The sequence below is a fragment of the Lagenorhynchus albirostris genome, chromosome 5, assembly GCF_949774975.1.
Source record: "Lagenorhynchus albirostris chromosome 5, mLagAlb1.1, whole genome shotgun sequence".
In the NCBI taxonomy this organism is placed as follows: domain Eukaryota; kingdom Metazoa; phylum Chordata; class Mammalia; order Artiodactyla; family Delphinidae; genus Lagenorhynchus; species Lagenorhynchus albirostris.
The window spans coordinates 75311020-75382552 of NC_083099.1; the positions used below are offsets into that span (position 1 = coordinate 75311020).

General features: G+C 46.2%; 1 protein-coding gene across 5 annotated transcripts; it reads left to right on the forward strand.

The window, feature by feature from the left end:
- The first annotated feature begins 1345 nt into the window (after positions 1–1345).
- On the forward strand, positions 1346–59192 carry HEG1 (heart development protein with EGF like domains 1). 5 transcript variants are annotated; one of them, XM_060150440.1, is made up of 17 exons: positions 1346–1633; positions 3330–3629; positions 9649–10002; positions 11132–11479; positions 14961–15236; positions 15873–17231; positions 19302–19418; positions 20048–20167; positions 24664–24767; positions 27508–27566; positions 27814–27974; positions 31821–31955; positions 36691–36733; positions 36866–36903; positions 47412–47499; positions 51338–51512; positions 54082–59192. In XM_060150440.1, the coding sequence occupies exons 1-17, from the start codon at positions 1459–1461 to the stop codon at positions 54229–54231; spliced, it is 4002 nt and encodes a 1333-aa protein (XP_060006423.1). In that variant the 5' UTR covers positions 1346–1458; the 3' UTR covers positions 54232–59192. The 5 variants fall into 5 exon arrangements, with proteins under 5 accessions (XP_060006423.1, XP_060006424.1, XP_060006427.1 ...); XM_060150441.1 differs by having other exon boundaries at positions 11132–11386; XM_060150444.1 differs by lacking the exon at positions 3330–3629.
- The last annotated feature ends 12341 nt before the right edge of the window (positions 59193–71533 follow it).

The window sequence follows — 71533 nt, forward strand, 5'->3', positions numbered from 1 at the left end:
TTTTCTGGCTTCTTTTGAGAATAACTTCTCTCATTGTGCCAAGTTGACCAAGAGGGTAGAGAAGGCATCCTCAAATCCTTTCCCTTCCTCTTTGGAGGCCAGCTTGCCTTTGCAGCTCAGAGAGGAAGAACAAAGGTTACATGTGTCCATAACCCCAGAGTCCCAAGTTGAACTTGTGGACTTGGTGGCTGCCCCAGAAACACCCCTCCACATCCCATTTCTAGCTGATTGTGGACCTTGCCTGTCTGGGCCTGGGCCCCAGAGGAGCCCAGATGCCTAGGAAGCTCCCTCCTCCTTAGGAAGCTTCTGTTAATTATCACTTACAGGAAAAAGAATAGGAAGCATGAAAACAGTAATTCTCAAGGGACTCGGGGAGGAAATGATTCCCTTAGGAAAGTGTGTCAGAATCTCTTTACGGAAGAATTTATAATCACCACCCCTCCAACTCCAGTAAGTGAGCCACTGCTTCAGGTTGGAGTGGACCAGCGTGGGGACAGTGTTGAGAACCATTGCTCTAGAATTGCACTGTCCATATAGCAGCCACTAGCCACATGTGGCTAGCCTGCTCTTGAAGTGTGGCCAGCAAAATACTCTTTGGATTTTAAAGATTTAATACTAAAAAAAGAATGCAAAATATCTCAGTAATTTTTATATCAATTACATATTGAAGTACCATTTTGAGTATGTTGGAGTAAATAAAATATTTATTAAAGTTAATTTCACCCGTTTCTTTTTACTTTTAAAACTGCGGCTACTACAGAATTTAAAGTTACCTATGTGGTTTGCATTTGTGGCTTACTTTATACATCTCTTGGACAGGGCTGATCTAGAAGATAACTTGCTCCTTTGGAATTGTGTGTGTGTGCACCCATGTGCGTATGATATTTTGAGTTGAACTGTAGGTTCTGCCTGCAGGCTTTACTGGTCCGATGGTTGGACATTTTTGCCTGACTCGTATAGATAGAAGTGACTTCATTCATCCCTGCCGAGCTTTCTCAACAGCCCCCGATCCTAAGCAGAAAGAAAAATATCATTCCCAAATGGGAAAATAAAAATGGGTTTTTTCAAGGACTGATGTGATCAGCAATAACTTCAAATTGGTCTCTTTCTATCAATTTTCATCACTTATTCCACTTGTTATAAAATTTAACCCTATATGGTATTGTTGCTTCATAATTTCTTCCCCTGGATTGCAAGAATAATTACTGTTGGAAAAAGGAAAGGTGAGGTCATTCTCCTTGAATCCACTTCTCCTGATATGTCTGCTCATATACCTTTTCTGAAGGTTTACTTCTCTTTTCAGAAGCCAACAAGTCCTCACTGATCCATTTTCCTATTGTTTCAGCTGCTGTAAAAAACCACTGGCTAGAAAGCAACACTGAACAACCCCACACAGAAAATATTACCTTTGATCAGAATCAAGTGGACTTTTCAACAGTGGTCTCCAAAGAGGATGTGATGGTTCAGACCCCCAGGAAGAGCCACGCTCCTTCAGATGCTCCAGGAAACTTCACTCCACAGACTGAAACAGCAGCTACAGGAAGAAGTGACTCTTCAAGGAGGACAGATGTCACCCTTTCCCCTGTTGGGCCTGAGAGAGCAGCCGCTCTGACTTCCCAGAGCAGCACCTTAGGTGAGTTTAGGCTGACGACACTCATGTCACGCATGTATGTCCAGTCCTGGAAAACCTAATGTCTGCTGGTCTCTGCCTTCCCCCATCCTGAGCCGCGGTGCTCAGCCACGGGTCCTGGGCCAGGGTGAACCAGACCTGTGCCTCGGGCTCCACCTGGGGCTCCCTGTGGTTCACTGAGTTGTAAGCCTAGACCAGGTGAGGGTGCAGTTTTGCTGAGTGGCCTGACCAGTGCCATGGAATCTACATTCCACGGCCAGGCTGAATCCACACAACAGCGGCAGTCCCGCCACACGCTGCAGTCTCCCAGGTACCGGGTCTGGTGGGCTGCTTGGCTGCGTGTTCGTGTTGACGTAGCTCAGATGGCTGTTCTCGCTGCGGTCCGCACAGCTCTGTGGTTTGCCATTTTTAGCAAAGGATTTCAAGAAGGGGCTGGGGCTGGACGAGCAGGATTCGATTGAGGAAGGGAAGACAAAGAAAGCTAGCACCAGCTAGTACCTACGCTATACCAACATGTCTCTCAATTCTCACAGCCAGTGGTGAGGTCACGTTACTCTCATTTTAGGAATTCGGAAACTGAAGCTAGAGAAATTAATCAATCCAACGTGTGCAGGTCAAACAGTTAACAGTTTTCAGAGCTGAGATTTGTGCCTAAGCCTGTATTGGTGGGAAGGGTGGCTGAGGAGTGGGATGCCTGGACCACATGAGCAAAGATACAGAGGAAGGAAGAGAAGTGTGGTCTCTTCGTGGGTGGCAAGGCCGGCAGCCTCCCTCGGGGTGGGCATAAGTCACACACAGAGGAGAGGAGCTGCGGGTAGGACAGTCCTGTGGGTGGGGTTAGGCACAATTACTGAGGACTTTGAAAACCAAGCAGTTCTGATTTGGTGTGGTGGGAAAAGTCACTGGAGGTTTTCGAACAGGCAGTGACATGATTAAAGTGAATTTGGGCAGGGTTCACTTGGCACGTGGGTGTAAGATGTCTGGGGTGAGAGATGGGGCAGAAGGAACCTGGAGTCCAGGGGACCACCCAGGCAGACACAGAAATCCAGATACCAGGTGCTAACATGTGGCCTGCTGGCCTCAGGGATGGAGAGGAAGGGATTGGTGAAGGCTTGATAAAATCGATACAGCTTGGTGATGTGATGGCCTAAAAGTAGAGGCTGAAGCCATCAAAGATGACCCCATGGTTTCACACCCTAGTGATGGGAGGTCTGGTTGGGGGACTCAATTCTGTAAAGAGTACCTAGGACAGTATTTAAAGTTCCATTCGTGAATGATGGATATAGAGCTTAGAAACTGCCCGTGACGCAGCCTGGGTTTGCTGGTCATCCAGATAGTGGAAATTTTGTTTATGTTAAATTCAAGTGAATTCTGGGACCAACTCTGTGGAATGTGAGTGATGAGTCACGAGGATCAGAAGCCCACCTCTGGTTCTTTATCGTCTGATACTTAGCTTCATTGTGCACCTCTGCTGATAATTTTACCGCAAAATGCAGAATCTTTGTTTGTGAGATCTGAAAACAGTCTTTGTCTTGGTTTGTGGTCTCTCCTTCAGGAGGTGATTTTTCATAGAATGAACAATGGCTCCTAATTTCTTCTCGTGTCTATTTTATAGAGGTCAGAGGTGAGCCCACTCAAAGATTGTTCAGACATTTGGAAGTCCGCTGGTGGAATTTTAATTGTTGCTGTCTGCTTTCAGCCTTGGGAAGGCATCGCCCGCCGTCCAGCAGTTCAGGGTCAGAAGGAAGAACCGCCCCTCCTCACACGGAAAGCGGAACATCCTGGGGTTCCCCGGCAAGGGGGCAGGGGCTCCCTGAAGAAGTGACTGTGCACACCCAGGTGGCTGCCACTTCAGTTTTGACCCAGTCTTCTCTTCCTGCTGTGGAGGGGGGAGAAGAGACCACACTCCCCAGGCAGAGAAATTCCTCAGGACCAGAGCTCTCCTGGCTGCCTCTTTCCAGGACACTGGCTCACTTCCCTCCCTCAGACCAGTCCGCATGTGAGTACTGCTATCCCAGCTGCACCCTCTGAAGTCATTCAGAATAGAAATAAATAGCCCCGGATAGCCAGCTAGTTACATGCTCATCACAGGGGCTGAGGGGAAAGGACTTTAAGCACCAATGCAAAGTATTGGTTCAAGGTACAACCTGCCCAATTTATCTCAGTGTTGAAGTTCATGTCTAAAATGTATTTTCTTTAACTGTATAAGGAGGAAAATAATAGTTGGTCTGGTGGCTGCTCTAGGCCTTTCCATCCACCAACCCCTGCTTTTCCCATCTCCCCACACATATACGCATAACAAAGACTGAGTGTGGCTGGTGTGTGGTCTTGCACAAGGGGCCACGTTCTGGGGTGAATGAAATGGTGAACATTGTTTCACTTGATGAGGAGTTATATTTGTATTTCTTCATTATTGCAAAAATGTTTCTTTCAATGGCAAAGATAACATAGGTAGACATTTTTCTGGGCATCATTTCAAAAAAACTATACAGGCAGGTGTTTGCAAGACTGCAGCAGTGGAGCGCTGGCCTCTCTGCATTCCAACCCCTAGTCATCAGTTATGTCTCTGTGCAGGCCTTCCGTCTCCACTGAGCCTTTTGTCAACCCCCTGAGCCTCTGTGCCATGTACCTTGTCACACCAGCTTATCTGATGCCTTCTACCGAGATAGCCTGTAATCCGCTTGAAGACACAGATTGTGTTTATTACTTCTCTTAGTTAGGTTCCCCTGCCCCACAGTGAGGTACAGTTGATGAGTAAGGGGATGAGCATGTACCCAAATATCACAGGGTTCATCCAGCCACAGGCCAATGTTGGAAACTCTGCCCACTGTGTCTCTTTTCCAAGGTTTTATACCGAGCCTGTGCGTGCTTCTTGTGTTTTCATCTCCATGCCATAGGGAGCAGGACAGAGAGGGCTGGAAATATTCTTGGGAAATAGGTGGCTTCAGAAATTGCCATTTCAAAATTTTCATAGGTCAGAGGTTTTTAGAAGTACTTTCCAAGACTAGGGGTTCAGGTTTCTGTCATCAAAGCAAAAACAGAACCCAGAGGCCCTTTCTGGAATGCCTATTTAAAGCAGCCCATTCCCCTTCCATATACTCTGTATACAGTTTCCTGCTGACTGGGTATATATGTAATTTATGATTCATATTTTTAGGAGATTGGTTTTTAAGATTATTCTTAACCATTGGTTAGATAGGATAAAAGCTACGATCCTTTCCAGCTTCAAAGTTCTGTGGTTCAGTGGTTTACAACCAGCTTTATGAAATGGTGGAAAGGAAGCATTTTCTAGGAAGCTAAACTTGATTCTGGTCGGGGTCATTTAATATTTATACTTTAAATTCAACCCACTACTGTGGTATATATACTGTGGTATATTTGAAAATCAGCCTATGTTTCCAGCTCCTGGCCTTGACTCTGTAGTCACCTGTACTTTTTAACATTACAAAAATAATTAGCCCTCCAATTCCTTGAGCATTCATTCTTTTAGAACCTTATACTTTTAATTTTTGAAGAGTTCTACCATATCGTTCCTCTTCCTTGAGTTTCACTGGGCATTTCTATTTCTTCTTAGTGAACTGGATGTTCTGTGCTAGGTAGGGTCCCACCTCCCTCTTAGATACTGGAGGGGGCTTTGTGTGCTGTTAAATGAAGGAATACCCAGGCATCCAGGACTGTCTGGATCTAGCCTGACAGCCCCTGCTCTCCTCCCCGCAGGGATGCAGAGGGGACATGAACGAGGATCCGAAGCCACATGGGAAACGAAGCTCTGCTTTATTTTTAATGCTGGGCTGGTCCCTGCTACCCTGCTAACCAGAGCTCCTGTGTACCTCCTACCTCCTCTAAAATCCAAATCTTGAGATTTAGATTTTCTGAGCACAGGATCTAGGAGCGCTAGGCATGCAGGCAGGAGTGCTGAGAAAGCCAGCAGGACTTGCCCGAGGCAGACCGGGAGTCACCCAGCCCAACTGGCCTCTCTGTAGGGAATCGAAGCCAAGAGGGAATGGGGTGGGGGCGTGCGCTTTGTGACACTTGGCTGCTCTGTCCACTAGTAAACGTGACCCAGTGAAAGTCGTGGCACTTGGGCCAGTCAGATGAGTGATGCTTCTCACTAGGTGAGCGCTAGGATTCCAGCCAGGAGCCTGGCGTGGGGAGGATGGGAGTCCTTATTTGAAACATGAAGGGATTAGATCAGTTGATCCTAAAGATCCTTTCTAGTTCCAGCATCTGTTATTCCAAACACATCAGCCTTTGTATTCGGTGACTCCTTTCACTTCGCATTCTGCTACATAGAAACATACACACAGCACGACCTCTTCTGAGGCTCAGGTAGTCAGGGGTTACCTGCTTCCAAAAATAAATTGCGTGCTAATAAATGTATGTGTTAAAGCAGGTAAAAGCCCAGACGGCTAACTCAGATTTTAAAAAAAGAGATCGGAAGCTGTTTGAAATCATTTTGCTTGCTGCTTTAGATCTTTTGTTGCTTTTCTTCCTTCTGTACTTTTTATATTTTCTATAATGACCATGTACTGTTTGATAATTAGGGGGAAAAGTAAGCAAAGCAACTAATAGGGGAAAAAGTTCCCTTTTAAAGGCAAAAAGAGATATGTGTATGTTGAATTATGTGAACATGGCTACAGTTGAGCACTGAATTTAGTACTGAGCTTCCTGGAAGCCAGGGCACAAAGGGAAACCGGGTGAGGCATGCTATTATTGTCAGATAAAGTGAGTATACCATTTCACCCATAGGCTTCAGTGTTTTGGGGGCAGTACATTCTAAGAGGAATGTTTATGTGAGGAATGTTGAGGCTCATAACAGAAAATGCCTTCAATTGCTGTTTTGTGGACACTGTGCTGATGTTCTTTAAAAGTTGATATTTTCTGTCGATTCTCAATAGGAGCTGAGGGTGTAATAATGGATCTCAACTCATGGAAGTGTTTCTGTGGGTAGCTGAGCTAATGTGGTCCAGGTAAATTGCTTCGTGGTGATTTCACTTTGTAAAGGCAGAGGATATAAATAACTCAGAAGGTTGTAGATTTAGCCTATCTTTCCCAAATATCAGCCGCTCCTGCCAGATTTTTGGCAAGTTCTGGATAGCAGCCAAGCCAGGGGTGAGCACTGTGATGCGTGCCTGAGGCTCCAGTATGTCGTGTTGTGATGGGAAAGTGACCCATATAGTGTTCTCAGAGGAGTAGGCGTTCCTTTCACCTCCTATTATAAAGATCAGGGAATTTAGGTTTTTTTCTGCTCCCAAATGGATGGGCTTCACATTTTTGAATGGCTGCTTCAAGGGCAGAAAATGAGCAAGGAAAGGCAATTATTAAATAATCAATAGTGCTGGTCTGCTGATTAGAAACGTGGTACATTTCACCCTAGATGTATTTAGCAGGCGCTCATTTAGTAACATAAGTGGTGACTGTAGGTTAGTTTGACCAAGCATTTTATCCTCTTATTAAGAAGCACCAGCTCTACAGAACTATGCACACTGCTTCATAGCTTTACTGTGAGGATGGAACAAGATTATAGATATAAAGTACTTACGTAGCACAATATATGGAGGCGTACGTGAAGTAGTGGCACATCGTAATTGGTTAGTAAAAGGCAGAGCTTTTAATACTGATGAGAATGAGATGGTGAAGCAGTGTTCCACAGAGCCCTCAGGGTCAGGGAAACCCTAGCCATTTTCCTTTTGTGACTTCCAGCGGTTGTAACTTTTACAATTGTATTTCTGAGGCCATTGCTTTGCTGGACAGGTATTCCTGCCGAGTCCAATAAAACCTCACTGTGCATTGAATTCATGAAATGATGCAATTTACTGGGAATGAAAGTGTTTTGAAAGCGCACTCAGCAATCTGATGAGGCCGTAACTGGTGGATATAGATGGTGGCTCTAATGAAGTTAGGCCTGAGAAGCTAAGTGGGCGAGTGAGGATTTGGGGCATGTCTGTGTTGTGCTTTCCTTTTTTTATACTGAACCTTTTTTTTTTGTTTGTTTGTTTGTTTGGAGCAGAGAAAGGTTTATCGCAGGGTCAAGCAAGGAGAATGGGTGGCTTGTGCTCAAAAACCCCAGGTCCATTTGTTTTTTTTGGGGTACGTGGGCCTGTCACTGTTGTGGCCTCTCCCGTTGCGGAGCACAGGCTCCGGACGCGCAGGCTCAGCGGCCATGGCTCACGGGCCCAGCCGCTCCATGGCATGTGGGATCTTCCCGGACCGGGGCACGAACCTGCGTCCCCTGCATCGGCAGGTGGACTCTCAAACACTGCGCCACCAGGGAAGCCCCTCCCATGTTTTAATTACTAGTTTTATGGATTGCCTGCATCTTCCTTGTCTCCACGAAGGTCCAGTGACCAGACCTGTGGCCTATGTTCTAGGTGTACCTGGTTTTATGGTTTTGTACAAAAGTGAAAGGAACCTTTCTGTTTCCTGTGCTCTCCCTATATGTATATATTTGATATTTATTTGTGCTTTTGGTCATGACTGCACATTGGACTCATCTTCAGGGACCCGTTTATAATGAGAACTTCCTTTTTTCCTTCCTTTTTTCATAATTAACAATTTGAAGCCTTTCCTTATATAGGTATAGAGAGTACTTTTTTAAAATTTTGGCTTAAAAAGAGCAAAAAGCACTCTCCCTTCTTACCTTTGGATCTTGCCCACTCAGCAAGCTTTCCTTCAGTTCATTCCTGTTTGGAATGAAGATTTCAGTGTGCCCTTCTGGAGGTCATTTCTCAGGGTGTCCTTTGGAGAGTTCTTTGTGGAAGGGAGCTACCAGCAAGCCACAGTACTTCTGCAGAGCACTCTGCACATTTTGACCAGTGGTGTATAATTCAGTTCTTGAGGTTCTTGATGATTGATCCAGTGTCTGCCATCCATTTCATCAGAAAAGCTGTTCTCGACCTGGAGTCCTTGGCCTCCTGGAGTGGTATGTGAGCTCGAGAGCTGGTCTCCCAAGCCTCACGACCTGACTAGGAGCCTGTTGCTTTTGGATGGAATTAAATGAAATCAGTGGGGTAACAATCAGTATCTCCTGCTGATTAGAAGCTCCGTTACTTAATAAATGCAGCTCGGTTCATAGTCTTTCAAAACATAAGGTTTACTATGGCCATGAGGTGGGGAATAATAAAGAACACTTGATGGTGGCAAGGCTGGGAATTACTCTTCTAGGCCAGCATTGTTCTGACTGTGGTCTGCAGAGCCCTAGGCCTCCTGAGTGGTGACTGGGCCCCCTGCAAGGCACCCACTTTGATTCATTTTTATGTATGGGTTTGTTTTTTTTAATTTATTTTATTTATTTATGTTTGGCTGCATTGGGTCTTCTTGCTGTGGGCTTTCTCAGTTGCAACGAGCGGGGGCTGCTCTTCGTTGCAGTGTGCAGCCTTCTCACTGAGGTGGCTTCTTTTGTTGCAGAACACGGGCTCTAGGCACGCAGGCTTCAGTAGTCATGGCATGCGGGCTCAGTAGTTGTGGCTCGTGGGCTCTAGAGCGCAGGCTCAGTAGTTGTGGCGCACGGGCTTAGTTGCTCCGCAGCATGTGGGATCTTCCTGGACCAGGGCTCGAACCCGTGTCCCCTGCATTGGCAGGCGGATTCTCAACCACTGTGCCACCAGGGGAGCCCATATGTGTGGGTTTTAATCTATAATAGCATTTGAACAAAAGGGTTACACTGCTGAAACAAAGGAAAACAAATCCTGCACCTTGTTACAATGGTCTGTCCTGTGTAAGTAATAAAGTGGGATTCAAGAGCAGAAGTTTTTAGCTTCCTCTATAAAAACAAATGAAAATCATATCTAGAGGCTTTCTCCTGTCTTCCTCTTAGCTTGATCTGAAGCTTTTATTGTGCTCGGTGAAGGACCTCATGCTTCTCCACTTAGCTCTGTGAGGAGAGGGCGGATGAGTGTGTTATGCGTGTTTATCTATTAGATCCACCTTATCTATATTCATCTACCGAAGTGTAATTAACATCATTTGTATCCAGATACACCCCAACTAATCTTGAAGCATATTTTCTTCCATTTTAGCTTCTGGAAGTACGGAGGATTTAAACAACTCTACTGCTGTCCACAGCCCCTTGGTCAGTGGGACAAAGAGTGTCCATGTTGCTACCATGTTCCCCGACGGTGTCCTAAAGATGCTCCAGTCCTTAGCCGTCAGCCCAGGACCTCTAAACGAGACAGAGCGTTTCCCTGAGGACTCTGAAATGGCCACAACTTCAGCATCAGTCCATTCTTCACACTCTGAGGCAGGGTGGAGAAGAAACAGTGGAGTAATCAGGAGCCCAGGGGATGGGGAACTCACTAAGCCATCCACAGAAAATGGAGCTGGCCTTACGTCCTCCAAGGTCTCATGGGAATTTTGGCAAAATGATTCCCCAAGTAAGTCTTTGATCTTTATTTAATTTATTATGGACGTTTTAAAATCGTTGCATTTTTCTCAAGGAATCACTTTAAGACCATTTGCAACCTTTTAAAAAAAAAAAACCACTGTGTTCTTGGATAACACCATCTCCTTTATCTGGTATACCACATTATCTCATTTTGATTTTCATCCTCATGACAGTGTTGTGAAATTAGTCAAATAGGCGTCATTCCTCCTGCGTTCTTGTAGATGAGGAAACTGAGGCTCATCGGGTTTAAGTAGTGAGTGCGTGGTCTTTAGCTCACTCACCACAGAGTTGAGACCCCCGCCTTGAGGTCCCACTGCTGGTGCATCTTGTCACTCTGCAGCATCATCTTCAAACTGAGAGCTGGCCCGCTCTTTAAAGCTAGCTTCAGTTATCTTCTGTACAGATCATCTTTACAAAGAAAATGTGCAGATATAAACATGCTCCCTAAATTCATGCTTTTAGTGTACCCCCTATAGTTGATTTTTTGTTTGCTATACTTCAAAATTAGAATAATCTTTTTTAAAATATAAATCTATTTAGTTATTTGGCTGCACTGGGTCTTAGTTGCAGCATGTGAGATCTTCGTTGTGGTGTGCAGGATCTTTCTAGTTGCGGCATGCGGGATCTAGTTCCCTGACCAGGGATGGAACCCAGGCCCCCTGCACTGGGAGCACGGAGTCTTAACTGCTGGACCACCAGGGAAGTCCCCAAAATTAGTTTTATTAATAATAGAACTGTCTTAGAAAAATGCTCTAAGCACAGTATTTGGGCACATTGTATTTGATGGACATAACAGCACAGTCACTGGCTCATAACACCCCAGGTTTTGGGGAAAGAGAAGAAAACACTCAGGCCTATAAGTTACTCTGCTTTGCACATACTGTTTAAAAGCTCCCGTCTTCACCAGTTTTTATTTTTAGTATTGATCTCTTACTGACACTGAAGAGTTTTGAAATAATTGTTTAGAACCTGAAAATGCACGTCAGGTTACATGTATAGTAAATACTATACAAGGTCCTTGCAAAGGGCACCTTCTCCTAGGGAAGACTCGCGTCTCGGCTGTGGGATCTCTCTTGCATCCATCCATGTGATGGCCTTTTCTCTCTGACACCTTTCAGCCTCCAGAGGACACCAACTCGCCAGCAGCTCTGCTGCGGGGAGTGGCAGCTCCGTGTCTCAGACAGCGACTGTGTCTCGGTCAGTCCTGCTGGCAAGAGGTGGAGAGAGCACTGCTCGCTGGTTCTTGACCGACAGCGAGCCATTCGCAGATGCGACCAGAAGCTCCACTTCCCATCCTGAGGTTGTGAACGCTTCGGTTTTGACCCGGTTTTCAGCCTCCGCCCCACAGTCTCGAGGAAGTGACCCAGCGCCTGGTGAGAGGAGCTATTCCGAACCGGCCACCGAGTCCTTGTCTTCATCCTCCTCAGAAAGCCTGGGCTCCTCGGCACCACGCGGGGAGCGCTCCAGTGAGTCTCCGTTCACGGAACCGCACCCCGCGGACGGTGGAGGGGTGCCTGGGCTGCGATCTTCTGCCGCATTAATGAAATAGCTCCGTGGGCCCCTCATTATTCCCAGGCCATCCTTCTAGCTGGTTGATACCGATATCCCTGTATATCCCCCAGTTTTTCTGTTCTGTCTCCAAGATGTTGCTGTTGCCACGTGCCCCTCCCACGCACAGCTCGGGGACTTCTCTGCCGTGTCCTTCCACCCCATATAGCGCCCCCCCGCCCCCCGCCGCCGCCATACCCCCATGCCTGCCGCAGTCACACAGCTTCTGGAAGGTGAAAGTATCAGCTTCTCGTGAGTGGCTGTTCACCCCAGGTCTGGGCTTTCATGGAGAGAAATTCTTTCACCGCCTTTTAAACAGCTTTATTGAGATATAATTCACATTCTATACAATTCACCCCCTTAAAGTGGACAGTTCAGTGGGTTTCAGTATATTCACGAAGTTGGGCAACTATCACAACTATGTAATGCCAGAACATTTTCATCACCCCAAAAAAGCTCTGAGCTCATCAGCAGTCTCTCCCCATGCTCCGCTATTCCCAGCCTCTGACATCCACTAATTTACTTTTTGTCTCTATGGACTTGCCTCTTCTAGACATTTCTTATACGTGGAATCGTACCGTATGTGGCCTTTTGTATTTTTCACTTAGCATCGTGTTTTCAAGGTTCATCCACATTGCAGCATGTCAGTGCTTCGTTCCTTTGTGTAGCCAGGTACTCTTCCATCACATGGATGGACCACATTTTGATTATGCTTTTATCCATCATTGGATGGGTGGGTTGTTCCCACCCTCTGGCTATTATGAATAGTACTGTCGTGAACATTCAGGTACAAGTTTTTGTGTGCTCTTGGAATTGCCAGGTTATATGGTGGCTCTATTTCTGACCTTTGAGGAGCTGCCACACTGCTTTCCAGAGTGACTGCACCGTTTTATATTCCCACCAGCAAAGTACGAGGGTTCCAGTTTCTTCACACCTTTACCACCCCTTGTTATTGTCCAGCTTTTTTGATTCTAGCCATCTTAGTGGGTGTGAAGTGGTGTCTCAAGGGGTGTTGGTTTGCAGTTTTCCCAGCTGACTAATGATGGTGAGCATCTTTTCATGGGCTCATTGACCATTTGTATATCTTGTTTGGAAAAGTCTGTTCAGATCTTTTGACGGCTTTTAAATTGGGTTATTTGTCTTTCTTTAATTGCACTGAAAGAGTTGTTTTCTGGATACGCGTCCTTTATCAGAGATGCGATGTGCAGACATTTTCTCCCGTTCCGCGGGTTGTCTTTTCACTTCCTTGATGTTGGCATCTGCAGCACAAATTTTTTAATTTTGATGAAGTCCAATCTATCAATTGAGAAAACTTTTCCTTTTTTTTTTTTTTTTTTTTTATTTGTGGTACGCGGGCCTCTCACTGCCGTGGCCTCTCCCGTCGCGGAGCACAGGCTCCGGACGCGCAGGCCCAGCGGCCATGGCTCATGGGCCCAGCCACTCCACGGCATGTGGGATCTTCCCGGACCGGGGCACGAACCCGCGCATCCCCTGCATCGGTAGGCGGACTCTCAACCACTGCGCCACCAGGGAAGCCCGAAAACTTTTCCTTTGATGATCCTTTTTAATAATGTTTTTGGAAAATATTTAAAAACAATTCTCAACAGCCTTATCAGTGTAAATTATATGCTGACTAAAGCAAAAATGCAGTAACTTATCATTTAAGCTTATAATAGATTTAAATTCTTACCTCTCCACCACTCATGATAGCAGCTCTTTTCCCCACTATGAGTACCCTAATTGATGAGGAAAATTAACATTTATCACTACTGATGTGACGTGGAAAAGCGTATGCTGTATCGTAAAGAATACCACATGTATGGGTGGAGGCTGTTTGCTCTTTTATGTCTGTGAATGGAAAACACACACTCTGTCTCCTAAACACAAGGAATCCTTTCCGCCCTACCCCTGTGGCGCTCCGAATTTTTGCCATCCCAGACCAGGAGCTCATGTCCCATAGCCTTTCCCTCTTCAGTACCCTGCACTCTGCAGTGAGGGCGCAGTTGATTGGTGTGGAAAATGTGATCTCAGTGTGAGTGGACCTTGGGGTTCGGTTCTAAAGCACCACTTAAGGAACAGCCTCATTCCTGAAGCCACCTTGCTCTGGGTTAACATAATGCTTTCTCCCTTTTCCTCTGAAGAGCCCACAGCTGACCGATTCTGCCATCCAGCTTTCAGAGTTCTTGGTTCGTTCCTTTTTCTGGGTTCAGATGCAGCCCCTCTGTTTCAGGGCATGACTTTCCCCTGTGTTAAGTCTGTCAGCCTGACAGGGTTGTTGGCCTAAGTCTTGTGTAACAGAGCCTCGACCATCATCGTCCGTCCCAGCCCTGTCCTCTTTGCCAGGGAGATTGTGCTCGAGTACACTCAACTCTCCAGCCTCTCCTGGTGGACTTTCTGTGGGTCTTTTAAGTCCTGCTGCCTGGGTCAGATCACATCTGTGACTGGGTCCTGGCTTTCTCAGTGCTGCCCCAGGTCACTGTGTGTCCCTGTCCCCATTCCTGTCTGTCAGTTAATGCAAACCTATCATGAAGAGAACCTACACTCAGCTTTGTATCCATTTTCCACCAAGGTTGGTCCATGGGGTGTCAAGGGCTAGACTGGTCTGGGAATAAGAATAAGAATCAGAAAAGAGCCTGTTTGTCTCATTAGATCCAGATATGTATGCCAAGAAGAATTGGACCTCATTTCCATCATTTCTGAAAAGAAGGATTTATTTGATAATATAATAATCTAAGATTCTTTAAGTTTATAGCATAAAACATATACCCAAGAAAGGAGGAAAAGGATACTTATTCATGTGTCACCTGTCCCTGTTTTATCCCTACCAAGGAAATAAAACTTATACGTTAAAAAAAAACAACCAAGCCCACCCATAACCTCTGACCACAATGCCATTTCTCACTGATGTGCTAGGGTGAAGAACTACAGTATAGAATGACAGACAGTATAGAACAACAGGCTCTGTGTTGATCGTGTATCGCTGGTCCTACCAGGAGGTAAAAACCTTCCAGGTGATACTGGCCTCCCTCCCAGGCCTTGTCGGGTCTAAAGCCCCAGCAGGGTTGTTAGTCTTTTGCCCACTGTTCACCTCTCCCACTGCCACCACCAATTTCCCTGACAAACACTATTTATTATGTATCACCGAGCAGAAATACCGTATCAATCCTGTTCACTAATAAACCTTCCCATAAATCCAAGCCACCTGAACAGCAACGCTGACCCCCGCACTGCTTCCTGAGGTTTCAGTCACTGGTGCCTTTGCAAGAACAGCACAGTTTGGGTTTTCACCTTGTCAGTTTCAAATAAAAACACTGAGAAAGCCTAGGGAAGCGTCTGGCTGACACAGCCCAGCTCTACCCCCCGGAGTGACCGGCCCTCCCCTTTTTGGCCCTCTCGCAGCCACCGAAGACAGTCCTGAGCTGGCCGTCAGTTCCGAAGTGGAGGAGGGGGCGCCCGGAGCCCGCGCTCACAGCCCGCACACCTGGGCTACTTTCACTGGAGTCGGGGAGCGCACGCTGCGATCTCTCACCAACGGCAGCACGACTCCTGGGGATGTGGAGGGCTCAGCGGCAACGCCCAGAGACGCGGAGCGCCCCACTCAGCGGGGGAACGTGACGGCGACCTGGGATGCCCACGCGGTCTCGGGTTCACTGGCAGCCTCGCGAGTGCTCGGAGGTGATGGGCAGGACCTCTTGCCGCGTTCCCTCAGCTCAGGTGTCAATTTGCTCGTGATCCTAGAGTGATCGAGTTCGCTGTCAACCCAGAAAGTGCCTTACCGGCTCCCTGTGAAGAGGACTTTCCGGGTTCCCCCCACCTCCCCAGCACTTGCCCCGGGCATTTGCGGTGCTGTCTGCCAGGATGCTTGCAATAAAGAAACCTGGCCATGTTGTGGCTTAGGCCAGTCTCCTGGGAAAGAAATATCTCATTGTACAGAATGGAAAGTTGGGAGGGTTTTCCTTTTTCCACTTAGGCATAACAATTGTTCTATTTGGGGTCTTAAGAGCTTTTCAGATACTGATTTGCTTTCATCAAAAAAGGCCTGTGGAAGGAATTTGGACCTGTTCCCTATTCTTCGGCCCCTGGCCCCGCTTCTCTTTCATGACCATTTCCCCTGCTGCCGCTGTGCTCCTCACAGGAGGGCAGGTCCGCTCACTGCAGACTCAAACCCTGCCTGCCTCCCCGTACTGTCTCTATCCAGAGAAAGTGTGTCAGCTCCCAGGCGTTCATGGGTGGGACACTGAAGGTCTGTCTCATAGTGCAGGTTCACAGATGTCTGTTTAGTTGACCTCACTTTGGTTTTTCCCTTTGCAGTCACTGGAATGAGCTACGATGCAGTGAGTGGCACACACCCTGAACACGGGACGTCCAGTGACTACACAGACCACACCTACGTTTCAGCTCCTTTCACCAAAGGGGAACGGGCACTGCTGTCCATTGCGGACCACAGTTCATCCTTGGACGTAAGGGAGAGTTCCACCTCTTCTGTTAAGATCTCAAGCTCTTTGCATTCAGACTCTTCTTCCTCTTCTCAGGCTCAGGCAGAGAGAAGCAATGTCTCCTCCCACGATGGGGAATACGCTCAGTCTTCCACTGAGGCACTAGTTCTGCGCACGGCCAGCCCTCCATCCCGCACACCCGCCGTTAGTATGCTGACCACTCTGGTTCTTCTGGACACCGATGCTGAATCCGTTGGCGATACATCATCGTCTTCTTCGTCAGGGCCCCCCTTGCCCCAGCCCTCAGTGTCACAGTCCTACCGGTTGTTCTCGTCAAACTTGCCATCGACCAGGGCCTCCACTCACCCACTGCAGTCCGCCCCTGATGTGCCCACACCTTTGTCTTCCTCGCCACCACCCTCACTAGTATCCCTGACAGCGTCTGCCCCTGTCTCGCCGTCTGTCTCACAGACAATCCTCCCACCTTCCTCTTCTACCCTGGTCCTGCCCAAGGCAAGGGACACTCCTGTGACTTCAGCCTGGACGTCGATAGTGGCATCATCCGTGGCAATGCTCCCCAGCAGTCAAACGGCAGATCCCAAGAACCAGAGCAGCCCACACCTTGGGAAGCTTGTTACGGAATCAAAGCCACAGAGCCTGGAGACTCTGCCCGTGGAGGCCACGGAAACTGTAACAGTGAGGTCTCCTCTGGGGATCCCTTCGCCCCTGGCCTTAACGGAGTCCTCCACTGAGCAAACCCTTCCAGCCACGAGCACCAGCTTAGCCCAGACATCTCCAGCTTTGGTAGCTACCGCTCTCCAGACCTCTCATCCCCGTGTGCCCAGCCCCCACCCCCCATCAAGCACAGCATCTCTGACGGCTGGTCCTACAACAGTACAGACAGTGGCCGGAAAACAGCTCCCGCCAACCAGTCCTGAAATTCTAGTGGTACGCATCTCAACAGAAGGTGCTGTCACCACAGAAAGGAACCCAGTGAATAGAGATGCTGCCACCGGATCGATCGCCTTGACCAGTACGCCCACATCAGCAAAAGAATGGACCACGGGGCTTGCCCCTACAGAAGAGCACAGCCTGGCTTCACATTTCCTCAGAACATCTCCTTCCCCCCAAAGCACACCTGTTTCTACAGCTAAGGTGTTGACATCTACATCGACCACCCTTACTGCTCAGAGCAGCACGCAGTCGTCCACAGCACCGTCATCTCCAGCCTCAGGTAGGACACAATCGCACAAGCACACTGAGGCTGCAGGGGGCTCGGGGTGGCTGGTATCCGCCATAGGACAGTGTCTGCTTTGTGATCTCAAATGCTTTCTGTTGGAGCACTTAAATCAGAAAGGAATGTCACGGTGACAGTCTTCTCACCCCTGAGTTTCAGAATTCTTCCCGGAGAAAGAGGAGCGGATGCCGTTGGCCATGTGTGACATCAGTAGTAGTGCCATCGTAACTTGTAATGCCTCGTAATTGGAAGAGCTTTTCAAGCATGGCTTTAACTCTAGCAAAGCCAGAGTGGGGTAGTGAAGCAGGATTGAAGGGTGGAAAACTGGAGTCAAGAAGCTTTAGGTGACCTATCTGAGACACAGAGTGAGCAGGTGCCTGCTCCCAGGTCAGAGCCACGAGCTTCTGAGCTAGTCAGCCAGCCCCCCAGTCACCGGGGAAACTTCTCTTGATCCAGGGGAGCCCAGGCTCCTTTGTTTCCCTAAGATTATGATGTCAGTGGATAAATGTGGGTGGAGAGATGTGTTCAGTGAGAGGATGATGAACTAACCTTTCCCATAGTGACTGTGTGACATTGCATCTGAGGTTATATATCTTTATATCCATGTAGAAGTTGCTGGGACAGGGGAAATAAAATCATCCACATGATTCTTTATCACTTAAGGAAAGGTAGAAGGAAGTAGGATGATACCTCCTTTGATGTCAGGGTCAAATTTTGCTGGATATTTAGCTTGTCCAGACTCAGGAAAGGAAACCTGCTGTTGGTGAAGGGGTGAAATGGGAACTGAAGGGAGGAGGGAAGAAGGGAAGGGAGTTAGAAGCAGAGTTCCAACCAGGCAGCCATCATCTGGCTCGTGGCTGGAGGGCCGTGGACCCCACGCAGCCCCGCAGAGCCCTGATGCATCCGTGCCCCCTTCGTGCCAGTGGTCCGAGCCTTGCTGGGAAATGGAAGCTGGCTCCTTCTTCTGGCAAGTTTGGAATCCCTGCTTCAGGACTCACAGGCTTCATTTCCAGATGCCAAATATATTCCAATACCAGGTAGAACATAATTCACAAGTGTCCCTTAAAGCCAGTTATAGCCATTGCAGTGATAACTGTCGGTGAGTATTAGGAGCATTGTTACTGGCTGCTGCTATGTCTTTTGTGACAGAGTCCATGGGTGCAGTGTTTGTACATACGGGTGCTGTGCTCATGCAGGTGGTCTTAGGTAGATATGAAGTAGCCATGAGGAGCCGGGACACCATCTTCAGGTTTAGCCCATTTGTCTCCAGGGTTATTCTGGAGTAAGCACTCTTGCCTTCTGCCTTCTCTTTTTCATTCTACCACTGACTTTTCTCCCTGGAGATGATTTTTCTCCCTCTCTTAGGAGTTTTGGCTTTTCTAAATGTGCGTCAGAAACCTTTCCTAGGCAGTTATCGTACAACTGTAGCACGACAAGGCCAGTTATACAGACCCAAACAGAGAGTGTGGTCACTGCACCTGGGAGCTGGGAGTCCAAGAATTCAGTGGAGCTCGTGCATCGCCAGGGCCTGGATGAATGAGACAGGCTCACGGTCACACCGTGTAAAGAGAGGGTGTCGTAGTGTTCACCTGCAGGCATTGTTCTGAAGGATGGCACGTTATGTGGAGGCCCAGTTACAGTGCGAGACCTTTAGAAAAGAGAAAACTTGAAGCAGGGAGGATGGTTAATCAGGCATCATTTTCTCCTTAACATGTGTTTTAAATTGGCATTGATTCAAGTAGGATTTGTTAAGTATCCCAAGGCAATGTAATCATCATTCCCGAGCCGAGGGACTTGTAAGCAGTATTTGGATTTGAACCAGCTCCTGCATTTAGGGATCCAACTGGCTAACACGTGTGTATGTACACAGCTAGTGTCAGCATCCAGTCCCAATACATCTCCTCTGCACCTCTGGGAACCCATTCTATTGCATAGTGTGGCCTTTCAGGGCAAGTACACAGAAATAAGCAAGAATCAAATATTAGCTGGGAGAATTAAATATTTACCTAGCACTGCCCTTACCTTTCCTGTGTGATTAACTGCATTATATCTGGAATGTGTTTGCAGTTAACAGCTGTGCTGCTAACCCTTGTCTTCATGATGGGAAATGCGTCGTGGACCCCACCAGCCGTGGGTACCAGTGTGTGTGCTCACCTTCCTGGCAAGGAGATGACTGCAACGTGGGTAAGAGGAAAAGTCATCTGCAGTGGTCTACAATACAGTATCCCATTGAGATAGGCAGTAAACTCCCTTTTCCTCCAAAACATAGGGGAGTAAGATTTTAAAATTCATACCCTGCTTACTTGAGAATTAGCATGCTTATGTGTTGTCTGCAGAGCAACGTCGGACAATAACATTGACGAGCCTCCACGACCTGGCTCCCTTATGCGGGCTCCCTACATCCCTGCCACGCTGGACCACCCACCACTCCCTGAAAACCCCTACACTTTCCTGCTCCTGACCTTCACTGTGCTGGTGCCCCAGCCTAGAATCCCCCTACCCACATCTGCTGATTAAAATTCTTCCAGTCTTAGGCCAGATGTTATTTGAAATAGTCCTTAATTCTCCCTTCCATCAAAATCATTACTTTCTCTTTACTTTCAAATCCTGCCTTATATTTATAGTTAGTTGTACTCAAGGCTGCCCCCACCCTCAGTAGACTGGTAGCGCCTTGAGAACAAGGGTAGTGCCTACTCGTTTCCAGGCCCCATCACACCCAGTGCCATTTGGCCCTTAGAAGTGCCCCTTGTACTGGATTATGATTGTGCTGCCTACCGCAGATTCACTGTGACCTTGTGTTCCCTTCTCCGCAGATGTGAATGAGTGCCTCTCAAACCCCTGCCCACCCCTGGCCATGTGCAACAATACTCAGGGATCCTTCACCTGCAGATGCCCAGTGGGGTACCAGCTGGAAAAAGGGATATGCAATTTGGGTAAGAGAGTTTGTCTATCTTGGAATTTTCTCTGCACCACAATGTATTTTGCAAAATAACGTTTATTGTTTTTCTCCCTAATCAAAATCAATCTTTGCCCAAGGAATAACTTTAAGGAATATAGAAGGGAGTGGAAGACACTGCCTATTATTCCACCACTCAGAGATGTAGCACCTTATTTGCAGTCTTTTTTAGTGTGTGTTATATTTTGATATAGTTGAAGTCATATGGTATTTGTACAAACTTTATACCTTAAACATTTTTCCATGTTATTAAAACTATTATACAAACTTTGTAATGACTGCATAAATATGCCATCGTTTGTGCATAACACTATTTGCTTAACCATTCCACCCTATGGTTAGGGGGAAAAAAAATCAAAAGAATATTCTAACCAAAGAGTTAAAAAACAAATTTAGGGAGAGAAAAAAGAGAATAAAACCCTGATTATCCTACCACATTCACACATTCTTTTCATTTTTAAAAACGATCTTCGTGGGCTTCCCTGGTGGCGCAGTGGTTAAGAATCCACCTGCCAGTGCAGGGGACTGGGGTTCGAGCCCCGGGCCAGGAAGATCCCACAGGCCACAGAGCAACTAAGCCCGTGCGCCACAACTACTTAGCCTGCGCTCTAGAGCCCACGAGCCACAACTACTGAAGCCCGCGTGCCTAGAGCCCGTGCTCTACAACAAGAGAAGCCACCGCAATGAGAAGCCTGCGCACGGCAACGAAGACCCAACTCAGCCAAAAATAAATAAATTTTTAAAAAAAGATCTTCATGTTCTTGTCCACAGACAAGATACAGTTTTTACAAAGCTACTGCCATAATTGTATCATACAATTTGTCACATTTTGATCCCGAATTTAATATTTTATGAAGCTGGTTGGTTTTAGATATAATCTCCATTTTACAGGTTAAAAAGCAAACAACCCAAATGAAAACTAAGGCCCTGACAAAGTACTAAATGGCCCAGCTTGTACAACCGCTTGATGAGACGCCAGGTTTGCAGCCCACAGTCCTTCCATCACACAGTGCTGTGTTCGCTCTGGGAGCTTTCTTGCACACAGGCTGTGTAATCTGTGTTAGAGCGCCGAGGTCAATGAAGAACTTGAAGAAATTACAAGTGAGGAAGATAGAGTTATCTAAGCTGGATAGGGGGCTGGTGGGTACAGTGACTCAACTTGGAATCAACTTATATTGCCCAGTGTCATACTCAACACAGAGAAAGTGCTCAGTAAATGTGTTTTTCAGAGAGCAAATATCTGTGTCCTTTGAAAGTGTTCTTTGCATGACTTGCATTGCCCATAGGCTGAGGGGAATAATCAGAGTTTTTAAGAAGGTGGTGTCAAATAACAAAACTAAAACAATTTGGTAATGAGTTTGATGTCCTTTACTCAAGGGAAAGCAGTCCATGGACTGGGAAGTACAGGGTCTCTCTCAAAAGCAGTGGAAGGAACACTCTTTCTGAGCCACTTTGGGCAAGAGTGAGTTTCATAGTGCGTAGAAGCAGCAACGTGGACACAGGGCATGATTGGCTGGGGTTGCATATATGACCTTATTTAGAAAGATCAAGGAACAAGGAAATAAGTATAGAGCCCAGAGTTGGCTTTGCTGTTGGGGATTGGCTGACTGATATGCTGCATTACTGGTCAAGGGGAGCGTTTACAGGAACTCTAAAGTTTGACTTGCTGACGTGGCACCCCAGGCAGGTGCAGCTTCATCTTGGGGCTAGAAATGTATTTCAATAGTTGGTACTCTACTAAAATAATGGTAGAATTTAGAAAATTGTTTAAAATACAAGGATCAAGTCAAAGCGTTATTTTTAAGGAAGAAAAATCTGACATCAGTCAGAGTCGAGAAGTCCTCGTATTCTAATAGATTATTTGCAGTTGGGTCACCTATTCCATTTAGCTACACCCTGTAAGAAACCAGCAAGGAGTTTTCAGTTTAAGAATGGAGATGATGGAAATGATTTTATCTTGAAACAGTGTGGAAAGTACACTTGCCAGGGACTCAAATGCCAGGCTTCCAGCTCCATGTCCAGCACCTAACAGCACACTGACCCCTGAGCATCGATTTCCTCATCTGTAAAAATCAGATTACCACCTGCTCTGCTTCCCACTCAGGGTTATTATGAAGATCAAATAAATAATATATTTGAGCAAGCTTGGAAAATGGTAGGGGTCTCCAGATGGGAGGTATCCTTTGACATTAGTCTTCTAATCTCTTGGACCAGAGCTGAAAGCAATGAAAATGATAAACTACTTTGAATATAAAGCAATAATTTTGGATCTTTAAAAAATCATTTAGATAACCTGTGTAAATCAACAGTTAAAAATCGCCCTAGGGCTTCCCTGGTGGCGCAGTGGTTGAGAGTCCGCCTGCCGATGCAGGGGACGCGGGTTCCTGCCCCGGTCCGGGAGGATCCCACGTGCCGCGGAGTGGCTGGGCCCGTGGGCCATGGCCGCTGGGCCTGCGCGTCCGGAACCTGTGCTCCGCAACGGGAGAGGCCACAACAGTGAGAGGCCCACGTACTGCAAAAAAAAAAAAAAAAAAAAATCGCCCTAAAGCCAGATGATGTAACTGCAGCGTGAAGATGGGAATGTGTCTGGGAGAGGGCAGGGCTGGGGGGACGCTGCGGTGCCTTACTCGTATTCACACAGATGCAGAGGCCACATTTACTGTCCTGGTTCAGAAGAGATCTGTGTACCTGATGCTTACCATATGTATGTTTCTGCACAGAGTCTGGGCACAGACCTAGACCTGTGAGATGGGAGGACGAAGGAGTGGGGTGACTGTTCTGGAAGCCTGTGTGTGGAGGGTCCCACAGGCACCGTGCATCAGGAGGAGAGCCACTTATTGTGTTAACAATCATCTTTCCCTTTTCAAGTCATTTAGCTTCATTGTTCATAAACACCAGTGGAATATGCAAATTAGAGCACGCGGAAGCTCTTTCATTTGGCCAGGAATGTTTTCAAAGAGCTCCCTGCTTCTCAGAAAGAGTCCTAAGCAGCTGGCTTCACTGAACTGTAGAACAAGCAAAAAGATGTTAAATAAGGATTAAGGGCTTTAGACAGTAAGTATAAGATGTTAAATGTTTTCTCTGGCTCATCTGTGGGCCTTTTTCTTAATTCAGCAGGCAAGCTTTCTATGAAAGAGCAGCTTCATGTGTTTCTGTGTTTGGGTTTATTTATATTTTTTTCTGGTCCAGAGGGAAAGATAAGAATTTAATCTAAAGGAAGATAAGAGCCAGATATAAAGCAGGCTGTCCTAATTTTTTTTTTTTTTTTTTTGCGGTACACGGGCCTCTCACTGTTGGGGCCTCTCACTGTTGTGGCCTCTCCTGCTGTGGAGCGCAGGCTCCGGATGCGCGGGCTCAGTGGCCATGGCTCACGGGCCCAGCCGCTCCACGGCACGTGGGATCTTCCCGGACCGGGGCACGAACCCACGTCCCCTGCATCGGCAGGCGGACTCTCAACCACTGCGCCACCAGGGAAGCCCTGTCCTAATTTTTGATTGTCTGCCCATTTGTAAGTTCTGTCACCCTCAGGCCCAATCAGCACAAATTGATGTTAACTAGAATTTTATTTTATGAGTGAAATGGGCCTTGAAAATGGGGCTATTTTCTTTCATGTCTGAACCCAACAGTATCTTGAATATGGGTTGTTTTCGTTGTATGGCTTGTAGTCATGGAGTCTGGCAGCCCCCTGAGTGGAGTCCTGTTACAGATGTTTGACACCTTTCTCTGTAGCCACTTGGTTGTCCTTAGACTATGAGATTCCTCACGGGGCTGGGGGTTTAGGGGGAAAGAAGAACTTGGAAGATGGACACACATGACATTAAATGTTAATTTTGGCCCTTGGGAGCTGGGTGATCTTGGGAAGTAACCTGGCTTCTGGAAGCCTCTTTTATCAATGATAGAGCAGGCATTTCCTCTGAGCAAGAGGCATGGGGAATGGATGGAGGTGACTCTCATGAGAAGAGGAAACCAGAGCACGCCCTTGAAGTGGAGGGCTGGCTAACTTGGTAAAAGACCTAGAGAGAAAGAGCTTTCCTCCATCCGAAGCTTTATAGGGGCCCACGAGCGTTTGTCTTTCCAACCCCACGTCTCCCTCCCCTCTTCCTGGAAGTGTGTTCTTTAGACCAGCTCATCTCTCTTCTCTGTTACAGCTTCACTGAGCATCTAAGATGTGGGAGGCCACTGGAGAGACGAGGGAAGCTCACTCTCTCAGAGCCCTCACACATATGAAAAAGGCTCTTTGGAGCCTCTCACCCAAAGGTCTGCTCAGACTGAGTCTTCAGCTCAGCTCAGTAGGTGCTCCCATTGCTAGAGGAGCCCCGAAGAGGGAGGAGTGGTCTCCACCCTCCAGGAGAAAGAAATGCACAGAGAGCATCCTGGGAGGTGGAGGAAAGTTGGGTGCCTTGAGATTTGCAGACACTCAGCCATGCGTAGGTGGACCTTGTGAGGTCTAACAGGTTATGTTTTCATTTTCAGTTAGAACCTTCGTGACAGAGTTTAAATTGAAGAAAATATTTCTTAATGCCACCGTGGAAAAACATTCAGACCTCCGTGAAGTTGAAAATGAGATCACCAAAACGGTAGGTTTCCCAAAAGGCACCTTCCTGCTAGTCCTTTGTTTTCTAGAACAGATTTTATTCAGAATCGGGAACATCCTGGGGATCAGCTGTATCTCCTGGGCTGTTCATTTCTATTATATTTGGAAGGTGAACTTTAGGGTAAAATTAAAGGCCTCTTGGAAGTAGAAGGGAGGTGTTGAGAACCAGTGACACCTGTAGAAGCATTTCTTCTAATGTGTCTTCCCATGCAGCCTTTATTGGTGCCTTGGCATTTCTTTTCCATGTTCAGACTCATAGTTACAGACATTTAGGTGACATGCACCAATAAGAGCTGTTGGTGAAGCGGAAAGACCCAGAAAATCCTACTGTCCCATCTGCTGTTGACATGCTTTGTGATTTTTCTGTCTGTGCTTTGGAACCTGGAGAGAATGATGCTTTTTTCTCAAGGGAATGCCAAAGGTGGAACAGTTAATCCTATTATCCAGGGTTGAGAATTCACTGAGTAGATTATCTAGGGGCCTTTGATTCTTCTTCTTTCTCTCCTTGGCTGCTTTTTGTCAGGAAAAAGACAAGAAAGAAAAAAAAGAAAAATGGAGAGGAAAGAAGAAGAGATAGAAATGAAGCTCAGATAGTAAATTTTCCCTCTCAGCTGCTACCGTAGTCTAAGATTTGGTGTTCAGAAGATTGAAATTTGCCATTAAAATAAGTTTTAGAGATTGATTTCTGATTTTAATTTTACTTGTTCTTTATGGGTAAGAGTATATTAGCCAAAACCTACAGGATTTTATGGGACCATGGGTTTTATTTGTGTAAAATGTAGATTCCAATTCCATTTCTGTATCTACTGAGCATCTACTCTGTGACAGGCACTTTACCAGATGCGTCACTCCTATAAGAGGTATTGCCAACACTTCTACAGAGGGAAAACTGGCAGGTTCTGGGAGTTAGTGACATTGCCTGAGTTTACACAGAGCAGGTGCAAAGTTAGAGACCACTCTCACTTCTGACACCAGTTGCGAGTTTGGGGGTCCCCAGGAAACACTCAGTTTTGATAATGCACTAGAAGGACTCACAGATCTCACTGAAAGCTGTTATACTCGTGGTTACGGTTTATTACAGTGAAAAGATCCAGGTTACAGTCAGCTAAGGGAAGAGATGCATGGGGCAGAGTCCAGGAGGGATTCAAATTCAGTGCTTCAGGTCGTCGTCTCCCCATGGGGTCATGGACGGGGTTAACTCCTCTCAGCAATGATGTGTACAGTATTCATAGAGTATCACCAACCAGGGAGACTCACCTGAGCCTTGGTGTCTAGAGCCAAAACACAGATAGTCAACTGCCCATATGGCTAACCTCAGTCTCCAGCCCCTCTGGAGAGGTAACCCTTTGGGTTACCCTTTGTAACCCCAATCCCCACCATAAATCACACTGTTAGATTATCTGGAGCAGCCCAGGGTCTCCAGGTAAACAAAGGCAGGACGTTCCAAAGGCTTAGAAATTACCTCCCAGGAGCCAAGGGCCAGACCTCTCTTTGAGTAAGGTCAAATTCTTTACTATATGACAGGGTTTTACGTCTACTAACCCTATACCTGGTGTTCTTGGCACTGCACCACAGCTGCCTCTTAGTTCGGTTGTAGGTCAATATTTCCTTCTAAGATAGTACAGAGGCTGAGAAACTCGTGCAGAGGTACAGTCCTTCCCATTACACGGTGCTCAGTGACTTATCTGATTTGCTCATTTTTACCCAGTATCAACATATAATTTATTAGTGATGTGACATCCCCACCCCCAAGATATAGTGAAGATTTGGCTATGACTAGAGAAGATTTAGGCTATAACTCAAGTAGTCTTTCCCAAGGTGCCGTTCTGTTCTGAAATGTGCTATTTGTGTTTTTTCCTGGGAAAAAAAGTTTAAGTAATAATAAATCATTACCTTGTGAATATAAAGTCATGTCATACAAAGCCAAAAAAGGGTTTGATAGCATCCCGTGTTTTGAATCCATCTTGTGAAGGGTGAGATGTGTCTGACACACAGGCTTTGAAGACAGGTGGGTTGCATTGGTCAAGGTATTGAGACCCTCTGCTGCATAAAAGGAATCCCCAGCCCCTACTGTCGGTGGGGGGGGGGGGGGGGAGTGGAGAAGCAGGCATGGTACTTCATGCCCCACAGGGATTTTCTGCTCTTTCCGAGAGCACAAGGCAAACACAGGGAGAGTCGCTCTTAATTTGCTCTCTACAAAAGGGCTCTTGACCCATGTAATGTAATTTCCTATGGAGAGCCTTATTGAAGAGGACCTATCTGTGAGCTAGGTCAACTCATTGTAGATTATGAGGGGTCTGTGTCAGGCCTGCCAGACCTGGGGTAGCTGAAAGGAACCCAGCCTTTTCAGTGAGGCTTGTTCACTATGCAAAGTCCAAATAAACAGTTGCCTCTGAGGTTTTTGAAACCCTGGGTCTTAGAAGAGATCTGCTCCTTTGAAGATGTTTTGCATCCAAGGGTGCTCTTCTGAACATCATTTCCTGCCCAGATTTTCCCCACTGATTTACTCTCTGCCTCTCTCCCTTTGTACTCATGGAACAACAGAATAAGAGCAGAAAGGCATTTAAGAAAGGAACAGAAAAGACACCACTCCTGCGTAAGGCCGCCTGCTGACAACTTGATGGCTGGAAAACGCCTATTTGATCCTGAAAATAGGAAATTCGTTCTAGGTTTAAGGCTTTTGTCTGACTCACAGTTAACGATAAACCTGTTCTCCCTTTCAGTTAAATGTGTGTTTTTCTACATTACCTGGTTATACCCGATCCACAGCTCATGCTTCTAGGTAAGTAACAGGATTATATTCGTTTGTGAACCAGTCTATAGAAAGGGGAGTATGTTCTAACATGGGTGATGGCAACAAAACTGGGCCTTGTTTTGATTGGGCCATAGGGTGATCCAGGGCCAAGGTCACTGGAACTTCATGCTCTCCCAGGCCATCACTGGAGAATGGGGAGGACACTCATTTTCCAAAAGCCCTGGGGCCCACATGTCATTTTAGGACAATTAAAACCTAGATATTTTGCCTGTAGGGAGCCCAGTGCGGTGGTGATGTCACTGCAAACCACCTTTTCCCTGGCCTCCAACGTGACGCTGTTCGACCTGGCCGATGGGATGCAGAAATGTGTCAACTCCTGCAGGGCCTCTGCTGAGGTCTGCCAGCTCTTGGGTTCTCAGAGGCGGATCTTTAGAGGTAAGAGGCCCTCTGCGAGGACCCCACCCATTCAGTTAGGCACAGACCGAGGGTAGACGTGTAAGGCATTCAGGGCTCAGGTCCAAGAAACTTGTCACAGAACCAGCCTGAAATGGGCGTTAAGCACAAGGCCTTTCTGCATCTTTGTGTACACATGCACAGACACACACACGCGCGCACGCGCGCACGCACACACACACACACAGAGTCCTGTACACCCAGCCTTGAAGGCCCCCAGTCCTTGGCATACTGTTTCTATTTCTTCTATCCAGCATTAGTATTGGAAGGGAGGTAGGAGCTGATGTAATGGAGCAAAAAGCACTCTTCTTTCCCTTGAAAGGTTCCTCCTCTCTCTGGGGAGATAGAAATTCACACACAGAATGTACATGCTTGTCAATGACTCCAGACCTTCATCTTGACATACCATTAGGTTAAAAAAAAAAAGCATGTACAGAATCACCCGTCTTTCTGTGTATTTGTTTGCAAATTCTATTTGCACAGAAACAAGACTAGAAGATTAGAGGGCAAACTGCTCACCGTCCATGATTTCTCTTTTCTTGTTCTTTATCTGTTTTTGTTGAAAGCTTCTACAGTGCATCTGATGTGAGGCAGCTGAAGAAGGGGATCAGAAACAAGTTTGGAAGGCAAATTCGGGTCTTAGAGGGGAGGTTTCGCCTCTGGGATGGGAAAACTCTGCTGGAATCAAAAGTGCTTCCTCATGCAGGGGGGCTTGCCCCTGCTGTGTCTCATAAGTGGTCAGAGCTGGCTCTGGTTCGCTCATTTTACTACACATAGGACTGGTGAGGGAGGCAGAGTCGGAGGGAAGCTCCCCATCTGGTGCCCAGATGCTCGACTAAGTTGTAGGTAGCAGGTTTGGTGCTCTGCCTGCTGGAGATCCAGGACGTTCCCGATGAGCCAGAGCTTTGTAAGAGCAGGTCTGGAGAGCCCTCCTTATGGACTGTGCATTACAGACCTGGCAGTTAACCTTTTGCTCAGGGATAGATGCTAGAGCTTTGCCCATTTAAGAGCTATTCACTTGAAAAAAAAAAGAAAAAAAAGAGAGAGCTAAGCATTCTGGAGTTGAAGTTGCTATCATTCAGCTTCATTGGGGAATTGGTTAAAAAGTTCCTGCCCCATCACACGGTACTCTGCTTTGATTTTAGTTTCTTTCTCTTGCCAGTGATTTAAAGGTTCCAATTTTTCCTCCCCAGAAAGTAGGAAGGGGACCTTGCAGTTCACTAAACACGTGTGGAATACATGCTACGTGGTCAGCATTATATTAGGTTACTTTTTTTGTCCTTAGTAAACGTATATCATGTTTTGCAAATCAAGTGGCAAGATATCTGGATTTGTAAGGGCCATGCCCGTGGCAGCCCTGCCCACTCTCTGGCCCCCATTCTTCCAACTGCTCACAGGTAGCTTACGGGAAAGCTCATGTCTTCCTTGCCAAGGTCGCTTTTTTTTTTTTTTAAGACTTTTTTCTAGAGCAGAGTTAGGTTCACAGCAAAATTAAGAGGCAGGTACAGAGATTTCCCACAGACTTCCTGCCTCCACATGTACTGGTGCCCATTCTTTGCCTCTGCTTTCCAAGCCCCTGAGAACAAAGACGGCCATGCATCTTGGCTGAAAACAGCCTCACCTCTCTGTTTTCCCTCCCAGGGCTTCTCCAGGTTTTGCCAGCACACTGCTTGGTCCCTCACTCACCTGTCTGAGTGCTAGAGAGGCGGGCTGGACAAGGGGGAGCTGTCAGCTTCTGACATCTGGGTGTTCCCGACACGTGGGAGGCACTGGGCCACTCTGGCCGCTGCCCTTGCAAGGGCAGTTTCTTCCCCTTCAATTCACAAAACATCTACTTCCTAGCCTTTCAAAGAACTGTAGCTCTCATTTCTCCAGAGGTTTAGAGTCCTTGGAAATCCCCCCGGGAGCGTCCCAGCCTTAGATTCACATAAATTCTCATTGTCTGTTTGGCGGATGGTATGCGCAGGAAGGAGCATGGGAATTGTAGATGCAGAAAAATCACATCGCCAGGCTGAAAACGAAAACGGTGTTCTACGTGGTTCCGTTGGATGGAGTGATGAAGGAATGTTCTTTAAGAATTTTGAGGATAGCAACCCCTCCATCGCAAAGGCGGGGCCAGCTTTCCCTGTCTTCAAGTGAATCTGCTTCTGTGCCGGGAAGAGTTGCTTCAGCAGGGCGAGCAGTATTTGCCAACAGGCGGGATTCGTGGGCAGGGTGGAGGGAAAACGTGACATTTGCTTCCAGAAAATATCTAATCAGGCCAGGCAACTCAGGCTGGCTGCTGCACCAACTAGTACCAGCCTGGACGGCCTTCTGTGCTGGAGATATTTCTTTATATTAAGGCTTTAGATGAGAGATTGTGGCCGTTTAGTGCCCCTCTGTGCCAACTTCACCGTGTTTGCCTGGTGAGATTTTCCATTTTTCATTTTTCTCCCTTAAATACAGACCTTTCACAATAAACAAAGGAAATTGTATCACACACACCAATAGGTTCTGATTTAGCATGCCAGCTTCCACTGATAAAGGCAGGAAATTCAGCTCTGAGAGCTGAAGCTGTGTCCTAAACTAACCTTCTGTGACCAAGCCACCCACTGGCCCCGAGCTCTCGAGACTCAGACAAGGAGGCAGATGCCGGGGTCCCTGTCACCAGAACCTGCCTGGGGTGGGGTGGGGGTATAGCTGTGCTGTGTTAAGAGCTGGCAGCTGGTTTCTGAATCGGTTGGTGTTTTCCTTAAGGTGGGAGAAGGGAGCCCACACCTCACTGCCCAGTGTACACGTGGCCCTTCCTCGGCTGTCTCCTCACGCTGAACTTGCTCACGCCCGCCAAAAACAGCGGCGTAGGTCAGTCTCACCCTGTACATAGTGTAAATAAGTTACCGTCCACTATCCAAGTGATTTCGTATTTTTGTTCTGTTGTCTGTATACCCCAATTACGTATGTTTTTTTGTTAGACCTACCTTAGATGGTAAAAAGCACCCTCGTTGTGTCCACTGTATACAGCCTCAGAGAGGGCGTGCTGTATACACCCTGAGAGAGGGTTCACTCTTTACAACTTCAGAGAGGGTCTGCTGTACATAACCTCAAAGAAAGCCCACTGTATACAAACTCAGAGAGGGCCTGCTTTATACAACCCGAGAGAGGGTTCACTGCGTACAACCTCACGGCCACATGCCCAGCAATGAATGCTTTCGGATAATCATGAAAGAGTTCTTTGTCATCCCTGAAATGAGCCTGGCCCACATGGCCAGGAGCTGATGACCCAGAGCCCAGCAAGCCCAAGGCGGGCATCTGTATCGTGGGCAGGCGGACAGTGACAGAACACATACAGCCCGGCTTACCTTCCACACCTCTCCTCGGAATCAGTCTGCTAGGCAGCAGGCTACCCGCCACAGCAGGCGCTGCGTCCCTTTAGGCCAGACAGACACAGAGCCGGGACACACCTCAGCTGAGACAGGCCTTCTTCCTAAGGGAGCGGGTCACACTTTCCGGGCTTGTGCCGATTCTCCCCTGCAGCCCTAGAGCGTGAAGGTGCAGAGGATCCCACCCGTCGAGGGCTGTGTTTGCAGGGGACGCTGGAGCTGGCGACGGCACCCCGTTTCTTCTGGGTTTGTTTTCTGCCGCGTGAAATTTCACTAACAGACCCGGGGGCCGACTCGGGGGAGGAGCGGCAGAAGGCAGCGCAGAAGTGCCCTCTGAGAGGAGCGGCGCACCACGCAGGCTCTTTTGGAAACTGTTCTCTGAGCCTCTTGAAACAGGAAGTTCACGCATCTTAATGTTCGACGTGGAGGAGGTTTTGTTCTGTTTCACTGTCTTGCTTCTCCATTCTAGCGGGCAGCTTGTGCAAGCGGAAGACTCCAGAATGTGACAAAGAGACCTCCATCTGCACCGACCTGGACGGGGTCGCGCTGTGCCAGTGCAAGTCTGGCTACTTCCAGTTCAACAGGATGGACCACTCCTGCCGGGGTACCGGCCGGTCTGGGGTTCTGTGGCCCGGGGGTGGGGCAGGTGCTCTCCTCTGCCTGGGGCAGTGTCTCCGCTCTAGGGGTGACCGTTCTAATCTGCGGGTAACCGGTTCTAGTTATTTGGCTCCCAGCAGAGTTGAATACGTTATCTCCCTGGGATAATAGCATTATCTCTGACTGGTGCACACTGGTCTGGCCAACCAGATTCAAAGGAAAAGAAAAGAGAATGGAATGCCTGGGGTGGCCAGGCCTTTTTTTTTTTTTTTTCCCTCTTAATTAGAAAAATTACTGTTTTAATTCCCAAAGCTTTATTCTATTGTCTGCTAATCTTTTTAAAATGAAAATACCAGCACGGAAGCAGGGCTGTACCTTTTAGTGGTAGCTGGCAGCCCGGGAGACCTGAGTCAGAGTCCCACTCTGCCTGCCCGTCCTGTATCATCTCGGGCAAGTCACTTTGCTTCGCTGAGCTTGAGTTTCCTCTTCTGTGAAATGGGTGCGGTGGTACTTCGTTGGATATTCTAAGAATTAAAGAGGGCAGTGGTTATGGAGTTATGGAGGTATGGCTTACTTTGTAAGCCATCAGCCTTTGCTCTTGTATTTAAAATAAAATGAATTCAAGTCCAGAGCACTGGGTACCCTGCCTTACGAAACCCTGCTGCAATTCGTGATCACAGGAAAACTAGCGACATAAAGGCATCACGTAGCCTTAGGCCTCGCATCACATGAGAACGTGTATGGCCCAGTTTTCCTGCTCAGTCAGTGCCTGCTGGTGACAGATGTACTGGAATCTGAGTAAAAATGGCGTCCTGGGGAAAGGTGACATGCCACTTATTTCTGTCAGGACTTCCCATTAGAGGAGAGGATAAAAATACATTTCAGGGCAGTGCTCTCATCCTGCGCTTCAGACCCTCTGACTTAGGTGCTTTGAAAGTGCACCTCCTCAGCTCTGCACACAGGCCCTGGGGTGGGGTTTGAAGAGGGGGCCCAACTCTGTGGGGCAACAGGCCTGATTCTGAAGCTCACAGCGCTTCTCAGTGCCCTGTCAGTCTGCCGCTTTGATACAGAGGTGACGCTTCTTAGTTCCCTCTTATCTGGTTTCATGCAAAGTGCTCCTGGCCCGTCTTAGAAACTGGGGCACTGAGCCTTCTTCATGTGTGAAGGTAACGTCCTTCACACATGAAGTGCGCTGACGTCCCTGTGTGCTGGCGGCCGTGTGGCTACGTGGGGCAGTCGTTTCTGTACGCAGTGCCTCTGCAATTTCGGGTGGCCTCAGGAGCGGCCCTGCCACCTTTGCTTCTGACTGGCATGAGTCATTTCCCTCTCTTTCCAAGTCAGTAGTTCTATAATTGTGTCGCTTACAGACTAGCATTAGCAATAGCAGAGCTGTCAAGGATTTACCAGATGCAGTGACACAGGCACCGGAAACCTTATGTCTATCAAGTAATGACCGGAGAATCGGCATAAGAAAACCGTGGTTAGCTTTTGGGCTTGTGGCCGAGGCCCTATGCAGCCTGGCTTCTGCAGTATCCTGTGGGTTAGATTTTCACCCATGGCCATCAGAGCTCCATGAATGGATCCCGGAGCTCCTTGGACCACAGCCCGGTCAGCTGGGTTCTGAGGGGTTACAGTGACATCTTCTGGCCGTTGGTGCTGGGGCACGGGGGTAGTTAAAAGAAGTACCCTCTCGGACACCTCAGATCCGGGGTCGGTCCCTGGTGTAAATCGAGGCTAAAGGCACGTCGGTGTGTGTTTTCTAAATCTCTGCACTTAACAGTTGTACATTAGCAACTGCATATTGTTCTTTATTGTATGCACACACACACCTTCTCAGTGTCTCCCATAAAATGTCTTTACCAGACTTTCCAAGAATCATGTAAAATTAGAGTAGGTGTCCTTCCTGTAGATGTCTTAGCTTCCGTCCATCGTGCACATATCCTGATGAATTCCAGCCACCTGTTGGCAGGTCTCTTTCTCTGACCAGGCTGCAGATACCTCGGGTGCCCGTCTCTAGAACATGCTTGCACATTATGGGGTTCCATAAATGTCTGTCGAATGAACAGTTGGAGGGTAGGGCAGCATATATGATAGGACAGGATTGGCAGGTCTTGATCTGGCTTCCTGCAAGGGAACAAAAGAGCCCTGAAGGCTCCACCATGTACTTCTGGCCTTTTATTTAAAAGTCCAGAAGGTTCAAATTTGCTTGTGTTCCATATCAATAGGGGAAGCCCACTTGGGGTGTCTATGCTGGCTGTTGCCACATTCATTTCATCTTCAGTGTTCTGCGGGTCAGGGTCCCTCTAGAGCACGGAGATGCGGAGCTGGATCCTAAGGCGCGCTGGAGTGCCTTATGACAAGGTTTCCCTCCAAGAGCCCCTAGAGCAGCGCCACGCCCACAGTAGCGCTCGGTCTTTGATGAATGACTGAATGAGCCCATCTGAAATAAGGGCATATCATTACACCAGGGAGCCAGGCCACTTCTGAAGCGAAGTGAAAACAGCCCAGCCCGTCAGCTCATAGACAGGACAACAGATGGACCTGACATCTGGCTGGATGACAGCCACAGGATGGAAAGCTCCCACCCAGCAGATGAGGGTTGGGTGGGTAGATTTGCTGTAAAAATATTTCCAGGAAGAAGTGTTCAGAATAGAACAGACTAGTGTGACATCAGCCTGCCTCGGTGCTGAGACGGGCGGGGAAGAGTCACTGGGATACCAGCAGTCTCTGTGTAGCTGCCCTGCAGACAGAGCCATGGGTCATCCAGGGCGGCTTCCCCTGCTCCCACCACCCGGCCATAGCACAGGGACTGCCAGGGCGTGGTGCCTTCCACGCCGGGGAGACAGGAGGTCTCGGCTTGTTCCTTAGAGAAGGCCCCAGCTGAGCAAGGCCAGCTCAGAGAACTCAAAGGTATCAAAGATTTGGGAGAGGGGCCTCATTCCTCTTCCCTGAAGTGGGATACGATTATGCTCTACCTTGTTGTAAAAAAGATTTGAAGTGCCTAATGAAAATTCATTGTAACAAGATGAGATTTAATTTGAAAGGTAAATCAGGTTGAAGGAGACATAAAATGACTACTTTGTTGAGGCTAGAAGGAAAATGAATATGCAGAAAGATATACCTTAAGTTCCCGCGTGTTTCCTAAAGATAGGCCTCTCACTCAAGTTCTGAGCTTCCTGGACACTGAGGCAGAGAGAAACGTGATTTTGAAAGAAGTGGCGACCATCATATAAAGTCCAGTTCTTTAGGCCCATCCCCGTTTTTCTAGGCCCCAGGGCCCAAGAGAAGTTTCTCTGGAGCATCCACATCACCAGGTTACTGAGTGGTATTGGCGACGTGGTCCATGACAGCCTGTGATAAATACCCTAGGGGCTTGCCTGGGGCTGCTGCTAGTAATAGATTGCCCTTAATAAAGAGAGCGTAGCTCAGGAAAAGGGATTCCAGGGGGCCAAACAGTGCAGTGCAGGCTCACAGCTCTCATGATCCGCTGTGAGAGAATTTAGATTATTCAGAACAGTATTTTCCAAACCATTCCACAAAACTCTAGTGATGTATCGATCGTCTATGACCACAAAATAGATACTAGAAAGATTTAGTGTCTAACACTAAAAAAGAGAAGGAAGAAAAACGTTCAGCACATCTACGTAGTTAACATTATTATGCACTGATCCTTAAGGGAGGATGCAGGAGGTCTGTGAGCCATCTCCCATCCCAGCCTGCAGGGCGTGCAGCCTCTGAGCCCGGTGTGCTGCTGGCACTCACATCTCAGCATCCGCGTGTGTGCTGTCTGTCCAGAGATCGCTGCTCGACGCTTTGTACCTTTTCTTACCTGTGATTCTTGTATGCAGCGCGTGGCATACATTAATCACGAATCAAATTCCTATCATTCCTTGCAGCAGTGAATTTGTCCGAGAGGAGATTTTTTATTGTCTGCTTTCATCCAAGCATGCATTACAGCTCATGGTGTTCTGTCAGCTTATTGTAATGCTGAAAATGTTCCGTGATCAGATCCATGCAGGAACTGCTGATCCAGGGGAATGGCTGGCCCACAGGCCTTCAGTGAAGCCGTGGTCCACGAGCTGTACTGCCAGAGGGTTCAAAGCTATGGTCTTGGGTGATGTGCCGATTAGGGCTCATCTAGGTATGTCTAGAATCCACTACACAGACCACAGGGTGAGCGTTCTCTTATGGAAACTGAGGCACCCACCAGGGCCATGGCTCTGAAGGTGTCACAGCTCTCACCTCCTCATGGAAGGGGGTTGATGGAGCCAACAGCTGGTTAAAGGTTTGACTTACGTTAAAGAAGGTGAAGCACTTGTCTTTGTGTTTCCGGAAGGATGTTACACAGGGGCCACGGAGAGCTTCCAAAAATAATTGCATATGTTGGATAATAATTACAGCTACAGTTAGTGGTTACTATGCGCTAGGTGCTGCGCTAAGTCATTTGCATGCCTTAGTTTACTTAATCTCCTCCAAGAAACTATAGAACAGATATTATCATTATCCTCTTTCTTATAGCTGGGAAACTGAGAATCACTAAGAGGTTAAGAATTTTTTTTTGGTAGAATTGAGTTGAACTGGCAACAGTATTTAGGCCAGGTTTTAGGTAATTCTAAAGCTGTTTGTAGCCTGCTGGATCTAGAATATTGTTGTGGCCTTTAGGGTGGCTGGTTTTATTAACTGTCAGTTTGGACCAAGGGAAGTCAATAGACACGTTCCTGGATTTTCCTTTTCTCTTTCAGCCTGTGAAGATGGATATAGGCTTGAAAATGAAACCTGCATGAGGTAGGCTCCGTGTTCATTTATTCTGACGTATTTGTTCCAAACCTTATTTAGAAGTTACTTAGGTAAATTGCCTCAGTTATTTCTTTTGATATTTGAAACTAATTCTTATTCTTTTTCTTTGTTGACTTGCAGTTGCCCATTCGGCCTTGGTGGTCTCAACTGTGGAAACCGTAAGTATGCAGAAGTCCCGAGTTCTGCGTGGGCAGGGCTGGCACGGCTGTTGGCACGCAGGGTGTCTGTCCCCTCCTCTTGTCCTCAGTTCACATCTGCTGTCTTCCCAGCTCCTGTGCTGGGAGGAAAACAGAGCGCTCTCCCGGGCCTGGAGGCTTTCCTAAATAGCCTGATTGTGGAGTGTTAATCAGCACATTAGGCATGAGGTTTGAGGCAGAGAGGGAGGGACCACACCCAAGGAGAATAGAAGAGCCTCCTGGGTAGTTTCTTGGAGGGGATGGAATTGGAGGTTTGGGAAGACTTTGACTGGCAGGTATGGAGGGAGAAGGAATCCAGGGAGAGGGAACAGCCTAAACAAAGGTCTTGGGGCAGCTTGGGCCCGTGGTTTTCAGGGACAGTGTGTAAGTGGGTGTGGCTGAGGACAGAAAGAGAGGAAGGCGGAGAATGGGGGATTAGGTTGGCAGAGTATGTGGGGACCAAACTGTTGGGACTTTCGATGGAGTCTGAGAGTTTAGGTTTTAATCAGTAGCCACTGTAGCACTAGCAAGAGTCTTAGAGCAGGAAAGCAGTTTGATCAAGAAAATCAAGTCGGGCTGCCGTGAGGAGGACAGAGGACAGAGGAGAACGTGGGGCCGTTTAGACCAGTATCGTCGGGGCGGGGGTCAGGGCTGGACGCAGACTGGGGGGTCCCCTGCTGCTAGCTGACGTCCGTGCTCCCGGGTGCAAGAGGGTTGAGTGGCGGTGACTGTGCACATGTCAAGTTTCACAGTTACTTCACTTCTTTGAGAGAAGCAGTTGGGATTCATTCCAGATCACTTTCACTGACATTTTCTTGTACTGAGACCTGAGAAATTACAGTCACCCTCAAAATTATTGAAAGAAATTCTGGGATATAGGATGTAGCAGGAATAGTAACACTCAGTATTTTAGGACAGCTTTGTCCCTCATTCCATAGAGTCTGCCAACAGTCCATATTCTAAGTTTACTAGACCACAAGTAGACATGACTTTATTTAACAAGAGGTGCTCCTCTCACCCCATCAGTCAGAAATTCCAAGTGTTTTAAAAGCTCTTATGCCAGAAATGGGGTGGGGGGTGAAGACTAGATAGATATTTCTTTTTTTTAATTATTGATTTTATTTATTTATTTAAATTAATTTATTTATTTGGCTGCGTTGGGTCTTCGTTGCTGTGTGCGGGCTTTCTCTAGTTGTGGCGAGTGGGGGCTACTCTTCGTTGCGGTGCGTGGGCTTCTCATCGCGGTGGCTTCTCTTGTTGCGGAGCACAGGCTCTAGGAGCGGGCTTCAGTAGTTGTGGCACGTGGGCTCAGTAGTTGTGGCTCACAGGCTCTAGCGCGCAGGCTCAGTAGTTGTGGTGCACGGGCTTAGTTTCTCCGCGGCATGTGGAATCTTCTCGGACCAGGGCTCGAACCCGTGTCCCCTGCATTGATAAGCGGATTCTTAACCACTGCGCCACCACGGAAGCCCTAGATATTTCTTATTATGGCACGATATCACAGATGTACCTGGTTTTATAAGAGCGTGAGTGAGACAAGGTGACGCGCGTGGAGCTGTGACCATCTCGGGGTAGGGAGCAGGGGGTGAGAGAGCCCACCTGCCAGTCCTCCCGGGGCCCCTTGGCCCTGACAGGCCTCTCATAGGATGAGCCAGTACTTCTCACCTGCTTGTAGTCAAACAGCTCCCTAAATAGGTTTTACTAGAAAATGCTTCATATTTCTCAGGAAATGGAAGAGTGAAAATGGATACAGGGAAAAGCCCTAGAAAGGGTTGAAGGAAAGGGGAGGGAGCTGCAGGGCGTTGCTCTAAGTGGCAGTGAGTGATTCGCTTTTCAGAGATCATTAACTACTGTATATGTGGAGAGGAGATACCACTACATCCACTGACTGTTCTGTGGGTTCCTGTGTCTCCGCGTTATGGGGGTCGGGGTCTTGGAAGTAGCAGAATTTCTCTCTGTTCCTGAGACTTCTTTTTGCTCCTTTTTATCCGAGTCATCACGATGATGTCCAGCAGAGGGCAGACTCCAGCTTGGAGGGCTAGCTCCCGGCCACCTTTTGTGGGTGACTCTGGTTAACTCTGAGGGTGTGAATACCACTTTATGACTTTGATATCAGTCTTAATGTCAGTGTTGCAAAGCAGTTAATAGTCACTGATAATAAATAGCACCTTCCAACGGCCCTTTTCTCTGCGGTCTCAGATCAGCCCTGGTGTGGGTTAAGGAAACCGGAGCACCTGAATTTCATCCCCGCCTATGGTGATAACACCGTAGCAGAGCTCTCACCACCCACCCCTGTCCCTTCTGCTGTCACCACCAAAGACAGTAAGGGCCTTCTTGGAGGTCTGGCTCAGGCTGGATCTTTTATAGAAAAGAAACACTGCTCTCTGCAGGCTTCTGGGGACACACACTCTGCTGCCCAAGCCCTGTGAGACGGGGAGCCCAGCTCTGTCCAGCCACGCACGTGGCCCCGCGATTCCCTCACGCCTACGTTCCTGGGAGTCACCCAGCTCTAATACATTCTGGCTGCAGGCATAACCTCTGACCTGCCTTTCTAAAAGTCCCTATTAGCTTTCTAGTGGTGCCCAGATTTCACCCGTCGCTCCTCGTAGAGAATATCCTTCAAACTGGAGCCGGCAGGACAAGCTCTCCTCTCAAGTCCCCGAGTCCCTGAGGCGGTGCGGGCCCAGCTGGACCCCTCTGTGCACCTGGCAAGGCTGCCCACACCAGGCAGTGCAGGGCTGCACCTGTCTTATCACTGCTCGTTGTAATTTTCTTTCCATGTAAAATATGCCTCTTTCTGCCGCAGATTCCAACAGTCCTGTCCTCTGGTACCACTCGTCCGATGGCCCCAGGATTCTTACAGACTTGTTGTCGCAATGTCCCTCACTGCCCCTTGCCCCTCCAGCCTTTTTTAGGTGTGCGTGTTTCCTCCTTCGCTTGAATTTTATAGAGGCTCCTCCTCACAGTTTTATTATATCTCTCATGACCTTGTGGTTTGCTTCACCTTTTTTCTCTTTTTAAATTAAGTGAATTTTGTCTTTTCATGACGTAAAAACAACACATGCCCGTTAATTTTCCTTCTTTAACCCAAATTAATTAGAAAATAGATACAAGGGAAGAAGAAAACTAAAATAAAGCCTTATCACCCATGAAACACATCACTCTTAATACCCTGGTGTATATCCTTGCTACTAATGCTGGTCAATGGGACCAGCAGAAGTCACAGCACCTAGGACCTTGTTAGAGATGCAGCGTTTCAGGCCTCTCCACTCCAGACCTACTGAATCAGAATCTGAATTTTAACCAGACCCCTAGATTTGGTTAATATGCAGATTTGTATACATATCAAAGTTTAGGAAGCAGTATACCAGAGGTATGTATGTGTGTGTCTTTTTAACAGAAATTGGGTCTCACAGAATAAACTGTTTTGTAACCTGCCTTTAAACCTAGTCAACTGTGCAGTGTTTTCATTTACATAATTTTATAAAGCCACTTTTTTTTTTTTTTTGGCGGTACGCAGGCCTCTCACTGTTGTGGCCTCTCCCGTTGCGGAGCACAGGCTCCGGACGCGCAGGCTCAGCGGCCATGGCTCACGGGCCCAGCCGCTCCGCGGCATGTGGGATCTTCCCGGACCGGGGCACGAACCCGTGTCCCCTGGATCGGCAGGCGGACTCTCAACCACTGCGCCACCAGGGGAGCCCTGTAAGGCCACTTTTGATAGTTCTGTGGAATTCTACTCTCTGGATATATCATAATTTACTTAACCACTCCCCTCTTACCATCAATTTTAAACCTTTCTTTACAGTCCCATCCTCTAAGCCGTTCTTCTGTTTGTGGTTATTGTCACTTTGTGATGATAGAACACACATAATTTTCCTAGATTACCTTTTTCTGGCTGCAGACATTTTTATCCATCCCTCCTTCTTATCCACACCACGTCCTTCCGTAGGTCATCCTTTCCATTCGGATGTCCTGCGTCTCTCCAGTGGAGACTCACACAGCCAGCGGGGATGTGGGGTCTGTTTCCCCGTGTCTGGGCCTCTTCATCCTCTTCTGGTGAAACCAGACATTCACCTTAAAGATCCTCCTGCCATGTCTTCCCACCCCACAGTCTGGTGGCAGGTGTAGAAGGTGTTCTTTAATGGTCTTCACCTTGTTGTTACATTGGGCTTAGAACTCAAACCAGTGGAAATGCTATGTGCTGGCAAGAGTCACTCATAACAAACTGCTTAGGAGGACAAAGAGATCATTAATTATCCAGAAGTCAGCTGGAAGATCTCCTGCAGCTAAAAGCAAACAACTCACTTTGTGTCGGAACTGAAAGGAAGCAACCTTGGGAGAGGGGAATGCTGCCCTGTACCTACTCTTGCGTGTTATGGCCACGCTACAGCCTGTAGATGTGCGAAAGGCAAATTTCAAGAGGTACAGAGGAAAAAAAAAAAAGAATGCTGTGAACAGGGTGCTAAAGGAAAGATGATGCAAGAGGAGTGGAAAGATTTAAAAGGCAGAATTCTAACCAACATCACTAATGAGCACAGTGAGGGGGAAAGGGAGAGAACTAAATTTTAAAATAAAACGAATGTGGCCACCTAGAAAGGTCTGTAATGAGTTCAAGGGTTTTAAAGGAAGGCCTACGGGTTGGTACAATTCTGACACCAATTCCGATGTGTCTTTTTCCACATCACTAAGCCAGTTATCTCAATTCTGACACTATCCCCAGGTAGATCCCACAGCTTAAGGGCTCGGTCCACAAGACCTCCCCACCCCAGTCTCCCAGCGGACACCAATCCCACGTCCAGGTTGTCACCTGTGCTCCTGACCAACCGGCTATAGATGGAGGTTCCAGTGACCCCACCTCCCTGCGTTCCATTAATTTGCTGTACTGGCTCGCAGAACTCGGGAAACATTTTAGTAGATTACCAGTTTATTATGAAAGGATAGAACTCAGGAACATCCGGATGGAAGAGATACTCAGGGCCAGGTTGGGGGAAGGGCCCGGAATGTCCATGCCCTCTCCCAGCGCGGCACCTTCCCCTCATCTCCCGGCGTTCACCAACCTGGAGCTCTCTGAACCCCGTCCTTCTGGCTTTTCATGGCAGCTTCATGACACAGGCACGGTTGACTAAATCATTGGCGGTTGGTGACTGAAGTCTGTCTCCAGCCCCTCTCCCCTCCCAGGAGGTTAGGGGGGTGGGACCGACAGTTCTAACCAGCTAATCGCAAGCTTGGTTTCCCTGGCAACCAACCTCCATCCAGGAATTTCCTAAGGGCTTTCCAAAAGTCACCTCATTAACATAGCAAAAGACACCTTTGCTCTCCAGGCTTAGGAAATTCCCAGGGTTTTAGGAGCTGTGCTTGGAACTAGGACTGGGAACAGATACGTATTTCTTATAAATCACTATCACAGCTGACTAAGGTTATTCTGGAGTAAAGAAACCTAGCTGGCTTGAACAAAAAAGATGGTTTATTGGAAGGCTTCTGGGGTAAGTCATGGAATTCCAGCATCAGGAATGGCAGGAATCAGGGAGTTGTGGAGAGTCACAGCAACAGGAGGTGGGCGCCTTCTTTTCAGAGCACACGTTAACGTGGATCCGTCTTCATCCCTGTCTCTACTCGTGCTGTGGGTCCGTGCACAGGCTTTCTGCCTCACGATGGAAAATAGGCTCACCAAAGAGCTTCGGGTGCGCGTCCCTGGCTTAGTCATTTTGAAATAGAAGGTTCCGTCTCTCTCCCAGAATGAGATTCCTGGGAAGGAACTAATTGATCCAGTTTGGACCTTGTGCTTACTCCCAGACCAAACCCCTATGGCTGGGGATGGTGTTACACGTATAAGCGTGACCACCCCACTGTACCCTGCATGTGGAGGGGGGTGGACAGTTCCCACAAGGGGGCTGACTAAGCAGACAGTCCTGTAGATTCCATCCAAATAAGCATATAAGCAAGGACACATATAGCCTCTGGGAAAGACTAAGGCCCAGAATGGGTTGGTTTAATGAAAAATGGCAACAGCGTTGACAGCAACACCAACCTATGATCAAACCACAAGAAGAATAACATAAAGATAGAGCCATTGCTTGGGAAAGACTGTGAAGTGTCAGCAAATGTCCAAGACAAAGTAAGTGAAGAATTCCAGGTTCATCATTCTGCAGGATCTCTTCAAAGTAGGAAGGATAGGACAGACGAACCTAAGACAGCACACATGGCCTTCGTTCTCACCTTAATAAACAAACATTCAGGGAACCTACGGGACTAGTGAACATTGCAGTAGGGGTTGATTTACAGTCCCATGCACTGTACATCATCATGTGGCCTCACAGTAAATGTAAAGTCAGTCCTCAAGTGTGAAAGATCAGTTGTAGTTCATGAGCTGACTTGACCACAGGTATGAGAAAAAAGATCTGTGGGTTATATTGTCCACAAGCTTATTACAAGTTTCCAGTGACATGGCTGCCAAAGAACAACAAACAACTCTTTAAGAAATGTATGTGTATAAAGTAAATTATATAGGTACATATATACACATACAATTTCTAGATTTAGAGGAGGTTGTGTGTATCTGTGTGTTTATATAAACACATGAATAAAATTTGGGCAATAGAGAAAAACATGAAGAAGAAAGTACCAGTCCATTATTACGTGAGGCAGTGCTATAAAGTCTGTGAACGTTTTTGTGAGTTCCCTCCCAGGCGCTTTCTCTGTGCTTATGTGCACAGAGGTCTTCGGATTTCAGTCCAGCATTCTTTCCTCTCCTACATAATTTAAGCCAGTGCCACCCAAGGTGTGGCCTTCCAGTTGGCAGTGTCTCCATCCCTCAGAAGCTTACTGGAGATACAACTTCTTGGCCTAGCCCAGACCTGCTGAATCAAATCTCTTGGGGTGGGGAGCAGGCATCTGAGTTTTAAGAAGTCCTCTGGGTGAGTCAGATGTGCAGGAAAAGTTTGAGAAGCACTTGTCTATATCAGTGTGTTTTGTTTCAAGGAGGCAAATTATGCTCAGAAACCAAGAGGTGGTCTTTGCCAACATTTTATTTAACACAGGTTGACTGTGGGAATTATAATTTCACAAGGCAATAGCACACAGGATGTCTCTTTTTTTTTTTTTTTTTTTTTTGCGGTACGCGGGCCTCTCACTGCTGTGGCCTCTCCCGTTGCGGAGCACAGGCTCCGGATGCTCAGGCTCAGCGGCCATGACTCACGGGCCCAGCCTCTCCGCGGCATGTGGGATCTTCCCGGACCGGGGCACGAACCCTTGTCCCCTGCATCGGCAGGCTGACTCTCAACCACTGCGCCACCAGGGAAGCCCAAGGATGTCTCTTAATAAGTCAATAAAGAAATAACAGTCCAAGCTAATCACATATTTATCACGCTGTTGTTCCAGGAAAGGGGAGATGAAAGGAATAAAGTCCAAACTTAATTGAGGTGTACCTTTCAACAAGTTGGTTCTCAGGAGAGATGGTTCAGCAGATTTCCAACTGTCAGTGCAAAAACCACAATCCTTGTTTCCAGACCATGTTGCTAGGGAATCAAGACACTCGTGTTGACAGGCAAGATGATCTTTGTGAGGCCACTGCGCTGCCCGGCTTCCACCACTACTGGTAGAAGAGTCCCCTTTACCATGGGAGGAGCTGGTGCCCCAAGGTCTTCGGAGAGCTATTTAGATCAGCAAAGGATAGCCTTGTCCAGACCGAACACTCACAAGAGTCCCCACAAGCTCTGAGTATTTAGAGTCTAAATGTCCCCTCATTCATGCTGCTTCTTCATAGGTTCTTATTAAGCCCCCAGCAGCACTAGTAAGTGCTGTCGGCAGCCACAGATGTGGATGCTGACATCCTGAAATACATTTTCACTTTTATATCAAAACAATACCTTCATTCATTTTTGTTTTTTGGCCGTGCCCAGTGGCTTGCGGGATCTTAGTTCCCCAACCAGGGATTGAACCCCGACCCCGGCAGTGAAAGTGCCAAGTTCTAACGACTGGACCACCAGGGAATTCCCCAATAAATTCATTCTTAAAAACAATTTCATTCTTGTCACAAACAACGGGACCTGAAATCATATCAAACCACCTCATAACACGGCACCCCTCAAAGTGTGGGAACTATGAACTGGGACAGGATGGCGACAAGATGATAAAGAAACGGAGAGTAAGCACTTAGAGCCGTTCACGCTGACAGGGCTGTGACAGCCAAGCGTGGGATCCTTTGTAAAATAAATAGCTTTGTTGTATTTTACGGAAGTATTGGTCTGCAGTAGATGCCTTAAAAAAAGGAGAGAAGGAAATTCATGATAGCTGGTGCCTGGGGGGAAAGGCAAGAGGAACAAATGAGATTTTATTTTCTTCATTTAAAAATAATATCCAAAAGCACAGGCCAAGAAGAACTGGTCCTTGACCACAGATAGTTTGGAAAGCACTGGTCTACACTGCCTTTGTCTCTTTTTAGACACAACACAGGTGCTTGTTTCAAAGGGGAACCTGCCACAGCTGCAGCAACTTGCAAGGGTCAATTCTAAAATGACTGCTCACTTGTTTTGCCGGAAGTGAGATAACATGAACTTGGTGTGGAGGGATAAGCAAGAACTAGACTTTGGTTTCTGGTTAGGAACAATGGGAGCTTCTGTAGGTTTTTTGAAGCAGGGAAATGGCATGGTCAGGTTTGGTGTTTGGAGTGAGTGGGCAAGACTGGGCACAGGAGCGTGAGTTAGGAGGTGATGACAGTTGTCTGGTCAGCAGTCGATGGTGGTTTAGGGTAGTGTTGGTGGAGATAAAGGGAAGTCGACAAATTCAAGAGATTTGTCTTTTGTCCTCACTTTTTAAAAAGTGAAGCTTGAGTAGATGTGTCAGGAGGTGAGGGAGAGAATTAACTCCTTCCTTGGTGTGGCTTTGTTTCCTGATGGTTTTTCATAGTGATCAGGTTTCTGTGCTGTTTATTTCAAGAAAGGACAGGTAAATGGTTGCATGACTTGTATTTGCTCTTCTCTCACAGTCTGCTCATTGTCAGCCCTGTGCGTTATCCTTTGACTTTACCTGAATACCTAGAGAGTATGGTTCCATCCTAATTTACTATAGAAAACCTGGTCATCGGCTCTTTTTTTTTCATCCTGGACCTTACAACCTGAGAGCACAATTATAATCGTATTTCCACAGCAAAAAACAATCTGAATATTTAATAGATTTTATTGAAAATATGTTTTCCAGAAATACATAGGTATAAACCCAATTAATTAAAATTTTAATATTGTTTATTATATATGATCTGTGCTTGCTTATATGACTGCTAATTTCTGGTAATTAAATTCAATGTGCATGTGTTGAGACTACCCAGTTTCTAGCATGGTTTATGCAGTGATTCCCAGACTCTGGGTAATATTTCTTATAAAATTGTGGAATCTAACCTAGGGTTGCCTTCTTTTTATTTTATCAAGTAAGAACCTAAAACCAAATTTAAAAAATTTTACATCAATTCAAAAATTTTAAAAAACAATTAACCACCAAGGGTGGGAAGTAGCCAAGAAAATACTCTTTTTTTCCAATTACTTTTTAAAAAGCAGCTTTACTGGAGGCATAATTTACACAAGATAAAATGCATCTGTGTTAAGTGAGAAAAAAAGTCGGAAGGACCAAATTTTAGAAGGTATTAAAACTAGGGAAAAAACAACCCAAAAGAGTTTAGTTTTTGAAAAATGTATGCATCTCTTTTATTTTTCTCTTCTGAGCGTGGATTGGTAACAATGTCATTGGGCTGGTCTGCAGGTAGAATTTGGGAGCCCCCATTCTAAGAGTGGCTGAGAAAGAGAAACTCTGCTCAAAATAGTATAGAGGAGGGATGATCATTTTCCCTCTACCCTTCTAGATTCTTGGCTGACACCCCCTCCCCACTCCCATTAAAAACCAGAGTAACAGGAGAAAAAACAATTTTAATTATGCACATACACACGGGAGCCCCACAAAGATATGAGACTCCAAAGGCAGCCAGATGATTGAGGCTCACACACCCTCCTGAGCTGAGGAAAGGGCCAGGGGTCTAGGGCTTCAAAGGGGAAAATGCAATTTACAGGGAAGTGAGAAGAGGAAATGTTTGGGACACAAAGGTTGTGTGCCAAGCAGATAAGTCTCTCAGGTGAAAAAGTTATCTGTGGTATTAGCTCTCTTCCTGGTACAAGCCTCTTTCTAATGTAAATTTCCCTTACAAATGGGTAATTAATACTCAGTTTTCAGAGTTTCTCCTGTGTCTGCAGTTTCTCAAAAATATCAGCTCAAAATAATAAATATACCAAAGAGGCATATTTGGGGATGGTACAATCTGCTCCCCTTCAACTGAGAAAATGCAGAGCTAGTCCCAAGCAGCCTTTGCAGGGGGCCCAGAAAATGAAAAGTGGTCACCAGCTGAGGCATGGGGTAGCCGTGGGGCGGGGAAGGGGACCATTTTTTGGTATTCCTTTATTCATTCATTACCCTCTTACCAATCCACTTTTTTCCTTTTTAAACCTGTTTAGCCTATCAGCTCATCACTGTGGTGATCGCAGCAGCGGGAGGTGGGCTTCTGCTCATCCTGGGCATCGCACTGATTGTTACCTGTTGCAGGTGAGTGCCAAGAGTCCACATTTTAATTCTCCTTCTTTGCCTGTGCTAAGCAAGGGTCATTTTTACCCCTTTTAAAGAATGTCTGGGGTGCTTTACAGTATTAAATCGTAATGAATGACTGAACCATTTAAAAAAAGGAAAAAGGGAAATTCATGATAGGTAGTACCATCTGGGAAAGAAAAGGACAGCAAATGGGATTTTTACTAAAAGAGCACAAAAGCACAAGCAACAAAAGAAAAAGATAGATTGGACTTCATCAAAATTAAAACTTCTCTGCTTCAAAGAACACTATCAAGAAAGTGAAAAAGACAGCCCACAGGAGGGGAGAAAGTATTTGCAAATCATCATCTAAAATATATAAGGAATCCTTACAACTCAGTAGTAAAAAGGTGAAACCGCAGAACGCATTTTGGGACTTAGTAGAGCGTAGGTTCTTATGTCTTGGTGCAGAAAGAATTCAGCAAAGTGATAGGTAAGAAGTGATTTATCAGAATAGGATGCTTGTGAGGTTTACAAGCCTGTGGGCAAGAGGGTGCCACACTAAGAACTTAGTGGGCTCCAGTTTTATAATCAAAGGAAGAATGGGGAGGGGGAGAGGACCATTGTTGAGTGGACGTCACGCTTCCATCATCAGCTCCTCCACAGCAGGCGGAGGAGTTTTCTTGTCCCTACATGGTGAAGCCGGGACTGTCATGGCACTATTGAAATAAGCAGAAGGGTGGTAACATATGCTAAAAGTGGTAAATCATCTCAGGTTGTAGTATAGTGTCACGTTTTCCCCGTATGTTTGTTTGTAGTGCATGCAAAGGAGCGTGTCCTAGGAATTATTGACTTACTGACCTTACTGGGCAGGATGCGGGTCTCATTTTACCGTTGTTTTACTGTTTGGGGGCATGTCTCAAGCTTCTGTGGCATGGTTTTGTTGCTAAGCAAGCCAGCTTGGTTTTGTGGTTAAGTAAACCTGCTTTCTTGAGTGATCATTAGCTTACAGGAGTCTCCCATGCTTTTTTTTTTTTAGTGGGATTAACTATTTAATCACCTATTTTGTCCCTTTACTCTGTCCCTATCAAAGGCAACCCAATTAAAAGTGGGCAAGGAACTTGAATAGTCGTTTCTCCAAAGAAGACACACAAATGCCCAATAAATATATGAAAAGATGCTCAATGTCATTATCCATCAGGGAAATGCTGTCAAAACTAACATCAGATACCACTTCACACCCACTAAGATGGCTGCTAAAACAAACCAACAAAACCCAGAAAATAACAAGTGTTGGTGAGAATGTGGGAAAAGTAGAACGCTCAGACACTGCTGGTGGAAACGTAAAATGGTGTAGTCACTTCGAGAAAGTCTGGTAGTTCCTCAGAACGTTAAGCAGAATTGCCATCTGACCCGGCATTTCCACTCTTATACCAAGAGAAATGAAAACGGGTGTTCGCCCAGAACCACGTACACAAGTATTCATAGTAGCATTGTTCATAATGCCAAAAGGTGAAAATAACCCCAGTATCCATCAACTGATGGACAGATAAACAAAATGTGATATATCCATACAATGGAATATTACTTGACGTAAAAAGGAATGAAATACTGAAACATGCAATAACATGCATGAACCTTGAAAATAGTATGCTATGTGAATTAAGCCAGTCACAAAAGACCACATGTGTATGGTTCCATTTATTTGAAAGTCCAAAATAGGCAAATCAAATAGAGACAGAAAGTAGATTGTCGGTTGCCTAGGCCTGGATGGGCAGGGGGAGAACTGGGGAGTAATGGCTAAGGCGTGTGGCGTTTCTTTCTGGGGTGATGACATTGTTCCAAAGTTGCACAACTGATGGTTGCACAACTCTGAATATACTAAAAACCATTGACTTCTACACTTTTTAAATAAAATTTTTGGCTGCGTTGAGTCTTCATTGCTGCACGCAGGCTTTTCTCTAGTTGTGGCGAGCGTGGGCCACTCTTCGTTGCGGTGCGCGGGCTTCTCATTGCAGTGGCATTTCCTGTTGCGGAGCATGGCCTCTAGGGCGCGTGGGCTTCAGTAGTTGTGGCATGCGGGCTCAGTAGCTATGGCTCGCGGGCTCCAGAGCACAGGTTCAGTAGTCGTGGTGCATGGGCTTAGTTGCTCCGCGGCATGTGGGACCTTCCAGGACCAAGGCTCTAACCCATGTCCCCTGCATTGGCAGGCCGATTCCTAACGGCTGCGCCACCAGGGAAGCCCAGCTTTTACACTTTAAATGGGAAAATTAAGAAGCAAACAAAGATGAAAGGGATTGCCTGGAATATTTAGCAGTGGAGAGGGGGCAGGCATATGGATGAGCAGACAGTAGTAAACTTGGCTCTAGGCTTCCTGGACAGCAGTGGGACTGGGTTTCGATTGGAAAAGGAAGAAAAAGAAAGGAATTGGTTCCCTTCTCTGTGGTTATTCAGATAAGGGAAAACTCAGACTTTCGATTTAGATGATAATAAATGGCAGGAATTATCCTGACATAGCAGATGGAGGGGACCTACAAAATAGCAAGTTATCTTTTCAACCATTGACCTGAAGGACATTTTAAGATACCCTCTAAGATATCCTCTATCTCCAGGAATGCTGCAGAGAGCTAGCTGCTCCAACTGCCCATCCAGGGACGCAGGCCTCATGGTTCAGCCCATGCCTGTCATTCACAACGTTGCAATCAAAGCATCAGAGACAAACTGTGTGAGTGGAAATAAAAATCTGGGTAGGAGACTAGGAGCTAGAGAGATAGACTTTGAGTGCTCCAGGAGACAGAAGCCTCCTATCCGCTCAGTGTCCTGTACCAGGTGGTGTAGCCATTTGGGGAAAGAGAGCCTGTGACTGTTGGTCCCTGGGAGAAGGTCACTGTAAATCAGTAAGTCATTGTTTGAGACAAGATGCTCCAGCCCCCAGGGAGCAACACAATGGCAGGTCTGTTCTCAACTTGAAAGAAGGGACAACGCCTAAGGCCCATGCTGGACATCTGGTTTTAAGATCCTGAAAGATTTGGTGCCTTCCCTAGAACATTTATTTACAGGAAAGCGAGGTATAGAGGGAGGAAACTCCAGATTATCTTACCCAGGACAAATATCACTAAAAATGTCTGATTCGAGGCCCATTACAGAAGGTGAATAACACATCCTCCAACAGTTTCCAGTCAGAGAACCCTCACCACTAGGGAACTTGTCCTAGGGTTTCCCTGCCCCGCTGACATGAGAGTCTGTATGGGTATGTACACAGGTGGGCCTTTCTGCAAACGAAACATACTGTTTTCATGGTTCGTGAAGTAGCTTCATGCGGTGGAACAGCAGTGGCCGGGGAGTGGGAGGCCTGAATTCTAGCCCCAGCTTTACTAGTAGCCAACTGTGACCCCAGGACAAGTCACATCCTTCACAAAGCCAGAGTTGCCCCATCCCCAGAGCTCCTCAAGCAGGTTGGGAACTGCTGGACTAAAGAATCCTAAAGGCCCTTCCCGCTGCAACATCTTCTGAAATTATGACTCTCGTTTCCCTGGCTGACCCCACGGTGCAGCGATGTCTGTCCCCCAGAACAGTCTAAATCTGCTCCACTGCAGCTGTCTTTGTCCTCTCTACCCACGATCACCTGCCCCTTTGGGTTGGAAGATTTTTTGCATCTTTTTTTTGCACCTAATCGCGTTTTTATAGGCAAATACTAAAAATAATAACAACAATAATAACATTCCTCAGTGGGCAGCTACAAAAATGCATAGTGGTATCTTTAGGTCTAATTTTCCTTGCAGAAAACCAGATGGTGCTTTCACAGTTAGCATTTCTTCACAGGACTTATTTCAATTTTCACAATTTTTTTACCTTGCAGAAAGAATAAAAACGACATAAGCAAGCTCATCTTCAAAAGTGGGGATTTCCAAATGTCCCCATATGCTGAGTACCCCAAGAACCCTCGCTCACAAGAATGGGGCCGAGAAGCTATTGAAATGCATGAGAATGGAAGTACCAAAAACCTCCTCCAGATGACGGATGTGTATTACTCGGTGTGTATTCCCATGCCCAGTGACCTCCCAGCTCCAATTTCCTCGGAGAATTAAAGGGATTCTGTTTTTTCTGTTTGTTTTGGGGTTTTTTGTTTTGTTCTGTTTTCCTGGTCTCGACACGTGGCTTGCAGGATCTCAGGTTCCCTGACCTGGGATTAAACCCGGCCCACGGCAGTGAAAGCCCGGAATCCTAACCACTGGGCGACCAGAGAACTCCCAACGGATTCTGTTTTGTTGTAGTAGAAGCACTCCAGCTCATTAAAGGTTAAAAAGAATGGTGACCTACGCCTCTTATTCACATAGTTTAATATTCAATTTACTTACTGTCTATTTGCATGGGATTTATTCGTTTCAACATTGAGCTATGAAGAGTATTTCCACAGAGCACGGTATGTACTTTATGAGGTTGAAGCAATAACCTTCATGTCACTGAACTTGCTTTTAAGTTACAGGATTGGAAGGTAAAAGATAGAGAAAGAATTTCATGATATTTAGCCTTTGGCCCTTTCATTCTTATCTCTTGTCTGCCATGCTTTACATCATGCGGTTGGGTAGTTGAAATTGAGGGATTGGGAAAAGGTATAAAAGAGAACAATTCAGCGTCATCCTGAATTGTCAGAGGTTTGGAAGATTCAATAGGTCTTCAATAATTTGCTATGTCCAGCCCTGGAGTGCATCATTTGGAAAGATGAGAGACCGACCACCTTGAACCCTTGCTTCTTCTGTCCCACACTGAATAACCCATGTCATATTCCCACGCCTGCTCAGTTCTTTCCTGTTACACTGCATCAGCCCTAAAGCAAACACAGGCGGTGATACCTGAGCTGAAAAACAAACAGCTGGCAAGTGACTTCTCCTGCCTCGCGGAGCTTAGAAGTATAGCAGTAAACGTGAAACCTTGCCCTGAGGTTTCAAGGGACTTAATAGCTTTAGGCAATCCTGTTAACAGACTGAACAACCACTCTGGTTGCTGTGGAGATGAACCTGCGCGTTCAGACTTTGGATGGGAGGGGCATTCGTGCTAAGGAAGCTGTAGTTCCAATGAACTCTGAAAAATTTGAACCTGGCCTGGAGGAAGAACAAAAAGAAATAAGGGGAAAGATAAATGTGGATACAAAGATAGATCTAGTCTGAATGTTTCCATTGATATGTATGCATAGGAGCTTTGCTTTACCCTCTGTTTGTCAGGAGAGTCTTTTTCCTCTGATAACTGCAGCCGTAACTAAGCAGGTATCTCTCCCAGGGTTACCCACACACTTAGAACCTTCACTAGGGGCTCCTCAGCCCCCAGGCAGCACCAGGACAGAGCAACTGACAGGCCTACAGCATCACAGGACCCACGTTTGCTGCGCGTTCCCAGGCCATTAGCTGAAGAGTTGTCTTAAGTAGATGCACTCACAAACTTACATGAACCCCATTTTCATTTCAGACAGTGGGCTGAGCAGTCTGTAGAAGCAGAGCCTAAGCTGTCCCCTGAGGGAGTGGGCTGTCCCTCACAGTGGCCTCAGGTGTACGCTGGGCTCTCCTGAGATCCACATTATAATAAACAGAAACTAGTGTTTTGTTTCTATAAGCCGACATTTCTCCCTGAAGGAGGGCCTCCTCAAAGTAGCCAGGGCCTTCCCCAGGGGCTCCTTTTGCGTTAGGTAGATAGTCACAACCCACTAAGCTGGGATCTGGTCAGAGACACCTGAGAATCAGCTGGCCTCCTGCTTTGGGGTCCTAACTCCACCTCCAACAGGTGGCCTTGTGAAGGTCAGTTCCCCATTCTCAGCAGGGACAATAGCTTTCTGCTAAATACCAGAGAGGATTTAAAGCCATTGTGCTTCGCAAAGAAACTCTTTTTTAAAAGTCAAAATGATAATCAGATAATAATTACTCTTGATAATAATCAAGATAATAGTTAACCCGAGTCTTTTCCTACGTTGGTCTAAAATCACTGGGCTGCTCTTGGGACTTCCCTGGTGGCACAGTGGTTAAGAATCCGCCTGCCAATGCAGGGGACACGGGTTCGAGCCCTGGTCCGGGAAGATCCCACATGCCGCAGAGCGACTAAGCCCGTGCACCACAACTACTGAGCCTGCGCTCTAGAGCCTGTAAGCCACAACTACTGAGCCCACGTGCCACAGCTACTGAAGCCTGCGCGCCTAGAGCCTGTGCTCCGCAACAAGAGAAGCCACCGCAATGAGAAGCCCACACACTGTAACGAAGAGTGGCCCCCGCTCGCCGCAACTAGAGAAAGCCCGCGCACAGCAACGAAGACCCAACACAGCCAAAAATAAATAAATAAAAAAAATTTAATAAAATAAAATAAAAATAACTGGGCTGCTCTCGATTATGTAATGTTTCTAAAAACCCACTTTTAAAATATGGGCAAAGGGATCCCAGGTTCCATAAAGAGATGACCTGGGAGGTCCTGACTTCTAGGTCAGACCTTGCTCTGCTATGTATAGCTGCCTCCATCTTAAATTCGTCAAAATATAGCATTCATTGTTTCTTTTTTCTTAACTATTAAATTTAAACCCAAGAATAATAAACTGACTTTTCTTCTTTTCTCTTTGGCCACCAGCCTACAAGTGTAAGGAATCCTGAACTTGAACGAAATGGACTCTACCCGGCCTACACTGGATTGCCAGGATCACGGCATTCTTGCATTTTCCCCGGACAATATAACCCATCTTTCATCAGCGATGAGAGTAGGAGAAGAGACTACTTCTAAGCGCAGCAGAGAGAGGGGCCCGTTGCTGCGACTGCACCAGCGGAGCGCGTCCCGCCGGCCGCTCCCGGGACTTGTGCAGCCGCAACTGAGCGGCCAGCGGAGAGGGGACGGGCGTGGGGGGCGTGACCACAGCGGAAGGGGACAGCTGGAGCCCGTGGACGTGGAGCTGCAGGCTGCTCATCCGGCACCTTCACTGCTACTGTGAATGTGAACACGGGCCAGTACGGTAGAGTCCCCGCATGACTGCAGCTTGGCCGTGGCTTCGGGGTGACTGTTAATGAGGGCTGATCATCAGGTATCAGTGCAAGGACCCAGGTTTTCCTTAGTTTGCACTTTAGTAAATGCAAAAGTAGGGAGGGAGGTCTCCTTTTGGACGTTTCTCAAGACTGCTCCAGAACGAAGGCCTCTTCCACTCGGGCACGTCCATAGGCCTCAATGTGGTGATTCATTTCCAGCAAAATACTGGCTCTTTCGTTGTTTTCCTGCCCAGTAGCTACGTGCTGAACAACAGATGCCGATGGACATACCACTAGTGTTTGGAGATGCTGGAGGTTAACACACCCTCCTAAGTCGTCTCGTGCTACGTTCTCCAAACAAACCCCCAAAACGAGGAACTGAAATTTGGGAGGCACAGCACACAATTCCAGTTTGTTTTCTTTAGTCAAGGTGACACATTTACCTAGGATTTTTTTTTTTGCCCTTTGCAGTTACATCTGGATCAGGGCAAAACAACTTCCATTTGGTTCTATTTAGAGGCCCAGCAAGCACTGGATGAAGGCCCTGGCGGAAGAGTACCATCCCTGAGGGCACCGCATGGTGCGTGGGCTCTGACCTCCATCCTTGAGGCCGAGGCTGCTACATGTGGAGTAGAAGTGGAGAGCTCAAGGCAGGTTGGGTCTGAGCTGGTACTTCACCACTAATGGAGAAGCAGCTTTTGTTGTTGCTGCAGCTGAACATGGTTAGGGAGATGGGCTGAACAGGCGTACTCAATTTTCTGAAACAGCAGTGCTTTGGGAAGCCGGGCGTGCGGTTCCTGAGAAAGAATGCGGGCTGGGCTGGCGCCACACGTGAGCCTGCTTACCCACCAGTGCGGCATCTTTGCTAGTAGCCCCGATCTCGTCCTCAAACTCAGTGTCGGTTGAGTGGTTCAGCCAGCCGCTCAAAGCTATTTATTCATTGAAGAAATAACTTATTTTCTCTCAAACAGTAATTTGTAACTCTTTGTACTACTACCGAGTTCCCTCCAGAAACATGGGTATAATTCAAGTCAGCATTGGAGAACTAAAGACTTCTGGCCAGTTAGGGAGTTGAGCGTTGGCCTTGGGGAAGGAAATTCCACGAGTCTTACTTACGGTGGCTGAAACGTGGGTCCTGCGAGGGGGGCATATCCTGTGCTGTGCCTTTAACTGCTTCTTGTGGAACTGTGATCATTCTCATCTGCTTTTGAACATCCTGGTTCAGGATGAAGTGAAGAGAACACAGAGGTAAAAGAATTGTTCCCACCCTGAAGCTTGGAGCTCAGTGGCACCCACACTTCTGGAAACGGTGCAGCCTTTGGAGATGGTTCTGTCCCGGTCATGGTTGTTTCTTCAAGGTTCTCTAAGCTCGTCAGAATGAATCTAATCATTAGTCTTACGTAATTCTCGTCCAAACAGTTTTAAGTGCAAAATCCCGAGTCCCGTGGTCTCCACGAGTCACCATTTCCCTGCTGCAGCAGGAGTACTAGTCAGCTGTGATACCACTTAGTAGTTTAAATTGCATTCATCTCATGAGATAGATACAAAAAGAATTCTGTTTTGTTAGTGGGTGCCAACTTAAAATTTCAGAGCATCCCCTTTTAGAAATCTCGGGTCTGGCCTCTTTCCGTGCAACCGAACGGCCGTCTGTGCCTCGTGGTCTTCCATCTAACTGGAGAGCTCAAGCTCCTGCATTCAGCACACCTGAGCCAGCAGGCTGAGGCCCGAGGGAGGCGGCTGCTTCCGGGCTTTGGCCGCAGAGCCTCGCTTGCCCCCGGGACCCGGAGCCACAATGGCGGCTGTCCCCAGGCATACGCGCCCGTCACCTCCAGCTGACCTCACAGCTGACAGATCATCGCCTGTGCCAGGGCCAGAAGCTATATGCTTCACGACATGAAGCATTGTGTCCCCAAAGCGTCCTGGAGCAGAATCTCAACATCCAGAAAAGAGTGTGCTGTAAGTTCCAAGAATGCTTTCCTGGGAGTGGCTTTTGTGCATGTGAAGTGGATTAAGAGTGCTGTTTTTCCTTTCACTGTGAGAAAGGGAGGCCCCCTGCAAGGTTGAGTTCACATCGTATCTGCAGTTTCTAGAGGCTTGCAGGGTTGGGGGCGGGTGTCAGTGCCGGCGCCGGCTGCTCGCCTGGGTAAGGAAGGGAGAGGCTGGCTTTGTTCCTGCTTGGGGTTAAACACCTCTAGAGGGTCCTCCCTGAGCCAAGACACAGCTGGTGGGGCAGCAGCCCCAGGGATGGGGGACAGGCTGGATGCACCCCTGGTGAGCAGAAGCCCTCCCCTCCGGCACAGGCGCTGTGTCAGCCCCTGTACCTGGAGTGTGAGGGCCCTGTGCACAGAAATGCCTGGGTCCTGCGTGCGAGCCCCACAGCTGGGGGCGCTGGAGGAAGCTGCCCATGAGACGTTCAAACGTCTTAGGGAAGAGTGAGGCCGCGTGGAACCCCATGTCCCGCAGCAGGCCGGAGCACGGTGACTCGCAAGGCAGGGAGGTGCTCACCGGGGCCTCCCGGCATCTGCAGGTTTTGTCGAAGCTCCAGAGGGTCTTATTTCTGGTGTCTTTTCCTCTTGCCCCATGAGCCAGCCCAGGGCACTAGAGACAGTTTAGAAAGCCTAAATAGTCTCAACAGACATCTCATGTGTTCCCACCACACCCAGGCTCTGTGCCGGGTACGTGGCCTCACTGCACCCTCGTGAGGTGGGTGCGAGAGAGCCCATTTCTCGGCTATGGGGCCCTTCAGAGGGGATAAGCACCTTGCCTTGGAGGGCCAGGACTCAAACCCTTCCGCCTGGCTTGTTCTTCTCGCTATACCTCTTGCCTCGCCTCCCTGGCTGATGCCTCACCATCCAGTGTCAAAGAGAGCTGGAGGGAGTGGGCTTAAAATAAAAGTTGTTTATTTTAAGAACTTTAATATTATTAAACAGTAACTAAACTAATGCCATGAAATACAAAAGCAAAATGTTGAAACAGCCCTTTCGGGTCTGTTGTTACATGTATTTCTTGGATGCCTGAGGCCATCATCAAGATAACAGTGGCTGGCTCATGCCTGTTAGCAAGAAGCATATTGGTACGTGGCTTTGGTCGAAGGAGGTGTATAGTGATGACCTGGGTGTTTGACAGACACGGCCAGACTTAGACATCTGTCTGAGGGCTGCCTCGCCCTGCTCCCGTGGTGAGGCCACGTTTCCCACATATTGGAAGCATGTTTTCGTGAACATGATCCGAGTCTGGAACATATTCAGTTGAAATGTCTTAAGTGCTGACAAATCTTCCTCCTTTGACAAAAGTTTGTTTTCAGAAGCAGCTGAGTCATTTAGAGCCAAAATTGCTGAGTGGATAGTGTAATCAAGCTGGCTGATAGCATTTGAGGTCCAAAACTAAGACGTAACCGTTAAGTTCTTAAAGAGGTCGTTCTTAACGTTAGCCCAAATGGGAGGGCAACATCTTTGCAAGTTGAGGCTGGATGGCTGCCCACGAAAGTGTCGTTGAAGGGTGATATTCGTTCAGATGTGAAAGTTCCCAGAGCAGACACGTCAGGGTCACTCCTCACGTGTGGCTTCTTGGGGCCTCCATTAAGCCATCTTGCCCGCTGGTGGTGCACCCAGGTGGGTGCCTGTAACTCCATGGGTGCTGCCTGCAGAAGCAAGAATGTTCAGGCCAGCTGCTTCTCGCTCAGTTTAGCCTAACACACCCCAAACTAGGGTTTTGACCCATGGTTCTAAGATACACTGATTTCAAAACTAGAGCGCTTCTTTGGAGAGAGGAAGAAAGCAAAGTTCAGTATCTCAGTATTTTGTATCTTACTGAAAACCACCTTTAGTATCAGAGATATTTTTTCTGTGTGAAAACTTTTGTGGGGATTAGAAGGGACATTTCATTTCCTTCTTCTTGACAAAGCGGCATTCTGAGGTTCTCATGTGCATTTTTGGAAATACATACCGTTTTGTAGAGTTGGCTGTTAAGTATATGCTCTTTTTTCTTTTTCTTTTCTTGGCTCCCCGGAGAAGGAAGCTGGTTAAACTACTAGAAAGATTAAAGTTTTAAATGTCAGTTAATTTGTTGTGCTAAAGTATCTTTTCAAGAGTGTTATAATCCGTCCTATTTGGTGTGAAGTGCTCACAGAAAACCCTGTGAAACCAAAGGGGGCAATTGAGGTCTAAAAAAAAGACATATCTTAGACTGGCTCTGTTCTCGTGGCATTTTAAAGAGGATATTTAAAAGGATTGGCATATTAGATTCTAACTTTTTTTTTCTTGGATACATGATAATGCACTTCAGGTGCAGAGTTCTTGGATAGGAAGGATGGGACTAGACAGGGATGGGATGGAACCTGTCTAGCTGGGACACTAACCCAGGTTTCTGTATTACTTCGCCTGTTTTTTAAAAGATCTCTCATCATGGGGTGCTGTGAGTTTTGTTCATGTTTGTGTTGCTGGATTTATGGTTAAATGAAGCATGTAGCTGGAAGAGGAACTTTTGAGTTTTCACATTGTCCCAGATTTCTCCTTGCAGACCTTTAAACCTTAGCCCCTGGTTGATTGTGTTAAATCCATTATGAGAATGTTATTTAAAGTTGTATTATAATTGCAACCTCCACGAATTATTCAGTACTGTAGTAGCAAAGTATTTGTAAGAATTCGATTATTTTTATACTTATATCCACTATAAGTCTGGCGTTCTAGTCAGTAAAATGATGCAATAAAATCAATATCATTTTCACTGTGTTTTTCTCGTGATAACAAACAAACCACAGCAGAGTGCAACAAGTTCATTTTCATGAGGGCATCATTTAAACGGCGGAGCTGCGCTGTGAACTCTTACATGGCACAAGGGAGGAAATACGCTTCTGATGATGGACGGATGGGCAGACGGATCAGGCATAGAACCTGCTTTTGTTTACTTTTCTTTCTGCTGGTTGGAAAGAGCCAGTAACCAGTTTTCAGACACGGAAGATTTCCTCCTCCATGCCTCCCACCATCACTCTTCATATCTTGCAGGAGAAGGGAGGGTAAGCATATCTGTGCTCTATGGTGGAGAGAATCTAGAACTTTAAGGTGGTAGGCCGTGGGCCTTAGACTTACGTGGCCGGTGAATGTGGCCACTTGGCTGACATTTGTTCATTAATTAATTGCTTATTTGAGATTTGAGTGCCTTTTGTGGCAGGGGTGGATGAGCCTTTCGATGCTTTATGACAGTAACCTTGGCACTAGGAGAGGCCAGTAATGGCAGCTCAGGACACGACGGTGACCTTTTGGCGGATTAGATCAGGGTTGCAGCCCATCAGACATCTCTCAATGGAAATAAACAGAAGCACTTTCCTCTCCTGACCCGGCTCCCCCTACGCTGCTTTCTGTCCCACCATTTAATCCCCACCTAAGACCTTAGCAGAACCCAGTACTGAACCTCGTTCATGTTCCTGCCCAGCTCAACCAGCCATTGTAAACATCACAGCATTTCCATACCCACTCTCCCCTGGGAACTGTTTAGGACTGAAAATGGGAGGACCTACTGCTGTCCACCCGCAAGCTGGCCCTAGTACTTGTCCTGCCTGTGCATCTCACCTGGCAATGTGCAGCCTCCACCTCAGGAGGGGATTTGCCAGTAGATAAAAGCTAAAAAATATTTTGAGACCCTTGGACTTAAAGAACTCCAGCAGTGCACAGTCATTTTCCAATTGTTTGAGAAGTAATGAAAGGTAAGGGGCACAATATATAGATTATATAGGGAAGAGTCCCCCTGTCTTGGATATTGATCAGCCAGGACAACTTTAAACCCCCAGAACTGGATGGTATCGACAGGAAGCCACCTGACGCAGCAAACATGAACTTCAGAAAAGAAAGATACAAGGGAGAGGCCAGGGAAAAGAAATGCAGGTGGATTTTTATTGACCTCATAAAAACTGACATCATCACCAGAAGGCCTGGGCTCTAACAGTTGGTACGAGACACTCCCTAACAGATTCCTGGCTCTTTTTCCCAGATCACGATGTGAGGCCTGAGTCCGCTCAGCTCTCTGAGCCTCAGTGTCCTGATCAGGGAAGTGGGGATAATAAGTGTTGCCTCCCAGAGTTGTTGTGAGGATGAAAAGGGAGAATTCATATGGAAACACTCTGTAAACTACAAAGAAACATAACACAGATGGGTTCTCTTCAATAGGGCCATCCTGTCACCAAAAGAAAGACAAGTACAGGATTAATGTGTCATTTCACTAGTAACTGGTCCTGAAGACCTCGGACTTGCCATCCAAGCTTTCTTGTCATTTCCCCTTCCCTCCTTCTCCAACCTGCTCCCCATATCATGAAGGGATTAATGGGTTAAAAATCGTAAGCTCTGTCCAGGTAGGAACCAAGTCTGTCCTGCTCAACATGATATGCTCAGTACCTGGCACCTAGCAGGCATTCACTAAAACAAAGAATAGGTGAGTGGGTGGATAAATCTTCCAACAGAAGAAGTAAATTGAAGTTAAAGTTCCTGGAGATCTACCCCCTCCAGTAGCTGCAGGCTGACGACTAGCTGATGGTGGATGAACATGTAGCTATGACATGTAACTGAACAGGAACCCTTAGCAAAGATCTCTTGTAGCAAAGTTCAAGCAGGCATTTGCAGACCAAACACTAAAGATACACTAGAAAGCCCTTCACCTGATGAGTTATGGAACACCTGTATGATGAAATGCCACTCAGGAAGTAGAAGGAACAAACTACCTCAACAGGCAGCAACATGGATGGGTCTCAAAAACATTGTGCTGGGGGCTTCCCTGGTGGCGCAGTGGTTGAGAGTCCGCCTGCCGATGCAGGGGACGCAGGTTCGTGCCCCGGTTCGGGAGGATCCCACATGCCGCGGAGCGGCTGGGCCCGTGAGCCATGGCTGCTGAGCCTGCGCGTCTGGAGCCTGTGCTCCGCAGCGGGAGAGACCACAACAGTGAGAGGCCCATGTACCACAAAAAAAAGAAAAAAACAAAAACATTGTGCTGAGTGACAAGAGCCAGCCATCAAAGGCTACACACTGTATGATTCCATTTATATTTCATTCTGGAAAAGACAAGATCATTGGGGCAGAAAACAGGTGAGTGGTTCCCTGGAGGTCGGGAAGGGGCGCTCTGCCGTTCACCAAATATTTCCAGCTTTCCTCCTGTCAGGCACCTGGTAGCCAAACTTCCCCACCCGCTTTGAAATATGGCCGTGTGTCTTGCTTTGGCCAAAGAAATGTGAAGGGAAGTGAAATGTGTCGCTTCTGGGAAGGCACTTTAAGAGCTGTGTGTGGTGGTCATTTCTCTTGCCTCAGCAGTCGTGGACATATCTACTGAGATGGAGCCACTATTGGCCTGGGACCCTGTGACTAAGAGCAACATAGCCTCGTTGCTGACTGGGCTTAGACACGAACAAGAAAAGACGTTAACACTGGTTATTACCCTTGAGTGAATTACTTGATTCCTAGTTCAACACCATGGGACATTTATATCATTAAAATTCTTCAACTAAGTTGTTTTAGGTTTGTTTTATAATAATTCAAATCAGAAACACTTATTCAGTAGCTAATATTTTCCAAGCCTGTTGTGTGAGAATTTGTGGTATGAATGAGCTTTTGAACCAGAGTAACCTAGATTTGAAACTCATCTCTACGGCTTATTAGCTGTGTGCCCTTGATAGATTTCTTAACCAAACTGATCCTGAGTTTACTCCTCTGTAAGATAGCAATAGCGAGGGCTTCCCTGGTGGCGCAGTGGTTGAGAGTCCACCTGCCGATGTAGGGGACACGGGTTCGTGCCCCAGTCCAGGAAGATCCCACATGCCGTGGAGCAGCTGGGCCCGTGAGCCATGGCCGCTGAGCCTGTGCATCCGGAGCCTGTGCTCCGCAGCGGGAGAGGCCACAACAGTGAGAGGGCCGCGTACCGCAAAAAAAAAAAAAAAGCAATAGTGATAGTTCCTAATTCAGAGGTATGTTGAGATTAAATGATAGGATGTCTCTAAAGTGTATCTCAGTGATAGGATACATCATTTAGCTCTGAGCATGGGATAAAGCAGGCATTGAATATATGTGTGTTAGGCTCCGTGGTAGGCATGCTTGAAGCAGCTGTCTTGTTCATAAAAACTAGAAAATTTATTCCTCTGCCCTTCCTTCCTGCTTACTTCACAGTAGTTGTCAAACTTTATTGTAAGGCAATATCATAGGAATACTAGTACCATCAAGAAGATAAAAGTTGTTTGAGGAAACATGCTAAAACTTTATAATGTAGAACTTGATCTGTATTTAGCTCAGTGATAACTATATTAATCGAAGAACAAGGTCCATCTTTTCTGTCTCTCCGTACCCATTACCTTCACCGTGGAGTATCCTGTCCCTCACTTCCTTATCCGTTGGTCCCCATTTCACATTGAGGCTAATTGCTTTCTAAAGACCAAGGGACTTGGGATATAGTCATCCTACCTGGGAAAATAAGGACAAGTTTCACTGTTACTCATAGTATCATAGACTATCTTTTCAGTGAGGTCATCTAGGCAGTGGTTTACTAATCCTGCCCGTGGAGGGGTGTTTGTCCAGGAAGAAGTCATCACTGGGTGGAGGCCAAATGCATGGAATAAGTAGTGAGTTTTTCAAAACGCTTAATTTATTCAATGTAAATACGGTCTCATTATTATGAGACAATGTCCTTTCTACTTTTTTTAGTTATAAAAATGTCCCTTGGGCCTACCTGGTGGCGCAGTGGTTGAGAGTCCGCCTGCCGATGCAGGGGACACGGGTTCGTGCCCCGGTCCGGGAAGATCCCACGTGCCGCGGAGCGGCTGGGCCGGTGAGCCATGGCCGCTGAGCCTGCGCGTCCGGAGCCTGTGCTCTGCAACGGGAGAGGCCACAACGGTGAGAGGCCCGCGTACAGCAAAAAAAAAAAAAAAAAATGTCCCTTATTTTATGAAAAAATGATAATAGCAGCTGGCAGCTTATTTTTTAGTACCCACGCTTCATCAGCAAGCACCTCTGTCAGTCCCCTCCACATCACTAGTTTTTTAAAACCTTTAAATCTAGGAACCACTGACCTGGTCCAGCCCTGGATTTTACAAAAGAGGAAACTGAGGCCCAGGGAAGCTGAAGACTGTTACTTTTCCCAACGTTTCCCAGTGTCACTGGTTGTACTTCGCAAGACAGAAGCATCATCGTGCAGTGGGATAGAATAATGCAGGTTTTAGAGACAGATCTAGATACAAGTCCTGGGCTCCAGTGAACTACTCACTAGGATAATGCCTTGAAAAAGCTATGTCATTCCTACATCTTAGTAGTTGTTGGGTTTTTTTTCCATTTTTAAGACCAGGTTAGTGTCATGTATATAAAGGAAGTCCCCTTCGAGAGGGTTGAATCTGGCTGGTCTCACACTTCTTCACAGCAACATGCAAAGCTTGAAGGCATGAAGCAATATCTATCAGGTTTTCCTCTTAGTCAAAGCAATAGGCAGAGATCGTCCAAAAGAAAAGATCTCAGGGAACCCAGCACCCAAGAAAAACCACTCCATAGTGAAGTCCTGCCAACCAAGAGAGGAACAAAAACACTGAATTGGGGAATGGAGAAGCTATGAGGGATATGTGTTGGATCTGTCTAGATAGAGAATTAAGACACGGAATTAAGAAAATGAAAGAATTAAGATTTGGAAATAGAATATAAATGTTACAAAACCCTGACAAAGTAACAAGTAACAAGTAATACAAGTAACAAAAACAGAAGGTATAGGAGAATAAGATGCTCTTTCCCTTGTTTTTCATAGCTGGTACATCAATCCATACTGTTTAAAGTTAAATAATAAGCTTTTTAAAATAACATATCTATTATGGATTTTCACAGTATTTTTTTCTTGATCTTGGAGGAGTGTCCTTGGAATTAATATCTCTTAAAGACATCTTTTGAAGTTTAGCAATCATTTCATTTTCACTTCGACTGATTTTTCTTCTGTTAATTCAAATTAAAAACTAAATGTCTTGTTGCAATTGAAAAATAGTTTCTATGTTGTGATCTCATGCTTAAAAAATTATACCTACTCACCTATCTATCTCCGCCTATTCTCTCTCTCCCCCACTATCCATCTACAAGCACGGAGAGAGCTGTCTCACCTGGCGTCCTCTAAATGTTAACGCTGGTTACTGGATCGTGGGTACTTTTCCTTTCTTCTTTATGCTTTTCCATGTTGCTTGAATTTATCTTAACAAACATGAGTTATTTTAGTAAGAGCAATAAAATTATTCATTTAAAAAATGAAATGAGGACAATAATATGTAACTTTCAGAACTGTCAAAAGAACGTATATGTGTGTATGTATATGTGTATATATATGTATGTATATGTTTGGATATGGACATACAGATATAGATATCCTAACAGAGTTCTTGGCATACTGTAGGCACTCAGTAGGTGCAAGGCACTATTATTATTACTTGCTTGGAGAGAGAAAAGTGTTCAATCCTGACTGAAGTCATCTCCTGTGTTAGTTGGGGTTCTTGGTTGCAGAGAAGAGCATCCACTCTGTCTTATTAAAGGACATCAGATGTCTCACAGAATCTCCAGGAGGGACTTGGAAGATCCCCAGAGGAGAACAATGGCCAGATCACCTTGCGGGAATGAGCCCTCCAGCAAAGGCAACCCCTCTGCCACCACTGCTCCACCCAGACCCCACAGCTTACACCACTGCCCCCAGGCATGATACTGGCACCTTAGGTTTCTGCATCTGAAAGACAGAAAAGTAGACGCCGTCTGGTGCTGCTACCTTTTATTTCCTCTTCCAAATGCAAGTCATGTGCAGGTGCCTCTGGTTTATGGTGCTAAGTCATAGGCCTGCACCCCACAGACAAGAGAGGCTGTGAAAGCAAGGTCTTGGCTTCTATCTTGGCGTGGCAGGTCTTGTGATGGGGGAGATCCCCAAGTACAGGAAGGGTCGTCCAAGGTGCTGAGTGGTCTCAAACAGGGCAAACACTCCTAAGTAGTGACCATACCTCCAAGTATCCCTTACAAAGCTTGGTGAGACAAAGACCAAAAGGATTCCAAGAGCACTTGAAAATTACGGTATATTGGTTCTTTACTCACTCAAAGGTTCTGCTAATTCATTGAAATATATTTATGTACAGTAGGCCCTTCATATCCAGGAGTTAAACCAACCATGGACTGAAAAAAAATTTTTTTAATTCCATGAAGTTCCAAAGAGCAAAACTTGAATTTGCCGCTCACTGACAACTATTTTTATAAATACTATATATATAGTATTTACAGCTATTTTCATAGCATTTACATTGTATTAGGTATTATACGTAATCTAGAGATGATTTAAAGTATATGAGAGGGGGGAATTCCCTGGGAGTCCGGTGGTTAAGACTCGGCGCTTTCACTGCCATAGGCCTGGGTTCAGTCCCTGGTTGGGGAACTAAGATCCTGCAAGCTGTGCAGCACGGCCAAAAAATAAAATAAAATAAATTTTAAAGTATGTAGGAGGATGCTTATAGGTTACGTGAAAATATTACGTTATTTTATATAAGGAACTTGAGCATTCTCAGGTTTTGGTACCTATGGGGGGTGGGGTCCTCAAACCAACCCCACACAGATACCAAAGGACCACTATAAAATTCTAAAACCTCAGCGAAGGGGCTCCTTATCCAATGTAAACAGTGTTATCAGAGACCTCTCAATTCTTAGCTGAAGAAGGTAGAGAGGTTTTTTGTTTTGTTTTTTTTCATTCTTTTTAACATCTTTATTGGAATATAATTGCTTTACATTTGTTGTGTTAGTTGCTGCTGTATCACAAAGTGAATCAGCTATACATATACATATATCCCCATATCCCCTCCCTCTTGCATCTCCCTGCCACCCTCCCTATCCCACCCCTAGGGATAGAGTTTTTATAAAAAATATAAACTGTGTATAAAGAAAAATATTAAAAATCAAAGAATAAGGATTTACAGCAAATATGACAGAATGAGGGTTAATATATCTTGATGTTCCTAAACCCATACAAATTAATTTTAAAAAGAAAGGAAACCACTAAGAACCCAAGAGATACATGGGCAAAGGACATGCACAGATGATTGACTAAGGAGAAAGTGCAAGAAGACACATGGTTTGAAAAATGTTAACACTTGTAGCTGGAGAGGAAGGGAGACCACCCCTGCCTGGGCACCAAGCATCTTGCATACAGTTTTATTTCATCCTCACAACCATAGTCATGTTAGATGCCATAATCTAAGTTATAAATGAGGAAACTTGAGGTTCAGAAGGGTCGGATAGCTTATTGACCAATATCAACTGGCAAAGCTGAAACTGACCCCATGACGACTGTCAGGCTCCAAAGACTAGGGATTTCCACTCACCAAGCTGCCTCTCTAGTGATTGTTGTGAATCAAAGCAAACTCTTTTCACCTATTAAATTATCAAAATCCAATGCTGATGAGAGTATGATGGAAGAGTCATTCTCATAAGAGATTATGGGTGGGTGAGTAAATTAACAAAACCCTTTGAACTCTGTCAAGACTTATTAAGAGTCATAAAAATGTTGATTTCCATTGACCCAGTCATTCACTTTGGGGGAATCTTCTCTCAGGGAATAATTCAATATGTGGAAAGAGTTGTGGGCAAAAAGATGTTCATCATGGATTTATAAGAGTGAACAATCGGAAATAACCTAAATGTCGAGAATTGACTAAACTGGTAAATGTTTACTTTCCGCTTAATAGAATATTATATAGCTATTATAAACATTTGTTATATTATGAAGTGAAAAGGAAAGCAATTATTTCAAATAGTTTTAAAAATAAACCCTTTGATATCAGGATTAAGAAGTGAAGAAATGAGGGAGCTTCTACTTTTTATATTTATATATTCCTGGAATTTTTAAATTTTATTTTATTTACTTGTTGTTTTGGCTGCATTGGGTCTTTGTTGCTGTGCACAGGCTTTTCTCTAGTTGCGGCGAGTGGGGGCTACTCTTCGTTGTGGTGCGTAGGCTTCTCATTATGGTGGTTTCTCTTGTTGCGGAGCACAGAGAAGTGTGCTCTAGGCACACAGGCTTCAGTAGTTTTGGTGCATGGGCTTAGTTGCTCCACGGCATGTGGGATCTTCCCGGACCAGGGATTGAACCTGTGTCCCCAGCATTGGCAGGCAGATTCTTAACCACTGTGCCACCAGAGAAGTCCCTGGAATTCTTTTTTTCCCCTTGGAATTTTTTAATTAAATATTTTATAATTTAAAAAAATAAGGGGTACAAGATGGCGGAGTAGAAGGACGTGCTCTCACTCCCTCTTGCAAGAACACTGGAATCACAACTAACTACTGAACAATCATTGACAGGAAGACACTGGAACTCATCAAAAAAGATACCCCACATCCAAACACAAAGGAGAAGCCACAATGAGACGGTAGGAGGGGCGCAATCACAATAAAATCAAATCCCATAACTGCTGGGTGGGTGACCCACAAACTGGAGAACACTTATACCACAGAAGTCCACCCACTGGAGTGAAGGTTCTGAGCCCCACGTCAGGCTTCTGAACCTGGGGGGTCTGGCATCAGGAGGAGGAATTCCTAGAGAATCAGACTTTGAAGGGTAGTAGGATTTGATTGTAGGACTTCAACAGGACTGGGGAAAAGAGAGACTCCACTCTTGGAGGGCACACACAGAGTAGTGTGCACATCAGGACCCAGGGGAAGAAGCAGTGACCCCATAGAGACTGAACCAGACCTACCTGCTAGTGTTGGGGGTCTCCTGCAGAGAGAGGGAGTGGCTCTGTCTCACTGTGAGGACAAGGACACTGTCAGCAGAAGTTCTGGGAAGTACTCCTTGGCATGAGCCCTCCCAGAGTCTGCCATTAGCCCCACCAAAGACCCTGGGTAGGCTCCAGTGTTGGGTCACCTCAGGCCAAACGACCAACAGGGAGGGACCCAACCCCACCCATCAGCAGACAAGATTAAAGTTTTACTGAGCTCTGCCTACCAGAGCAACAGCCAGCTACCAACCACCAGTCCCTCCCATCAGGAAACTTGCACAAACCTTTTAGATAGCCTCATCCACCAGAGGGCAGACAGCAGAAGCAAGAAGAACTACAATCCTGCAGCCTGTGGAACAAAAACCACATCTATAGAAAGATAGACAAGATGAAAAGGCAGAGGGCTATGTACCAGGTGAAGGAACAAGATAAAACCCCAGAAAAACAACTAAATGAAGTGGAGATAGGCAACCTTCCAGAAAAAGAATTCAGAATTATAATAGTGAAGATGGTCCAGGACCTCAGAAAAAGAATAGAGGCAAAGATCGAGAAGATGCAAGAAACTTTTAACAAAGACCTAGAAGAAGTAAAGAACAAGTGAACAGAGATGAACAATACAATAATTGAAATGAAGAATACACTAGAAGGCATCAAAAGCAGAATAACTGAGGCAGAAGAACAGATAAGTGACCTGGAAGACAGAATGGTGGAATTCACTGCTGCAGAACAGAATAAAGAAAAAGGAAAGAAAAGAAATGAAGACAGCTTAAGAGAGCTCTGGGACAACATTAAACGCAACAACATTCACATTATAGGGGTCCCAGGAGGAGAAGAGAGAGAGAAAGGGCCCGAGAAAATATTTTAGGAGATTATAGTCAAAAACTTCCCTAATATGGGAAAAGAAATAGCCACCTAAGGTCAGGAAGCACAGAGAGTCCCATACAGGATAAACCCAAGGAGAAACACACCAAGACACATAGTAATCAAATTGGCAAAAATTAAAAGACAAAGAAAAATTATTGAAAGCAGCAAGAGAAAAATGACAAATAACATACAAGGGAACTCCCATAAGGTTAACAGCTGATTTCTCAGCAGAAACTCTACAAGCCAGAAGGAGTGGCATGATATATTTAAAGTGATGAAAGGGAAAAACCTACAACCAAGATTACTCTACCCAGCAAGGATCTCATTCAGATTCTATGGAGAAATCAAAAGCTTTACAGACAAGCAAAAGCTAAGAGAATTCAGCACCACAAAACCAGCACTACAACAAATGCTAAAGGAACTTCTCTAAGTAGGAAACACAAGAGAAGAAAAGGACCTACAAAAACAAACCCAAAACGATTTAGAAAATGGTAATAGGAACATACATATCGATAATTACCTTAAACGTGAATGGATTAAACGCTCCAACCAAAAGACACAGGCTCGCTGAGTGGATACAAAAACAAGACCCATATATAGGCTGTCTACAAGAGACCAACTTCAGAGCTAGGGACACATACAGACTGAAACTGAGGGGATGGAAAAAGATATTCCATGCAAATGGAAATCAGAAGAAAGCTGGAGTAGCAAAACTCATATCAGATAAAATAGACTTTAAAATAAAGAATGTTACAAGAGACAAGGAAGGACACTACATAATGGTCAAGGTGTCAATCCAAAAAGAAGATATAACAATTATAAATATATATGCACCCAACATAGGAGCACCTCAATACATAAGGCAACTGCTAACAGCTCTAAAAGAGGAAATCGACAGTAACACAATAATAGTGAAGGACTTTAACACCTCACTAACACCAATGGACAGATCCTCCAAACAGAAAATTAATAAGGAAACACAAGCTTTAAGTGACACTATAGACCAGATAGATTTAATTGATATTTATAGGACATTCCATCCAAAACCAGCAGATTACACTTTCTTCTCAAGTGGGCACAGAACATTCTCCAGGATAGATCATGTCTTGGGTCACAAATCAAGCCTCAGTAAATTTAAGAAAACTGAAATCATATGAAGCATCTCTTCTGACCACAATGCTATGAGATTAGAAATCAATTACAGGGAAAAAAACGTAAAAAATACAAACACATGGAGGCTAAACAATACGTTACTAAATAACCAAGTGATCACTGAAGAAATTCAAGAGGAAATCAAAAAATACCTAGAGACAAATGACAATGAAAACACGACGATCCAAAACCTATGGGATGCAGCAAAAGCAGTTCTAAGAGGGAAGTTTATAGCTATACAAGCCTACCTCAAGAAACAAGAAACATCTCAAATAAACAATCTAACCTTAAACCTAAAGGAACTAGAGAAACAAACAAACCCAGAACAAACAAACAGAACAAACAAACAGAACAAACAAAACCCAAAGTTAGCAGAAGGAAATAAATCATAAAGATCAGAGCAGAAATAAGTGAAATAGAAACAAAGAAAACAATAGCCAAGATCAATAAAACTAAAAGCTGGTTCTTTGAGAAGATAAACAAAATTGATAAACCTTTAGCCAGACTCATCAAGAGAAAGAGGAAGAGGACTCAAATCAATAAAAGTAGAAAGGAAAAAGGAGAAGTTACAACAGACACCACAGAAATACAAAGCATCTTAAGAAACTACTACAAGCAACTCTATGCCAATAAAATGGACAACCTGAAAGAAATGGACAAATTCTTAGAAAGGTATAACCTCCCAGGACTGAACCAGGGAGAAATAGAAAATATGAACAGACCAATCACAAGTTACGAAATTGAAACTGTGATAAAAAAGCTTCCAACAAACAAAAGTCCAGGACCAGATGGCTTCACAGGTGAATTCTATCAAACAATTAGAGAAGAGCTAACACCCATCCTTTTCAAACTCTTCCAAAGAATTGCAGAGGAAGGACCACTCCCAAACTCATTCTATGAGGCCACCCTGATACCAAAACCAGACAAAGATCCTACAAAAAAAGAAAATGACAGACCAATATCACTGATGAATATAGATGCAAAAATCCTCAACAAAATACTAGCAAACAGAATCCAACAACACATTAAAAGGATCATACACCATGATCAAGTGGGATTTATCCCAGGGATGCAAGATTCTTCAATATATGCAAATCAATCAATGTGATACACCATATTAACAAATTGAAGAATAAAAACCATATGATCATCTCAATAGATGCAGAAAAAAGCTTTTCACAAAATTCAACACCCATTTATGATAAACACTCTCCAGAAAGTGGGCAGAGAGGGAACCTACCTCAACATAATAAAGGCCATAGATGACAAACCCACAGCAAACATCATTCTCAATGGTGAAAAACTGAAAGCATTTTCT

Coding starts and splice junctions, on each gene's coding strand:
- HEG1 (XM_060150440.1), top strand. CDS start 1,459: ATGGTTCAGACCCCCAGGAAGAGCCACGCTCCTTCAGATGCTCCAGGA. Junction 17,232..19,301: donor ACCGTCATCTCCAGCCTCAG/GTAGGACACAAT, acceptor ATGTGTTTGCAG/TTAACAGCTGTGCTGCTAAC. Junction 36,734..36,865: donor GAAAATGAAACCTGCATGAG/GTAGGCTCCGTG, acceptor GTTGACTTGCAG/TTGCCCATTCGGCCTTGGTG.